Here is a 72089-nt window from a genome sequence, read left to right on the forward strand (position 1 = left end):
TGGTAGAGCTAATGGAGACAAACTTAAGTTTTAAAATGTGATATAGAACTACCATACAGTGTATCATTGTCCTATCTTGCAGTATGGTAGAGATTTAGGGTGTTTTGCTGCTATTACCACTGTAACTTTTATGAGCTGGGCACAGTTTTTATTTGTTGGTCTGTTTGTTTCATTGTGCTTATGACAGCAGATAACTTTTATTTATTTTTTTTAATGTACTTCTTCAATCTGTCTTCATAACATTAATAGAAATAAGTTGACCTGTGAATAATACACAATAGAAGAAAGGAAAACCATTTCCCTTAAAATTCAAAACACAGCAGTTTCTTTCTTAACCTGCAACAGACTTTTGAAGTGTGAAATGATCAGCGCAGTCTATTGTATGTTACAGTCTAATATGACTGAAAACTCTGTGAGGTGAAATGAACTTGTGGGAGAAGAATGAGTGCACAGTTGTGGAACAAGCCTGTGCAGTCTGGATATAAAAGGGCCAAAGATAAACACAGGCATGGACTCTGCTTCAAACAAGGATCAGAACATCCCCTTCCTAGCTCTGTCCCTATCCTGACATGCTGGTTTTCTCAGGAAATTGTCACTGGGAATCCCTGGGATGAGCCAGGGGCTCTTCCACCACAAGTGCCAGTTGTGTTTGTTGGGGGACACAGAAGGAGCTGTGGGAGCTCACACACACACGTAGGAGGGCTCGCCATGGGTCTTAGCAAGCTTTGTCCTGTGAGAGCAGCATCAGTCTGTGCAGCTGAGGTTCTGATGTGAGGACTGATCTCTAGGAGCCTTTCTCCAATGTAGTAAAACTAAAGGAGAATCGAAAAGTTAAGAAGAATGAAAGTAGAAAAAAAAGTCTGTCCTCACCCCATGTTATAGGTAGAGATGAATCCTGATCACTGCAATGATTTTGGAGTCAGAGACAGAAAGAGATGGGTGAGGCCATTAGTGTTTTCAAAAGAACTTACAGTTGCTATAGCTAAATGGCTGAGTAGGATGAGTGTAGTAAAAGATTTTGGTAATATTTACATAGGTATTTAGTCTTCTGTGCCAGTAATTTAAGTACTTCTGTTCAGCAATTTCTACAAAAAAAGAGGGAAGTGGAATAAAATTGAACTGTCAGAACTTTTTATTTGGTTAATCATTTTGAACTCCCAAGATTCAGCCTCAAAATCTGTTCTCATTCTACTAGTGTTTTGTGATTTCAAACCTTTGCTCAAGAGGAGAAATTTTTCTTGTTTCATCTTACTTAAACATTCACACTACAGTGAATGAATTTTGACATTAAAGACATATTAACCACCTCAGGCTTCTTTTTCCTCCATGTTGTAAGTAGTCCTGACATGGAGACAAATTTATTTAAAATGGAGAATAATTTATTTAAATTTATTATTGTGAAGCATTGTTCTAACTTTTAATGCTGTATATTTGGTTTTGCTGCAGCAGTACATTTATGACAAGACATCCTTCTGACTGTTTTCCTTCATGACCAGCAAAGCACTTACAGGCAGCACCACTGTGTGTCCACACCACACATTGTCTGAATAGCCTGTGGAGGACAGCCTAGTTCCTTATTTATGATTTCACTGTGATTTCTGTACTTTAGATCTCTTTTTCATTTTATGTGCTAGCACTTTGTTTTTAAAAATGATGGCTGTTAAAAATGCCTTAAAACATTCAAGCACTTAATTAATTTCAAAGTCCTAAAGTAATTTTTAAAATACTAAAAAATCAGAGGCTTTTTATTATGTGACTTCCTGGAAATCCACTGAAATAATGGTAGATGACAAATGACTCCAAAAACCTCCTGATAATGTCACATCTCTAGAACAAAATCGATAGAAATGGTATAGGCAAGCACCAGTATTCTGAGAGGACCTTGTAAAACTTACACTGATTACCGTGTAAGTGTCTATCAGCCTGTCAAAACTCAGGAACCAAGAAAGTTTGTAAAACCACATCTGATTAAAAACAGAGGGAAAAAAAGGTGAAAACTTTGACAGAACTAGTTAGAGATAGGACTGAGTATGAATAATTTATTTTTGCAGGTGTGGGGATTTTAAAGAACATGTTTTAGAGATTCACCATCATTTTGCTGCCATGGAAACATCAAGTGATAAGTGTTCAAATAAAGCCATCATCAAAACAATATTGTTTCACAGATTTCACCTCAGAAAAATGTTGATTATATATGCACTGTAAATATAAACAGCTTGGGAGAGAGGTATATATTGCACTTTTATTAGCTACAGAATAGGCTTCTGTCTCAAAAGTCGTGACTCCTGAAACTCAGAAGAACAAAATTCGGATCAGTATGGGAAGAGGTCTTCTACTTAGCTGGTTTATTTTATTCAGTAGGTTTATTCACCAGAAAGCATACTTTTGGGTAATCAGAAGTATAAATGAACATTTAAGAAATTCCCAAACAATGTTAAAAAATATGCTACAAAGAGGGAGCAAAGTAATGTCAGAGAAGTTAGTACATCTCTTTTCTGACATAAACATTTTGAGATTTCATTTTAAAAGTTTCACTGCATATGTCAGTGTTTAAAAATAGTGTGTTAGATCTATGAGAGCTAAAAAGCTACAAATAAATGTTTGATTTTGTATTTTGAAATTGAGATTATCTCAAATTTTTGCAGAGTAATCTCTGATTTTTATTTTTGATTAGTTAACCACTCTGTTATCACCTACATATGCCTAGAAATGTAAACACTGGAAAGATTTTAAGTTTCCTATTTTTCCCTTACTGCATTGTACAGAAGTGATTTGTTCATAATCTCAACAAAATTAATAAATTGTTCTTCAATAATAGAAAGACAGTTTTATTCTTTCTGAGGATTATACTCATAGGCATTTTAATGAGGCTTAGAAGATGCAGATGGTATTTGAAAAAGTTCTGAACTGTTTTAAAAAATTTTCTTTCTGACTGTTCAGCACAGAGTTACATCAGAATTGCTTTCTTGATTTCAGCTGTCATTAATGAATCAGCCAAATGAGTATGGGATGGTACAACTATGACATAGTATGAGATAATAACCCCATTTGGGCTATCACACATACGATAGTCAGCAAAATATCAAAAAATTGCCCAGAATATATTTCTGAATGACGTGCCCTTTCACTACCCTGTATATAATTTGTAATTTCTGCAGAGTAAATACAGACTGCCTCAAATTGACTTTATTGCAATTTTTCATGACAGGTAATACTATTTGTGACATTACTATAAATTAAATTTAACTTGGAGTATGTGATGATGTTCAACTTAAAATATCACAAAACTAATTTACAATTATATTAATTTAAAATATTAGAAATAGCTCTTCGAACAGGGTAATAATGTTTCTAGAGAGGTTTTCATAGAAGAGATTATACATATTAAAACCTAACATTACCCAAAATTACATTAAAAATAATAATCATAATCATAATTATAATAATGCAACTAGATAAAAGATAGATACCCATTTTTTATAAGATAAAACCAATTTTTGATGATTTGAAATGTTTCCATTAAACATTTTTTATTTCCTTTACCTGTAAAATAGCTGACTTAGTAAAATTACTCCACAATATTTCTAGATGCATTTCTAGCCCAGAGTTATTCAGCTACCCACATTCCTGGATATTGAATAGAGACAAAGCCTAGTAAGACTTCTCCCACTTTCTTGCTACTAATAACTAGGAGTTCTGACTTTCCCATCTGGAGAGCAGATACAAAGGCTACTGCACTGTAAATCATCACTACGGGATTATGGACAAAAGTGGACAAAATTTGTTCAGAATAAAGTATCTTCACAGAGGTCTTCATTACTTTCTTCTGATCACAGAGAAAATAAACAATCTTCACCTTCATAGAGCTGCCAGCACGAGTTACTGGACTAGTCCTGAGTCCACAGTGAATATAACACATTGTGAACATTTTCATAGTTTGTAACTATGCCAAGAACCTTTTTTTCCTTCTTTTTATTGTTCAGTTGAAACCACATCGAGTCTCGACATACTGTGGTGGGTTGACCCTGGCTGGATGCCAGGTGCCCATCAAAGCCACTTTATCACTCTCTTCCACAGCTGAACAAGGGAGAGAAAAAATAAAAGATGCATGGTTGAAATAAGGACAGGTAGAGATCACTCAGCAATTACCTTCATGGGTAAAACAGACTTGACTTGAGGAAATTAATTTAATTTATTACCAATCAATTCAGAGTAAGAAAAATGAGAATTAAAAAGTAAATAATAGATTACCTTCTCTCTACTCTGCCCTTCTTCCCAGGCTCAATTTCATACCTCTTTTTCTCTGCCTCCTCTCCCCAGTGGCACAGGGGGATGGGGAATGGGAGCTGCAGTCAGTTCATCACACATTGTCTCTGCCTCTCCTTCCTACTCAGGGGGAGGATTCCTCACAATCTTGCCCTGCTCCAGTGTGGGATCCCTCCATGGACTTCTCCAACGTGAGTCCTGCCCATGGGCTGCAGTTCTTCAGTGACCTCTCCAGCTTGGTTCCCTTCCTTGCACTGCAGTCCTTCCGGAACAGACAAGGTGCAGTCCTTCAGGAGCAGGCTGCTTCAAGACCTTTTCCCTGCAGGATAGTAAGTCCTGCCAGCAAACCTGCTCCAGCATGGGATCCTCTCTCCATGGAGCCGCAGGTCCTGCCAGAAGCCTGCTCCAGCATGCACTCTTTACAGGGTCACAGCCTCCCTCAGGCACACCTGATATGCTGTCTCCCACAAGCTGCAGGTGGTTCTCTGCATCTCCATGGACCTTCATGGGCTGCAGGGTGACAGATGCCTCACCATGGTCTGCACCAAGGGCTGGATTCTAGATTTTGTGAAGTGGTCACTGCAAGCTTTGCAAGGTAAAGAAAGAAATTTAGAAGTAAAATGGATGTGATTAGTTTACTGTGAGACACCATTCTTTCCTTCATTGTTGTCAGTTAATGTCATAAAAGACTAAATTGGAGGGAATTGTTTCCTTATTTATACCATTTTATTTAATCATGAAGCAAGCAAGTAAATGTTATTCCATTAATATTTGGTTTCCACAGAAGCAGACAAGAAAACTAAATGACTTACTAATGATTTAAATTTAAAGCATGCAGGACAATTTGCATTGGACCTCAGTGTGGTAATGCTCAGAAACAGCTTTCATTTTTGAAAATTAAATTTGTTTCTGAATAATCCAGACCAGTTAATCCCAAGTAGAATTTTCTGAGTAGAAGTCTAACATGCTAGACTTATATTCATACCCTTAGATAAAAAGACTGCTTATTCTTAAAGATGTCCTGAGAAATTAGATCTTCTCAGAAAAGTTTAGATCTTTTTGAGTCATAACAGAACTTCATGCCATATTGTTGTTTATAATATATGTTTTGAGTGGTATATTTCAAAATATAGTTCAACACGAGAAACATAACTAAAAATTATACACTTGCCCAATATCATTGATTTAATAATTCACAGAAAAGAATTTCATAATACTACATGAGCAACATTTCTTACGGAGCACTTAGAGAATGAAACATAAAGCCTTATAGTTGAGGATTTTCTTTACAATTCTTGTTTCAGGTAAAGCAGCAGTAGAGCTTCATTGGGAGATTTCTCTTGAATTTTTAGCATTTCATGAGCCATGTACAAAGTAGACTGCATAACTTTATAAGGGTTGGTAATAATGATGACAGATTTTTATGCATGTCTTACAGCAGAATGTTGATCAGATTTCTGCAGCCACATGAAAAATCTAACTACTTGAGAGACTAAGTGTGGAAATTGAAATGAAGTAGGATGAATAAACAGAAAAAAAACCCAAAAAAACCCCAAAAACCCCAGGATTATTTTTGTGCTAGAAAGTATCAGGAACTTGAGAGAATTCAGAAGGCCTTGCATAATTTCTTTCCTCCCAGTAAATATTATTTCTCTTGGGAACTACAGAGAGATACTAAAGCAAAAGCATGATATTTTCTTTTTGAAGGACTTTTTTTTTTTTTCTGAATAACTATTTGTTGAACATACTAGGGGAAATGTCATGTTGAACTCCTTATGTTAAAATATTTGAAAATAATGAAGACTGTCTTAATGAAAATAGAGTTTCTGCTTAACCTACCACATAGCACCACAACAATTTCTGAGGAATATAGTGTGAAAACTGCATGCAAAATAACTATTCCCCAAAGATGTGGGGCATTTTGAAGACAGCGGGACATAATTCTCAAAAAATCTCCTGGGTTTTTTTTTTTGTTTTTTTTTTGGTGTTTTTTTTTTTTTTTTTTTTTTTTTTTCTCTGAAAGGGGGAATAGATTAAAATGAACTCCCTTCTTTGAGCAGCAATTAAAGGTTGGGGCAGGGTGCCTAGATTCTGTTTGAACAAAGGGCTGGTGAGATCTGTGAGCATAATGCCTGGCATATGAAACTATTTATCCTTCAAACAATAAAAGGTATTAAAAGAAATAACTGTGGGGGCTGAAGGTAAAGAAAGGTTTCTGACTGATGTGCAACTTACTGATGAGAGGGCTCTCTCTGCATCCCTCCTTGCCAGTCACTGGCCACATCCTGACGCATTGTCCTTGCCTATACTGTAGAGGAGCAACTTCAGGGTGTGGACATGAAGATGTCTGGTGGTATCATGTGTATGTTTATATTATGAAGTGTACAAATACCACCTACTTTACATTGACACAAGGTGATCCCAGATGAATGTCAGGGCCACAAAACCACCAGTGTGGTGGAATGGAAAATAGAGAAAATGGGTGAGGTTTCAGCTATGATTTATGTAGATATATGTCATTACATCCATTACTCAATATCTGTTTTAACAGGGAACACTTTACATATTCCAGGATGTTGCAATGTTTTACCTCTAGTTTTCCAAGGTTCTTGTTACTACTACAAACGACAAGTTTAAAACAGAATTCTTAATTGAATGGAACCCCCTGTCCTATTGAAGAGAAAAAAAAAAAAAAAAAATAAACTAATTGGAGATAAAATTATCCTGTAGTGAGACATTATGTTTTCTCATGCACAAGCTTGACGTTCATGTTGTGTGCTTATCTCTTAATAACCTCAGTGGACCTGGGCTCACATGTGGAAGCTGGAAGACAGAAGCAGTTCACATCAGTGATTTCTACTTCTCTGCTGGGATGGCTGCTCCTGTTGGAGGTTGTGTAAAGTAAACTGGCAATGGTTTTGGTTTGTTTTGCATCACTGACTATGACCTGGACATCTCTGGAGCTGACAGACCGTCTGTAGAGCCATGACTGTGTTAGGGTGGCAGCTCTTCCCAGAGAGGAGCTGGATGGGCAGGTTGAAAAGGCTGTCGTGTCACCTGGCCCAGTTTAATCCCCACTACATTCAAGAAGATACAATAGTGTCACTCAGTACTGCCTCCTTAGCTGCACAAAGTCACGCTGACTTTAGCAAAACTTCTGCAGGCAAGACCTCTATTATATTCATCTGAAACAGGTTGAATGTGAATACTGAAGCTTAAGGATGTTTGAAAAAAATGAATATTATCACTGACAGAGAGGAAAGAACAACTGAGAGCTGAAATAATGTGCTGTCTGACAGGCAGCAACTAGCTGAAAATGGAACTTCTTTGCTTCGCTTCTCTTCATTTACTCTCACAATACAGATCATACATTTTTCATGAGAAGCAAGTGCCTATGCAGATAAATATCTGCCAAGAGTGCAACTGGGATGCAAGAACCCATTTTGAACTCATATATGAGGAACCTTTGGAAAATACTAACTGTAATACCATATTGCAATGATTTACAAGTTATATATAGATTTTCTATTGCATCCTGCTTCTTTAAAGATACACCAACTTCTTCCCTCAAATGGAAAAACAGATCAAGAACAGAGCAAGATGTCCCTCATTTAATATGATCTCTTGACTGATATGTTCAAAATTACATCAAACTTCACTTAGCATATTTTACTTGTACTGTATTTACATTTCATATTTCTACAACAGAAAATGAAGAGTAAAGCAAGTGGCTTTGAAAATCAAGGTTGAGCTGTAAAGTTTTATTAATTTTTGTTCGTCACATCAACCTTCTGCCCATTTATTTGAAACTGTATTCCCATGTTCACATAGAAATCATTGCAGTTTGCAGCATCCAAATCACTTGGATGAGACGCAAACATAGGTGACAGACACTGTCAAACACCATACACAGAAAACAACAAAACCTGTTCTCAACTAAGATAATTTAATAAACCTATCTTAAGTTTAAAACAATGTTCATGGACATTCCATCATAGCCTGACAGCTGCTTCTCAAAAGGAAGGGATAAAGCTTGCTTTCTAAATACTGCCACAATTTTGAGACATATTGCCAGCTCCTGCTGTGCCCCTCACTGTGGACACAGACCCTTGACTGCAACTGTGAACTTAAAGTGCATAATTTTCCAGGTTTGAACTCATAAAGTCCATTCCCAAGATGAGTCCATTTATTGTTGGCAAATTCTACAAGGAAAGGAATGAATGAGGAAAGGAATGAGAATTAAAAACCTATTTTCTTGATCCCGGTATTGATCAAAGATATAGTCATCATAATTTAGGGAAGCCTACTTGAATCTTCCCTTATGCTCAATCATCATTAGTCATGCAAATTTCCCTTCCAAATATGATTATATTGGTTATCAAGATGGGCCTAAAAATCAGCCCATGCAGAAGGTCATTGAATACAGCAGATGGATTTCAATGCAGTAATAGGCTGGACACCAAAAAAAAAAAAAAATCCCTCATCCTTTCCCAGCCTCTCAGATTTGTCCTCTTATTATGCTTTTTCTCATTATAAAGATGATATAAATGCAGGACAGCGTGAGTACCACTTTCCCAGCCTGTCTTAGTCAGAGGGCTCATAACTACTGAAATTAAGCTTTTCCACAAAGATTTAATAAAATCAGTGACAAAGAATAGAAAAAAGTAATGTCATTAATAGAGATTAAGAAGATTGTGATTCTTAACGAATCACATTTTAAGTTTGTTTGTGCAAGGATACATAGAGGGAGAAATAAGACAAGCCAGGATTGTTAGTTATTACAGCAGACTGCTATAAAGTCTTCTCTTCTCCAAGCTGAACAACCCCAGCTCTCAGCCTTTCCTCAAAGGAAAGGCTACTTCCAGCAAAGTTTGCTTTGCTTTTCAAAGGGTATCATCATGATCATTGCTCTTGGACAAAGTTTTGTCTTCATTTTATTCTTTGATCATAAAAGGAGTCAAAGTGCATTGCATTGATATTTATTTGCTACTGCTCATGACTTTCTCTGTTGGAAACTTTTGTGGGAAATATAACAAATCAGCACTCCAAGAGAACTTGTGGATTCTGTGTCCAAATGATTATGTACTTACTCAATGCAAAACAAGATCAAGAAAAGGAAAGCAATTTCTAAACTTTAGTTTTGCTTCTTTCTGATTTGAGAGATTCAAAATCTGCTTCTTGAAAAAATAGGAGAGAGCACTATTTCGTTTTCCAGCTCCCAAATGATGAGAATTATGCCACTTCCATGAAATGTTGTGTCCATAGGTATAGTCCCAGACTTCAGGACCCCTGTGGAATATCATGGTCCATTTACTTTGGCAAGATTCAGAGAAGGTTTTAGCTTAGTGCTGCAACAGCTCAGATATACATAAGGTGGCGGGATGCAAAATAACTCCAGCCATGCTCAGAATGTGGATGCTGTGAAGCCACAGGAGGGAATCCTGATATGCCAGAGATATGCCAGGTGACCAGGGGATCAGTAGAGACCATTCTGTGCCATAAAGTATCATCATGATAGCTAAAAAGTGCCCTGGTAGTAGAGACACCAGCTGGCTGAGCTTGCCTTGGATACAGTCACTTTTTTGTTCTTCATTTTTCAAATTTAAGCTCCTAATTTATATATCTTCAAGTTTAGGATTATATATGTGCATATGTGTGTGCATACACACACCCACCCACACACACACATATATGTATATATGTGCACATATGTGTACATAGGTACAGGCCTTGTTGATGGTAGTTCCTAATGTCTGACAGAACCTGGGATGTTTTCCCCAAAAGCCTTGTTCCCCAGTAGGTGTCCATGCCCCTGAGCACATTGATCCTCTAACAAGCTGAATAATGTCACCAGGGAAGGAGGGCAGACTGATGAAGCAGGTTTGCCATACAGCTAAAGATAAGGCAGGAGAAACACTATTAACCTAAACTCAACCTTCATGTCCAAGCAATTCTTTGTACCATCTATGAGTCAAGATTTCACTCAGATCTGATTTTTTCTAAAGTCTTTTTCTAGTTTTTTTCAGCTAGACCCGACTGAGCTGAGTTGTAAATTGTTCTGCATTTCTCCAGCTAAAATTGACCTGCTTTGGTCTACTTTATTTGTGTCATCTTTTGTAATTAAACCACTCTACCTGAGTTCTCTGTGTTCTGTGAAGCCTTTTGTGTCTGGGCCTTTGTAATTATTTTTCTAGCATCTCTTAATACATATTTCCTGCCAGGGCACTTTACTGCAAGATGTCTGGGAATAATTGGGTACAAAATAATAGGAGTTCCATAGAAAAGTCTGTGCAAAGGCAAAAGACATGTGTTGTAGTATTTAAATGACCAAAATTATTGACCTAATAAACAACTAATGACGTAGGAAGAACAAAAAAAGACTGTGATCCACTTGAAAGCTCTCTTTTTTCCACCCACAGTTTTGAGATATACATCTTCCACACTTCTGAGCTGTTCTTTCATTCGGGACTGACTAAGCATAGTATGATTATCTCCTTTCAGCTCAGAGGATACTTATTTAGTATCCTTTCATAAGAAAGAAAATAGTAAACAACTTGGACTTTCCAATATTAGCCAGAGAGCACAAAGCGTGGTTTGCAAGTGCTACTGAGGTTGAAAAAGAGTGTAATTTCCAAATGCTCATTTTGGCTTTGCAATTGGAAGATTCTTTTGTAATGTTATTTATTAATATGGGTTTTTTTACAGAGTTTTTTTACAAGAACCTCTTTTGTTTTAATATACTGGTTTAAAAAGATGCAAGAATTTCTTCATCCAACTGAAGCTTTTTATTTATCAGAGTAATTTAAAATAAACTACATGTGTATTATAGTCAAGGTATTTCCAAATTAATGATGAAATTCTATGTTTACACATTTTACCTTTTTTCTTTCAAGATTTCTATAGAAAATATCAATGACTGAGGTTTAATAACACATTTGATCTCCTCATTGTTATTAAAACAAAAAATACTATGTCTCTTTTATAAGACATGGAGCTGATACTGAAGCAGTTATCTTCAAAGTGAGGTTTTTTCTGCTTTCTGGTTGCTCACTTGATTGCTAAATAGCAAAATTAGAGCATGAGCCTTTATTATCATTCCTCTATCCTTTGATATCATTCCTATAATAAGTGTTCAAAGTACTGTGGACTTAAACGAAACTTTATTTTAAGGACAAGATCTAAATAAAACAGAAGTAATGGAGAGATACAGATGTTCTTTCTCAATGTTAACTGAGAGTAATTAATCAGCAGTTAATCAAGATGAAGACTAATTGCAGTGGCTCAGATTGGAAACACAAGCCAGTTTTATTCTTTTTTGGTCTTTTTTTTTTCTTACAATATATATTTCAAATTACTTCCTAATCTGGGTCCTAATGTGTGTCTTTGACCATTTTTGGTAGAGCAGGGTGGTGCTTTTCAGGAAATCATACTTCAAGGTAGTCCTTCCATTACTAATATATGTGAATCACCATTTTCCCCCACTGAATATGTTCCCCTTTGGACTAGAAACCACAAGTATAATTGCCAGAGCTGAAGACTCTGGTTCAATCTCCCACCCCTGGAATTAGAGAGGTTAAAGGGATGACAAAATCACCTACTGTTCCCATGGAAGCTTTTTTCTGCATAGATGCTTCCAGGCAAATAATAATACTGGTGATTGTTTAAAGAGCAGGATTTCAAATTTCCATTTGAAATACTTTCCAAATCCTGTTGTTGCCTCAGGGAGAAAAATAACAATTAAAAAGTGCCAATATTAATAATAATAAAGTTCTGAGTAATGCATATTATCTTTAGTTCAGTTTTAAGTGATTTGACATGGGTTTAACTGAATGTCTGGACTAATTTTGGACCAGGTGCTATAATTGCACCTGATCTGGAAAGGCTAGATGGGTGTTTTTTGGGGAGTAGTTTTGGTTGGTTTTCTTTCACTTTTGGCATTTATTTGAAAGTCACTGAAGTGATGCTTTATATCTGGGAACTGAAGCTTGCCATAGGTTATTCTGCTAGCCTTCATCAGCCTGAGACAAAGGAAAAGGGGTGGTATTTCCTCCTAAGCTGCATGTTCCAACGTGTGGCATTAGATATCCCTGCCTTGTGTCTGTCCTTACCAGAGTTCAGTCCTGCCAATTATAATTTATACAGCACTGATCTCCCTGGAAAAGCTGGAATATACTTCTAGGCACTGAGGCAGGAGATGGAGGGAGCAGAACTTTCTCTGACCCTGAAGCAGCATCTATTCACCTACAGGTCACCAGGTGAAAATCCCTGAAGAGCCGACTCAAGTCTACGCAGGAGGTGTAAGGAAAAGCATTTCCACCGTGTATTCTTAGAAATTCTACACAATTGGAAAAAGGTCCCACACCCTTAGAAGTGCTGACCCTTAGAAGTCAGCAGAAAAAACTTGCTCCTTCCTCACGCTTTGGTGCAGTCCTGCTGCGCAGCCTGGGATGAGCATCAAGTGCAGAGCTCTTCCTGCAGCTCCTCATGCTGATGGCAGGTACAAAAAGCAGCAGCATTTTTTCTTGGCCTGTTCTTTACTGAATTAACCAGTTGGATCTTCTGCACTGCTTACTGGTTAGCCTTATTAGAGAGACTTCACTGATGTGTTACCTTGAATATCTGATGTCTTCCTTGAATACCACAAATTACTTTTCAGATCATAAGCTACTTTCCTCCAAGAGTATAAAAAAACATTTTTCTGCAATAACGCTGAATGTTGCACAAAAAGAACCAAAAACTCGTATAGTTTTTCCTCTATTGAAAATACCCCAAAATACAGAAAGATAAACAAATAAAAAATAGTACTACTTAAAAAATTTAAATATTCATAAAAGTAAGGACAGAATGGGAAAAAAAAAAAAGTGGAGCTGAATTTTAGGGAACAAGGAGTTACACAATTCTGTGGCTCCTTCAGTAAAAGCCTTGTCACCTGTGAACTTGGAGCTGATATCAAAATCCTCCTAACCAACCAAAACGTGACAGAGAAGCTCTCAAAATTTAACAATTCTAGTTTTCCCTGAAAAAGTTGTAGCAGAATGAAAATTACAGAGACAATTTTCTACTGTTTTTCCAAGAAATGAAAACATGTAATTGAAAATATCCATTTTGTTCTCCCAGTGCTCTTCTGCATTGGTCAGTCTAATGGCAGAGAAATGAATATTACCAGTTGAAATGCTATCTGTGAAACAGAATCTTGACCAAGCATACATTACAAATGTGTCTGTTTGAAATCTCTGCATTAATGCAGCCCCTGGGCAAAGGTGACAGGCGATGGTGAAGCAAACATACTAATTAGTAATATTTCTATGCAGTTAACAAATACAGATAAAATATCGTTATTTTTTCCAGCCCCAGAGCCATTCTCTTGACTTCTAACAATGGTGAAGTCATCTTTCTGGTGTGTCTAACTCGAAGAGAGGTAATTTATGGCAGGTAGATTAGATGTCAAGGATGTTTTCCGACAGAGATCCCACAGTCTGGCATGCCTCACAGTATGGCATTTCTGTTTCAAGGCACCCTTGTCACCCCTGACTATGAACAAATCCATTTGATATCTGGATGTTTTGTCAGCTTCTCTACTAAAAATGGGTGCTGAGCAAGAGTAACAAAAACTCAGTAACTGACACACAGGAATGAAAGTTTTCTCTACTTTGAGTTAGAATTGTAATGAAGCTAAGAAGATTCAGAACAAATACTGTCATCTGTATTTTAACTCTTCCATAAAATACTTAATGAACACAGATATATGCTATCTTTTGGAATCACAGTTATTTAAAACTCTTGCATTTTTAGTAATTTTACTCTAGGAAGTGCACAAGATTTCCAACACTGTAAAAAGAGTTGATTTTATATTCTATTTTTACACCAATGTTCTTCTAACAGCTTGCCTGCATTAAGAAAAATTAAAGAAAATTGACTAAACTGGTGAAGTTAAAGAATTTAGTACCATTGAATAAAAGCTCTCCTTTTTAAACAAAGACTACCACCACTCAAAAAACCCTCCACAAAATAAAAACTTCTCCATGTTATGACAGATTTTTAATTTAGATAATTAATTTAGATAATTATTTATATATTTATACATATTTATGTTATATTTAGACAATTAATTGATATAATGCATTTATTTACAATTAATTTAATTATAAATAAATAATTTAATTTATAATTAACATATAATTAATTTATCCCAATAAAATAATCTTCATTGTTTTCTGAAAAAAAATGAAACCCAAGATTCAATTTCTGAAGATTTTTGGGATTTTGTAATCCTTTTTTGAATTCTTGCTAAGCTCTGAATTAGAGTTTGGGCAGGAAGCAATCAATGAAAGTAGTGGAAACAGAGGGAGCTAAAGGGAACTATAAAGGTTAACTTAATATCCCTGAGGCCCACAGGTCAGTAACTAAGATGGTTTTCACTGAATCCTATAGTGGCAATTCACTCTTCAGATCCTCTGGGCATTGCAGGAACAGACCCTAATTCTTGCATCTGAAACGAAGAACCTCAGTCCTGAGTGGGTGCTCAAATCTGCCACCAGACCCTGTCCTGTATCCTGCCTGGGAAAAGAATGCAGCTCAAATCAAGCATCTGGGTGGTACCGTCCTGGGAGATTCAAGGGTTGGAGTACAGTCCATCTGCTGTCTCACTATTGCAGATGATACATTTTAACTCTTGTCTTTCTGTTAGGATGAGTATCTTTCTCCTTGGACTCTCAAAGCACTCCACAATTTCTTCTTCACACAGGAAGAAGAAACAAAGGAATTAGTACCTTACCCAGATCAACATTTGGGTTTTTCTCATTAGCCTTCAGCAGACAGCATATTATAAAACAGAAGTTTCAGAGCACACTTTTGATGCCTATAAGGACCCCCCTCAGCAGCTTGTCTGAATCAGAGGATATGTCCTGCCACGTTAACATCTGTGCAAAACCAATCCTTTCCAGCCACGTCAGTGGAGACAGTTTGACACACGAGATTTTCTTTGGGCTGCAGCACTGATTTTTTTGTATTTATCTGAGAGCACACAATGGCTCCTAAAGGGCTATTATTAGTTTTCTTTGTCAATACACATGCAATTCTAAAATAAAAATAACATTAATCTGATGACGTCAGTAAATCTGGTGGCATTAGTAGGACTTAATTTCCAAATTCAGCTTCCTCCTAGCAGACATCTCTTGAAATAACTTACACAGATTTTATGTTTTCTATTCATCCCTCTTACCACGTATGTATTTTTAGTCTCCTCTCCTTTGGAAAAGGCAAATTAGCTCCATGCACTCACTTTGTAACTTTCCAGGCTGTTGACATCCCTGATGGTTTTCACTGTCTCTGAAGCATGCACACACAAATATTAGGAAAAGCAACAAGCTCTGACATACCTAGGACCCGATAGTGTTAAAACCCTTTTGCTCATTACCCAAAGTAAAGGACTTTGCAGATTCATCTACTACCTCAAAGATTTATTTAAAAGAAGCTCTGCATGGAGATAAGTTTGATCTAGGTCATGTTCACATCTGTAGATGACTATTCTAGCAAGCACTCACCCAAAGATCTGACTACAAAAAATAACATGCAATAATGCAGTTACAATTTTCAGCCTGTGTGACATTGATCATGCTTCTATTCCACTGACATTAAACTTCTGTGTTCCTCGTAAGCCATTTCAGAAAGGAAACCTGTTTAACAGTTAATCAGTACCTTCTAAAATGACTTTTCATTTTAAGCTACAATCCTGCACAACACTAAGGAAGTTTTTCTGCAGCCAAACAATACATTACAGTCCAAAAGGGGAACCAACCTGTGAGCATCCTGTTTCCAGGTAGTTTGTCATCATTCATAACAATACTAAGGAGAGGGAAACACTCCAAAAAACTTGGTGCAGGAAAAGGTTCAAAGTTTTGTCTTGTACTAACACAGCTCCCACTCCATCAGAAAGCTGGAGCTGCTGCTTACACCAGCATGGATTTAAAATGATAGTCTGCTTCCACTCTGTGGCAGAATTTGGTAGCTCACCAGTCATGCCGCAACATTAAGGGAATGGAGGAGGTTTGTACTTCTTATTAAAGAACTTGAATTAGAAAGAATAAAAAAAGGAAATTAGGAATGATTATCAGAAACAGTTTCAATGGCGTTCATACTTTCATTACAGTAATTCATTTTTATTTCCATCTTCCACCTATTTCAAGACTACTTTTGTCACCATAGATTGCAATGCAAGGTATTCCTCTTAAGAGCTCCTTGCTACTGTACTTACCTGAGGCTGGCAGCTGTGTGCAAGAGGAAAGATGAGGTGGAGGGCTTGCGTTCCGGGTGGGGGCTTTCAGCACGCCCCATCTGGGCCCAGGCACGTGTGGGGCTGAAGGGGCATCACGGCAGCTGCTTTGTGCACTGCTGTCCCTGTGCGCCGCATCCGTGCGACATCCCGCGGCGACACGGCTGTGCCAGCAGCAGGGGACAGCGGGACCCGCGCGCTGGGACTGCCCCTGGTCTGGGACAGCTCCCTGCCCTGGTGGGGCTGGGTGCAGCAGATCTCAGCTTAGCCCCCTGCCAAAGCCATGAGCATAAAGAAAAGGAGGCAGCCCCGAGGACGCTTTCAGCGTCTGTGCTGAAGTGTTTCATAGAAGGTCCATCCAGATGTGCAGTGGCCTTTTTTGCACAAGGAAACCGGGCCCCAGGAATATGAATCAATGTTTTCCAGCGGCACAGTTAAATCTTTCGAACAACCAACTCTCCATTATAAGGAAATTTCCAGCAACCCACAGACAGAAAAAAACCTGACGACTAAAAATACTGTGATTGAGTAGGACTCCAAACAAACACACTGGCAACAGCTGTCTGCTTATTTTATGTTGTTTCTGGAAGGCAGTGTAATTACTTTAGGTAAATAAATGATGCATTTGTGTAATCTCTACTTATTTCATTTAAATGTGAAAAATGGTATTTTAATTTCCTTGCTGTCTTCCAGCTCTGACTCTTCAACTTTTTTTTTTTTTTTTTTTTTTTTTTGCGGGGGGGGAAGGGGCATGTTGTCTATAATTTATTAAATCAAATTTCTCTTATTAATCTGAAAGCATTCCATGTCTCCAGACAATACACATGACCTTATCTTAAAAGCTAATTGTTACACTGTCTCAAAAAAGATAATATATTGGTGTTTTTAATAATGCAAGTACACAATTAAAAATTAAGCTTTTAAACTATTGACCAGTGACTTTCAAAATTTTATTTTCTTTATTACAGTGATTTATAGAATGGTTTTTGTTGCTCTACAGACCATTTCTTAATTTCTTAATCTTCTGTATTGCCCCTTAATTGTCCATTTTCACCTTCCTTTTTTTTTTTTTTTGGTCTTATCAGCATTAGACTCAATATTTCCAAAATAGGGTGTGTTGTTTCATCCGTTCTTTCTCACAACTTTCATTTCTTGCTTAAGTCCCAATGTGGACACATATCTGAACAGGTGGAATGGTAACCTGAGAAGCCAGAATAGACCAGTCAGACCACAGTGACCACGTTCACATTGCCATTGCAGCAGGAGAGGCAACTGTCATCCTTGGCTAAAGAAATCACAAACAGATGTGAAAGGAGAGGAGAAGAGGCTTGCTTTTTATCACTGCATGGTGGGAAATGAGACTGAGAAAGCACAGTGGACATGTTTGTATAGCCTAGGCAGAAATTAGCAAATCTGGGACATCAGAAATACTCTGGTTTAATGATTTCTTAACTAAAAAATGACATTTTGGGACATTCCTGGCTACTCTCCTGTGGCAAAGTTCCTGTTTGGACAGATCTGAGTACAAGGAGCTGGTCAGGATAATACCCTGCACACTTGGTATAGGGATGGATTTAAAACTAGCACTCAAAATTGGTTGTCACAGGGCAGAAGAATAAAGATCTGAACTCATCAGCAATGTCGAATGTAAAATGTAGAAAATATTCTGACAAAACTGGGCGCACTCAATGTTGCAGAATTGGGAGAGGTGAACAGGAAACAATTACTGGAAAAAAGTTTTTTACAGAAAGAGTGATAAAGTTCTGGAATGGTCTGCCCAGGGAGGGGGTGGAGTCACCATCCCTGGATGTGTTTAAAAAAAGACTGGATGTGGCACTCGGTGCCATGGTTTAGTTGAGGTGCTGGGGCATGGGCTGGACTCAATGATCTTCAAGGTCACTTCCAACCTAGTCATTCTGTGAATTCTGTGAATACTGGTTGTATTGGATAGCAAACTTGCACAAAATCACAAAGTAGGGGCAAGAATTTGAATCTCTATGATTGCAACTCACCACATTCATGTTTTAATTTCTCTAGGAAAATCAGAATTTTGGTCAGTACCCAGGGGCACACCAGTGTTACAGTTGAAGCTGAGAGAAGAGGGACAGTCCAAGCTTCTTTCTCTGATCCTTCTAACACTGATGCTGCCAGATCACAAAATTTGGAACAACAGAACAACACGTTCAAGGAGCAGACAGCCAGCCTGGGATTTTTCCAAAGCACCACTGTGTGCAGGTTGCAGAAGCCATCTCACACAAACATCTTCCATAAGTCTTTTTATGAGACCAGTTATGAAGCTATAAAAATGATCTATGGTCCTTTCCTAATTTAAGTGTATTGAACTCTGCTGTCAAGAAATATGAAGGTGAAATATTTTCCAAGACTGACACAACATAGGTGCCAGAATATACATTGCTTCTTCACTTCACTAGAAATAGAAAAATAATCCAATTGTACAATTGCATTTCAGGAGCTATGAGCACAAGATGATGCTGGGTCAGTGTTGTGCAGGCAGTTTTGTGTCAAGCAAGTGCAATTCAGCTGCTGCCTCCTGCATCCTCCTTCTGAGTGACCACGTAGATCTGAAATGTTTCAGATCTGAAATGTTTCCCTATTTTTTTTGCCAGGTGAGTTGTTGTGTTGCCTTAGAGAGACTAAACAGCTCTTCACAGGGTCAGGAAAGTGCTTGAGGCAGCAGGAAGCCAGAGGGGGAAGTAGCAGCAGATAGGTTTGTTCTGCTGTGACAGTAACAGTGGAATCCATGGCCCAGCAGTGCCTGAGAGCAAGGTTAGAGTGAGCAATGGAGAGGAGGAGAGGTAACAAGTGAAAATAAAAGAGGATGTCTGAAACCAACTTCTCCTCTATGTGGCTAGGAGGTAACCTGAAGCATTTGGAGATATGTCTGAGGACACTTTCCTGAAGCTTTTCTCTGTTAAAAGCTTCTGTTATATCTGTCTGATAGAGAAAGAGTAAATGGAGCAAATATTCCCATGAACGTCAGCCTTGCAGCCTCTCTGCTGCAGGCACATTTTCCCTCTTAAGTCTGAACAACTAGAGCTGTTCTGACCAGGACGTGTTTTCTATACAACACAAAAAGGTCTACTAGCTGTCATTCTTTTCCATGAAGAAACAGCTGAATTTGGAAATAGTCCCAATTTTGCCTGTTCTTCTTTCTCACTGATTTGTTTGCCCTGTTTGACTTGGCTTAGCTATCATTTCTGGAAGTAACTCAGTGCTGCAGAGATTCTCACTAGAGGATTTATCTCTGAAAGAGGCTGAAGTCCATATACACTGATCCTAGTTTTTATGAACAGTTTAAATAACTGATGGGAAATTTGCAATAAAAAATGTCAGCAAATATGTTACATAATAATCCAGTAAAAAAAAATCACTAAAAAAATCCTGGAATACAGTTTGTTTCAGAACTCTTTTTGCCTTGCATTAAATGAGAGCTACCTACTTCCACAGCTGTCCTCTGATCATCTGACCAGGATTTGCAGAAATGCTGAATGCTCACAGCTTGAGGAGCTTAAAAGGGGCAGTAAAACTCATGTCCTAACAATGTGAAACCTTCTGTAATACTAGGGGACCCAAAAGTCCTGACAGAGGACTTTCCCCACAACTATTCAGAAAAAAATTATCTTAATCTCACATGCTCAAGAAATGTTGAGAGGAAGGGATTTCTAAAGTTCAGTAGTCCAACCATCCCAGAGATTGCTCAAACACAATTGTCACCAGACCTAGATCTGGTTGTTTATAGTTTTATCCAGCCTGATGCTGAAAACCTCCAAGCCTGGAAACTCTACTCCATCCTACTCTCAGAGAGAAGAAGGTTTTGCAAAAGTCTTTTGTTACGCCATCTGCAATTGCCAAGAAGGGTGTAACCCTGATATCTCTGTAGCTATGCCTCAAGCTGCTATTAGCTAATTGCCTCTTAGCTTACCCTTCTCCCTGCTATAAGCCCAAGTAACTGTAAAAATAACAAGGACATCATTTTTTAATAGCCATATTTTCTCTTTATCTACTGGCCATGATACATTTGCATGTGTTTTGCCCTTTTTTTGCAATGAGACACTGATCCTGGCTCATCTTATAGTGTCCTCCACAAGCTGATTTTTCTATAAAAAGGTTCATTCTTTCACCTCACAAGAAAAAAAGAAAAGCATTGGAACACCAATTTTTGACACTTCTCCTTAGCACTTATATATGTGTGATACCATAGCACTCTCAAAAACAGTAAATTGCAGCAGGGAAAAAAAGTAAGCCAAGTCTGTCTCAGACTGCAGACATATAGCCCAAAGAGGAAAAGTTGCTAATTCCCTACAATTTAGCCATTTCAGTGCAAAGTGGAGGACACTATGTACCTCTAGATAAATGCACTCCTGCTTCTGCTTCTACTGTCTATAGCACAGAGGAGCTGAAAGTTCCTTGAACTGCTCAAATTCACCTAATATTAGTTCAAACCTTTCCCATTTAATCTCCCACCAAAAATTTCTGCTTACTAGGATGCAGTCATGTACCAGGAACTGAGAAGGAAAGAAAGGAAGTGGCAATTTGGAAAGGTTTTGATTTTTAGATCAGATATAAAACATTTAATGCCTTAAAACAAAAGAGAAATTGAAAACAGATTTTGTCTTCAAATTTTCTTCCACCATCATAGAAATCGTTCTACAGACTTGTTCCTTTTCTGTTTTATGCACAAAATATTTGGAACCAACCAAGGGCTCTGAAAGAAATAGAAAAGCAGAATTGTCTCTGAAGTTTCAGATGTTTCAGCTTTATAAACTGCTCAGAAATATATCTATTTTAACATCCACACAAAGAAGAGAAATTCAAAAGTTAGTCATGCCAAAAACAGTCATATATCTGAAACAAAAACTAGAACTTTGTGATTCAGTTTTACTTTAAATTCCCATACTGAGTTTTCTTATGAGGGAGTTCTGTGGGAATTCACCCTGGATTTTCAAATCACTCAAGTATTTGCAGTTCTGATTAAGAACTCATGAACCCTTCCACTGCAGCAATCAGCTGAATAATGCAGTTTAGATTTAAGTCAAATCCCGTCATAAAATGCTTTGGAGAGTCTTCCAGACATGAAACACTCCTGAGATAAAACTACTGTCTCTTGCATAAAAACCAAGGGTTTCCACTTAGGGTTTACAAGGAGGAAACAGAGCCTGAGTCCACCTCATGTCCTTACATAGAGGATGACCTGAATTTCTACCTAAAGTAATACAGTTTTTCCCTTTGGCTAATGCTCAGAATTTTTAGGGAGAAATGGCTGTACTGAAGCAGCAGGAAATTGATGTAATTCATCACCTGAAGAGCCTCAGATGTTCTGTCCACTCTGTAACTAAGGGCACCATACTGGTGACATTGGAGAAGGATTACTACAATGAACCACTTAAAACAAGAAGCTATGATCATACTGATCTGTGGAAGCCCCTTGCTATTTTTATTGCACACTTGTGAAGGTACAAGTGTTAACAAAAGGCTCAGAAAATGCTATTTGTAATATTGCTCAGATCTGCACCTTTGAATATGTAAAGAAACCCCCAAATCCCTTGATGGCTTAAAAAGGGAGGACACAGGAACAGTCTGTTGCTGTCATGAATTTTAATATACTGAAATACAAGGTTCTTCCATTAAGAGAAAAATATTTCTAGAGATGTTGAAAAGCCTGCAGTGTTGATGCTGAAAATACTTTTTTTTACATTATTTGTCCCATTTTTTAATAGTATCATCCGCAAACTAGGGCATGGCAGACAAATACATATGAGTGGGTTCTCCAACACAGAAAACATATTTGAAGCATTAATTGTTCATTACCATTTCAAGCAAACTCTCTGTGCTTTGTCTGTTAGGCATTTACAATATAATACTAAATATTGAAGCATACAGAGTGAATTGTGTATTTTTAATAAATTTTGGTTTTAATGGATGTTAATTCAAGCAAAAGAACAAAGAACCACAAATCAAAACCTAACTAATTAATCTATGCAATTTTTCTGCTTCAGCTTGAAAGTAAGTTTTATGAAATACCATGGATGGATATTTTCTTCTTGGCTATCAATACATCATCATCATGAATTTTCACCTCATTTTGATATGAAATTTTCAAACAAAATATTTGGTTTGAATGATCTTTGACACGGTCCCCACATCATCCTTCTCTCCAAGTTGGAGAAGTATGGAGTTGATGGTTGGAGTGTTCAGTGGATGAGGAAGTGGCTGGATGGTCCCATCTGAAGGGCAGAGGTCAGATGGAGCTCAGTGATGAGCAATGCCCCTCGGGGGCTGACACTGAGACCAGTGCTGTTTAATGCCTTCATCAGTGGCACAGTGAGGTTGAGTGGGGGGCACACCCAGCAGATTTGCAGATGGCCTTGCCTCTGATGACCCCAGTCAATGAGTAGGACAATGAACCCCCACCCTCAGCCCACCTGATGCAGAGAGACTGCACTGCTGTGCAGATGCACAGACTGCACTGTGATGAACACAGACCAAGAAAGACTCAGTGATTCAAAGCATTTCAATTTGTAGTGTGGACAGCTGCTCAAACAAACAGACAGTGCTTTCTTTTTGGTTTTCTGTTTTTTGGTTAACATTAGCTTTCATTCTCTTTCACTCTCTTCATTCTCTTTTATCTCCCGAAGTAGCTAAGGAGCTTCATTTTCACATTTTAAGTATTGCACTTAAATATGCAGCTACATATAATTAACAGAAGGAATTGCACACAAGAATAACAACTCCCAAATAAGCTCTCTGTTTAAAATTAGGATGCCTAGATTTCCTCAGCTCTCCTTTTTGCTGTTGTTAGACTTTCTGGTATCTGTACCATCCCTCTAGCAGACAAGGACACATTTACATTGGCTTTCACTAGGGGACCAACCATCCCCACAGGAGAATTGTGGCAAGCACATTTCTCTCTCTCTCAGGATTTTTCATAGAGGTGCACAGAGAGAAAGAAAGAGAAAACAATTTCTATTTCTGCTCCTTGTTTTTCCTATGTGGAATGTGTTTGGAGAATTGTTTACCTGAGGTGATTGCTTGATTGGATTCTGGTGAGAGTTGTTTGAGTCTGGTGGCCAATCAGATCCACCTGTGTCTGGACTCTCAAGAGCAGGGTCACGAGTTGCTAGTTTTAGATATGGTAGTTAGAAAAAGTAGGTATGTAGTTTTAGTATCTTCCTTTATATAGTATATTAATGTATTATAGCCTAGTTATAATAAAGAAATCATTCAGCCTTCTGAATTGGAGTTGGACATCATAATTTCTTCCCACTGGGGTTCGCCTGCATTTTACAATAGGAGAATGAAGTTTGGGACATAGCAAATGGATGTTCTTTAGAACTACTCCTCTCTCTCAAACCTTGCCTCAGGTTTGACTAAATGGTAGTCAAACCTTGCCTCAGGTTTGACTAAATGAGAAATGCCAGTGACAAGAGATAAGAAAAATAAACTCCAAACACCTTCAGTAGCAAGAAGCTTATATAATATTAGTGTGGTCACTGTTCTTGCAAACAGTGGCCTGAAAGAGCCTGGAAATGTGTGATGGAGTTGCTTCAAGATGTAACATTTCTAGATAAGGATGGGTACAACTGCTCTCATGTTTCAGAAAGGTCAAAAAGAAACCTGTTCTTTGCTATCCTGAAGGAAGATCTAATTATATCAATTGTGCCTACTTAACTGAAGACATGTCACAAGTGAGGAAAAAAATGGTGACTTTTCTTTGTAAAAAATAAAACAGGCATGTAAATTCATAGTCACCAAGAACTTTTTGGCTCTTCAGGGGATTAATGAAAAGACAGAGCCCTCTACTGGCCTCTGCTCCCCTCTGTTCTAAGCCCTTCGGAGATCCCAGTGTCAACACTAAAGGCTTTTCTGCCATATGTAGTTATCTTAGTCTAAATCTATCAGAATGGAGTGCAATTCAGGTTCCAAAAGCCATTGTTACACCTCCATAAAACTATTTTTGTAAGAGAAGATTGGTATCTTATCAGAATAGCAAAGAGAGATCTGGGTTAATTCAGTTCAGTTCCAGTAGAAAATGTTGCATACAAGAAATACTTTACTTTTGCTAAAATAAACTAAAATCTTTACTGCTGATACAGATATTTCCAACAGGTTCAGGAAGCAGGTTAATATTATGGGAAGCAGGTTAAAGCACTTGCCTTTCCCCTAGTACAGATCTCATATCTATTTTATCCCCTTTATTTATTTTATTTGAACACTATCCCCTTGCAGAAATAGAATGTGCACCATGTTACTGGCCCTCTGCAAACACAAATAGAACATACTCACCCAGCCCGGGTGGATTTCAAATGAGAGTACTGCAAAATTGACACATCCTTATTTCTATAATGAACACATTCCTTTGGAAGAAAAATGAGCAGTTTTCAAATGTAAAAGCCAAATCTGTGTAGTTTTACCTCTGTGCATACCCTAACAGAATTATTACCTATTAGCACAATGTTTGTTGTGCTTTTCATTTAGATCACAGCACTTAATTTGGAAGAATTCTTGTAATTTGGAGTATTTGTACCTAAAATGTATGACAAATAAAGGGTCACGCAGAGATGATGGGCAGCCACTCCATTTTGTCTGCCCTAATTGCAAAGCATTTCCACAGCCCCTTCCCAGCCACCTGACTGTACAATCTCTGCTTTTGTACCCACTGCTGGTGTCAGGTCAAACTTCCATCCTCTCTAGCGGAACTTCAGCCCCTTGCCTGGGGCAAAGAAATTGTCTTTGACTGACAGACTCCTAGAATACCTTTAAGCAACTGAGTTAGGGCCCAGACCAAGTTAAAACAGTGCTGGCAAACAGTTAAATTATTGTAGCAGTGTGAATGAACTGGCATTTGTAGGAGGGCTTGTAGTGACCGAAAAGCCTTCAGCTCAGTTGGTTACAGCACAGTTTTGCAAATGGTGCCAAACTTGTGGGTTTGATGCCTGTACGGGCCGCTCACTTAAGAGTTGGACTCTTTGTGGGTTACTTCCAGCTCAAAATAGTCTGTGTGCAGGATGTAGTGTGCAGGATGCCTGTGTGCCAAGAGATGAGAAGTCTACTCGGGATAGTCTTGCTACTGTATAAAGAAAGAAACATACAAGTGGCTCTCAGGCAGGCACAGCATAAACTAAACATATTGCATTTTTAACAAGCTTAGCTTACATTTATGAATCAAATATGGGCAGCATGATGGTCAATAATAACAAAATAAACAAAAACAAAATAAACAAAAACAAAAATTCAAAACAAAAGAATAAACAAAAACAAGAAGTTGTGGGACACAAGATATGCATGTACCACTTGCACACAGACGTACATTTAGTGGCTTTGCAAGATGGGAAGAATAAGATGCGTTTTGGAGCATCACAACAGACTCCAAATTCCTTATCTTGTTAGATCACACATGATCTAGGGTTTTCAAAACACCTGTGTACAACTCTATGGCATATGTTGCCTAAGTCCAGATGACAGACAATTTCATTGGACATCCAGTCTTGCACACATTGGTAAGGCTGAGAAGAAACATATTTGAAGCTGAATCCAAGAACTACCCGAAATGCCATATTGATGTGGGACATTAAAGGATCCTTGAACTTGCTCCATGGTTTCATTTATGAAGAGTGGGACATGAATAGAATAAGGGCTAATAATGGTACAGTTACTACCCTGCTACTACTATTCTCATGGAAACAGATTCGAGCAGAATGGCATAATGTAATTAGGAAGAGATCTGGAAATGGTGTTGGAAAGATAACTTCTTTAGATCCAAAGAACAATACTACCTGGGCCATTTCTAAACACTCACTTTCACAAAAGGACCAGCTTTCACAGCAACACAGGTATGAAAACAAAACCAGTGGAGATCTTGAATTATATTTATCATAAACTTGGCTGGACTTATCAGTAACTCTTCAGACAGGACGTCTCACACACAGGATCGACACAGCACAACTGAAGCAACATGACATGCATTACTGGAAAAAAAATCTGGAGCACAAAGAAACACTAAATACACCCTAGAAAGACAAAATTTAGAAAACCACCCTCACAGACCAGTATTTTTAGAGAATTTATTTATAGAATTGTTATTTCAATTTGGCACACAATTGGAAAATGCTAATACAATTTGGTGGGAAAACAGTAAAAATGCTGGAGTGTTGCTGATCCTTTGGAGAGAAAAAATGAAATATTAATTGCAAATAAGGAACAATTGGAGTAGAAAACAATGTTACCTGAAAGTGGGCTCTATCAGCTGTAGACCATAAAAAACCTGAAAGAACCTCAGACACTGGGATGACATTTCCAAATATAGACTGAAGCTGTTAAGAGGCAACTTTAACACAACCCAGGTTGTTTGCTCTATTGACACAGGTCGAGCTTTTCAGAATTTAGCTTAATTTACTGTTCCTGTTTTATCTGGCTTGGTGCTGCTCACGGTGGGAATACTGCTATTGAGTTCAACAAAATCAGGCCTTTCACAGAGGGCCACTGCAGCCTCTTTCATAAGCAATGAAGCTCTGCACCCAGGGGGGGCACAAATGCCAAATGCTTAGAACATTATAATGAAAAACCATTTTCTCCTTATTTTTGGGTGTTTAACTCCTCCTTAGTCCATTTGCATCTTTTCTGTATGTTCAGTACCCCTAATTGCATGAACCTCTCCACATTCCCATTATTTTGTTGGCAACTACTGCACTTCTGGTTGAATCAGTCGCTACCTTAGACCTTAGTCCCAAACATTACCAGCTTCAGGATAAGTTGGATAGTTGACTGCTGGGGTCCTCTCACTCTGGGACTGTCTTCATCTCTGATCTCTCATTTTTCTTGCCCACATCAACTAAGAAAGGATCAAGGATCAGAAGAAAACAGAGAGGAAGAGCAAAGAGGGAAAAGTGGCCACTAATTACTGGCTCCAGAGACAGGAAACTGGATGAGCACTTCTCACAGAAGAGCTGAAAGAGCTGCTGTGGCACCTGAAAACCAAAATATATAAGGCTTCAACAGCTTCTCAATATGGATCGTGGGTTCATGACCTGCTTGTGGGGGGGGGAAGACATTTGCAGCGAGTACTAGGTCATCACTGCAAGAGCTGCCATAAAAAAGTTGTGGTTCACAAGTCAAGCAATTGGGTCCTCAGGATTACCACATTCTTGTCTCAGCAAATTAGATTACAGTGAAGCAGATATAATCCAGTTTTATCACTGAGGACAGCGGATTAAAAGACAAGACTATCGGTGGTATTTTGGCAGAGTCAAATCTGTAATTGTTTGTGTGAAAGGGCCTAAACCACTAAAGCATGGAAAAAGGGCTCAGCATGAGTGGTCTGACTGAAAGCCATCATTCAGGTTTGCCTTGGTTAGAAGCAGTCCTTCCTGCCCTCCTCCTGCTTGGGCTTAAAATCCCACAGGCATTTATTTGTGGTCCATTGAATCTTATCTGTACCATTATCTATCTCCTGAAAAGACAAGAGACATTAAACAATTACCGCAATTTAAAAATAAAGAAACAAAAATAATTGTCCTTTGTTGCACAGTCATCTCCTTCTTTCCACTGCTTGTTTACTTCAGAAAACAGATCTACAAAGAGGGTGGGCATAACTGCAGAGACAGAAGCCCAGAAAAGCAGTTTTCTGTGAGAGAAACTGCTACTGGGATGACATCCAGGAGACAGTGAAGCAGCCATTCTCTGCTAGCATATGCCCAGAATGCCACCTGGTCACTTTTCACTGCACAATTCTTGGGAGATGTGGACTCCTTGTTTTAGACATTAAATCAGGAGTACACAATACTGCACTACTCTTGTACAACCCAAACAGATAACAGGATGCTACAAAGACAGTGGAATACCCTTACTTATAAACAAAAAAGCAGAGATGAAACCCAGTACTGATTCCCCTCCCCACCTCTGGTCTCCAGCCATTGGCCATTAAAAAAAAAAATCAAAACTTTTCTCACACCTCAAGCCAATTAGAAAATCTGTTCCCTGTAACAACCATGAAATAAATGTATGGAACAATGCCATTAGATAACTTTGTAGCTTCACCTGTATGGTTAACTCACTCTCCAAGTATGCCATATCTGCTAAGTATTTTGATTATCATTATGTGCTCTGTAGATCAGAACAAACAGCTCTTAAATCCATCTGTAAAAGTCTGGAAAACAGGTTAATCTCAAAAACAGTTAGATACAATATCCAACCCATTTATTTCTGTGTCCATTTATTTAGAAAACATTCATTCAAGGAATGAAAGCTAGGACTTGGTACAATACCAGGTATTATCTGTGCTATCATACACCCTTTTTAGAAGAATGAAAAAGAGAAAATACATACAGCTTTAGAATAATTTCACTTGCAATCACCTTAATCACAATAGCCACTCAGAATATCCACCATTGGAAAACCAATGCTAAAATAATACATTCTCTTACTTCCTTTATTTGGAGCTAGAATGCTACTATGTTTTTTTTAATTAAGCTTTTTAAAAATATATACTTTTGTAGGACCCACCTACAACATGCAATTGTTTCAAGTAGCATCCCTAAAAATGGTGTGCGACAGCTTCATGTGGAAAAGGCTAAGATGTAAAGAACACTGCTGTAGCCCAGCAGTGAGATGTGGGTATGGCGTGATTTCCTACCCTCTGGGCATAAGGTTAAGTCACATCCACACTGATGAGACCAAACAAATATTCAAGCCAGAATTTAAGCAGAACGTTTCAGAATGGAGTGTGAACACAGTCAAAGAAATGACAGAGTGTTAACACTATACAAAGTGCACTGGGATGCGTGCACTAAGCAAGCACTTGTGAATACTTGCTGGTCTGCATAAGAGTTACATTTATTGCAAAATGACATCTGAAACTGATATTCACCAGCTGCTCACCTAGTCTCACACCAAAGCAGCTACTCTTTAAATTACACTGGGAGACCACAAGCACTACCTTAGCTCTCAACTGTGGGAAACCAGCTCAGGCTCTACTACAAATAACTAACTGGGCACCACACTCCCACCTCTTCCTCAATTTCACCAGGAGTGAGATTAGGCCAATAATGGTCCCCTGTGAAAGGTACTGAACACTGTGATCCATTGCAACAAAGCAATTTAGGATATTAATGTGTCTAAACAAGCACAAGTCTTCCTAATGGAAGGCTAGGCATTTTAACCAGCATGTGGGAGGAAGGAAAGGAGGGCCTCTCCTAAGGTACTTTGTTTTCCTAAGAAAAAATAAATCAGGCAAATACTTTTGTTCACTGCTCTATGCCTTCAACTAAGATACAAGTAAGCCCTTGTATATTACACAATACTTTTCATTTCCCATACAGGAAGTCTGATCACAGCTTATACAAGGAAGCATAGAAGCATTCCTCAGAATAAAAGCAGTCCCATTTTTAGGAAGTATGTTTACATAGGATTTCAAGCTGATTCTAAAACCCCAACTTGCCACAGATTTTATCTTAATTGCCTACTTAATATTGTGCATTCGATCTCTGTGACACAATCAGGTTTTTATACTAGGCTAACTATGGCTATTTCTCATATATAAATTTTAATCCATCCATTGTTGTTCTTAAACAAATAAACATTTAACAAATAAACAAACAGATTTTTTTTATTAAATTAGGATTTAAGACATTTAAATCAGCTTTAAAAAGCTGCAATCTTCTTGTAAAATGTTAAAACCTTGATAAATATGTTTCTTTTATTTTTCACTGAAGTTCGGAAGTTCAACTTTTTGAAATAGATCAGATCCTTTTTAAAAAGGGCATGATCGCTTATTTTTCATAGCATATAGCAGTTTCTTAAATTTAAGAACTGAAAGTAAAATTGCTTTGTGCATTATCTGCATGTGTAAAAGTTATTTTCAAAGAGCAGCAATAGTGTCTGTACTGGAAAAGTAGTTCTCCAAAAACTACCTGTACCAAAAGGCTCGTATGACTAAGCTTCAGTGTCCTTTGCCAGTAAGTTTAAGAAATAACAGTCTGTGTCTGTCATTATGCAACATCTGGGAGGTCTTTTGGAAATGTGAACTTCAGCTAGAAGTTGAAAGCAGAATCTAAACATTCTCCACTACTGACCCTAAGGAGAAAAGCCTCTTTTTAATCAGAAGAGCAGTTCTCATTAACAATATGAAAGAAGTGAAAATTAAAGAATTAAGAGTTTGGATCAAGCAGCCTAAGCCTTTACTGAACAAACTTTGAACAGAAACCATCTATATTAACTAAAAATTTGTAGCATTCTTGAGGAGAGATGGACAGCTTATTTTCTGATAATTCAAACAACACACATATTTTAACCTTCTGAAACCTTTCAGGGGGATGAAGAGAACAACAGTGCAGATGGTTAATGTGTTTGGAGATAGAAGTCCGTAACTTTTAGAGGTACAACAAATTGTCATTTTGATATCAAAGGACCTGTGTTCTGTTCTGTATGTACTGGATTGCAAAGAACATTTTTCAATAAAGTTTTGCAGACCCTGCTGTACTTCACGTGCCACATGTTCTTCAAACTTGCTTAAGCAGATTCAAGTTCAAATGGTCTCTCCCCTCTCTGTAAATTACCACAAACCAAATAAGCACAAGCTGTGTGGAATGGCTAAAGAGCTTTCTGCAGGAAAGTGTGCTGCAAGGTAAAAAGACAAAGCTTTTCCTGGAGTTGTAGAAAAAGTGCTGGTTTATATCTTGTGTTGGAAATGGAAATAACCAGTCAACCTACAATTTCTGTAAAACTCATTCCCTATGACTCTGTCCAATGGAAAGAAAACCCAAACAAACAAAATAACAGCTACTGAAGGAAGAGGCTGCTTCTGTAGGCACAAACATCACATGATGAACAAGCCCTACATTAGAGAAAAATCTAGCATGCATCTTCAACACTGCTTGCAGAAATCAAGGACAAGAAGTAACTGCTAAAAACTATACAAGGAAATGCTGCCTTCTTTTAAAAAGGTATAAGGAAATAATTACACAGATTAATAAAACACCGATATTCACAACCCACCTGAACTAAAACTGCTTTACGTCCTCAGGAAAGAAGTCAAAAAACATTTCCTTTTTTCTCTTAAAAAGCAGAGAGTGCCACACTGTCAAAGATAAACTGTTGCTGCATATAGATCTGAGTCAACCTTCTTGTGCTTTCCATTCAGGGGATACAAAATATGAGGTCATGATTCCTGATAAACTGTTTACAGTTATCAGATGCCTATAAAAATCAAGCTTTTTTTCCTACCTACTTTATTATGGAATCGCTAAAACTACAATAAGATGTAAAAGGTTTCAAGAAATTCCTGTGAGAAATACTTAGGTTATTTTACAAAAAATTTGGATTTTTCTTTAGTTCACCTATGTTCACCAATATATATGGCAAATGCACCTTGAGTATAAGAACTGCATGAAAACAGTCTGAAAAAAAAACCCATGGAAACTGATGTGTGAGACCATTGTCCCCTTCCTACTTCCAATTATTATTATTTTATTCATTTTAAATACCACCACTGACAAAACCCAATGCAAGATATAGTCCCCAAACCCACACCAAACAGCTTTGCTTTGCTGTGCATCTTTCCCAGCAGGTTTTTACACCTGCTTCTTCAGACAGAGGCATCTGGAGGCTACAAAAGCACAACTTGTACTTCTTCACCAGTCATGCTTATGATGTTTTTTCCAGATCTGGAAGTTTTTCAATTAGTGCTTTATGGTTCATGTTGATACTGGCTATAAGTCCTCCTTCGTTGCCATCTGAGCCAGTGTAACTAATTTCTTCACCAGTCAGGGTAGTCATGTGGCCACCCAATGCTCTCAACACTGCATTTCCAGCACATATGTCCCACTTCTTAATGTAGGTGACATGGATATACACATCAGCTTCTTCTTGATTCTTTTCAGGCACGTCAAGGAGGGCCAACACTTTATAACCTAGAAGAAATGGGCAGAGGTAAAAAAAAAAAAAAATTAACCAAGCTTTCCTGTCAAAACACATTAAAAGAACAAGGCCAGTCACTCAAATATAGTTCTGCTCGAATGTTTATTCATTCATTTCTCAATCTCTGTATCATGCTCAAGTCTATCTTTTTCTCCCTGGCTTTTTATTGCAATAGAAGGAAGATGTATATACCGCTCTTTAATAAAGTAAATCAGCCCAGGGCATTCCCCTTTGCTATTCATTGTGCAGTACAAAGTAATTGCTCAAAACAGTATTTGTTCTTTTATGGAATTTTTTCTATTTTTCAACTCTTTGACCAATATTCTTGTTTCATTCCTCCGTTCATTTCTTCATCTTCTTAAATAGAGTCAAGCCCTGGACAAGACCTGCTATAATCAGTTACACTCTCACTTTCTCTGTCATTTAGAGTCATTATAAAGAAGAAATGCAAGACCTTCTTGACTAAGCAATCTGTAAGGGAACTCTGGCTTTTCGCATTAAAGACATAGAAAGATACATGTCTGCAAAAATAAGGAAAAAAACTTAGTGCCTCCCATTTACGTTCCGTCAGTAACATGCACAAGGACATGGCATAAGTAAAAAGTATTCTAAAATTTCTTTAAATTGCATTTTAGGCAGATAAAAATGGACTTTAGTGATACTAATTTTCTCTTTTGACATAAATGCAATAAACAGTACCAAACTTTAATGGCATTTTTCTTAATTTTTTTTTTTTTTAATCAACCATACTAACAGCTAACTAACAACCAACAGATTCTCTTCCATGATTCTGCCTGTGGTCACACAACCCTTTTTCTCCCACTGAGGCATCAGTGCCTTCCATGAACACACATCAGTGTGTTTCAATGAAAGGACCACAACATCATTGCTGGCCCAGGCTTAGACTCAGTAACACGCTGGCTTGTGAACAGCCTGAAGTCTGAACCAAGTTTGCATGTAAGTTCCTAAACGCAGAAAAAACTTTGGCCTTATTGTTAAGTGTTTGCTTTCAGTGATGTGAAGATCAAAAGGCAAGAGTAAAAAGAGAAGACACCAGAGTACATCCTTTTGTCTAGTAACAGCTACACCATTAAAACATTCAGAAGCAATAAAATGGATAGGATGCTTAAAGAACCAAACCTGCTCCACCAGCGGGGATTATCACAGTTTTATTTCCAAATGTCTGCCGTGCAACCTGCTCAACTTTTCCTGCATGGGAGCGGGACACAATAATCCTTGGAGTCTTCTCGTTGTAGGAGGAACGAGCTTTTATGTTTGACCCACCATCCACCATTGCCCAAGCTACAAGAGAAACAAACATTCTACTAAGATTTACAAAAGACAATATCTGTTAAGTGTGAGGATAAAAGGGTACTTATATAACAATATGTAATTTATACCTCTGACTTAATATCTCTCACTACTCTAAAAGAGAAAGTTAGGGCTGACAGAGGATGGGGTGCATACAAGGGAAGAGAAAGAGGCCACACACACATTGGTGCCTATGGCATTATCCCAAGCCTGACTGCTCTTGTGTAATACTTCCAGAAAACAGAATAAGAAGGAAAAATCCCAGGTAGTTAATATTTAGAATTTGCAATTGGAAAGCCGCCAAAGTTAAAAGGAAATATATCCAGTATTTCCTCAAACTATATTTTTATGTAAGAACAAAAAGCCCCACTACCAGTTAAAGCAGATAGTAAAATGCTATGGAGTCATTTTGTTCAGAAGGATAGTAATGCTAAAGAAGGAAATAGCTCAGGAGGATAGTGCTACAAAGAAAAATATTTGATGTTGTGTTTCAGAGAACAGAATTTAGAATCCACAACTTCCCACTTATTTAATCATGAAGTTCAAAGCCAAGCTTGGTAGGTGGTATCCCCTAACCATTAATCTGACATTTACTTAGTAAACTACCCAGCAATTTCATCTCAGTAGAGAACCAGATTGTTTGGCAACAGACTGAGCTCTGTGTAATAACAGTGCTGACTGCCCTTTATTGCTTTGTATTTGTGTGGTAGTATTAGGAACAATCTGACTCAAAACACATCAGTATTTCCAGCTTGGAAAATTAATACTTGTCACCAAGAATGACAGAATTCATTGCATCTCCCCTGATTCCATGTCTGAACATTGCACACTTCACTATTATCAAAGGAGATAAATTCTCAACATTACAATGCTAAAAACCCATTTCTTCAGATAGGTACTGATATCTAAAAAAATATGTTCCAAAATCTCCAAGATTCTTGAAGCATATCAGAATACAGTTCTTAAGTGACTGGTAATTAAATTAATATTTATAGACAGCAAAATATTTAGCACAAAATGTTCAGTGTTTAGTGTTTTAGGTCCAAAAAAGGACAACAAATACAAAATGCATTTATTCAGACTTGGTTTTTGTTCCAGAGCTACTGCAAAACTTCAGAACTCTAGAGGTCAGTATTGCCTAAGGGAAAATGTAAACAGCAATTCCTGTTTTAAATACACAGTAAGACATGAACACTTAAACTACTCTGAAGCTTTCAGAGCTGCATGCAAATTGCCAAACATGCAGCAATGCTCACTGATACATCATTAATACTAAAGAATTAATTACTTCACAGCTGTGGCATTAAAAACAAGTCAGATAATCAATAAGGCTATGCTAGACAGTCTTGCCTGTTACATACAAACAGTTGCCATTAAGATCTTTATTCAATCTTTTTTTATTCACACTGAATAAACAGCAGTTCCTGGGTATATTATCACAGACTCAAGCTATTCTGCTAAATGAGCAAAGTACTCCTTTTGCTAAAAACTAAAAGCACACATCAAACTGGTCAGTATTCATAGGATTAACTTTTTTTTTTTTTGTTTGCTATAGGCACTCTGACTGAAGGGATCTTAGCTCTTTAAAATTTTTTCAGTTAGCTTGTTCTAAATGCATAATTTTTATTTTAAACAAAAGTGGCATTTTCCTCTGTGGTTTTATAGCACAGAACACATCTATAGCTCTAATTGTGTGGTCTGCTGCAGTGCCCTTTTGCTGCTGGTACTATTTTTCTCATTTATACCTAGAGATGTTCTCTCAAACATCTGATTTCAATTAATACTATGACTGATTATCATGGAAATATGTGAAGGCATGAAGATACCTGTGTATGATGAGAAGGGCTTGTGGATCACACCTATTACTGGTTTACCATTTACAGCCACACAAACCATTGTCGTGACATACTGTCGAAGATCCTCTGTGGGCAAAACAAGAAAGTGAGCAAGTTTACAATCAGATGCCAAGAACACAAAAGGAGATTATTCTCTGAAGACTAGTTTATATTCTGCCTCTTGCAGTTATGTAACTTTGATGTAATTTCAAATAACCTTTCAGTTTTCAAAAGACTTTGAAGACTTTTCAGGTTTCCAGCAATTTTTCCTGTTCAGTAGATGTAACCTATACTCCTACCAGATCTAATGCTAACAGCTGTGTCTTATGCAACTTGTATTTTCATGGCAATCTGTGCCCTTCCATTCTCCCTTCTCTGCCTCACCTCCTATCCTCTATTGGATCAAAAATGATCATTCAAAAAACAAAGAACATCCATTGGAAAGGATAATTGTACCAATTACACAGACACAAAAAAAAAATCCCATTTTTCTAGTTGTTCCTTAGTACTTATCAGCAAGAATTTTAGCTGGATTGCCTTGAACTGCTTATGTGACATCCTAAAATGTTTGAAAAGGGGGAAGACTGAATTATGCATGCTTTTTTGAAAAATGGCAACAAAAAATTTCTTGTATCAAGTTAAATAGGATACTTACTTAGTCTTCCCTTTAAATAAATAAAGCAAAAAATCTAAGATACTTAGAGCTGCCACAGTAATGACTAAAATAAAGAAATATGTAATTCTAGCACAATCCATAACTGACAGTTCCTATTTATTATAGCAATTAGTTAGTTGTAAGAATACCAAAGTAATTTCATGTCGGAGTCCAGAACATCCCTTTGGCTGCTCTGGATGTCTTGAGACCCTGGCAGGGGGCTCAGGGATCTTGGCAACAAGTCAAAAACACCTGTGGCTTCGATTTTAGCCCATGGGAGAGGCTGCCAACCTTATATGAGGAATTACAAGCCAAAAGGGATCGAGTAGTGTAATAAAGGAATTGGTATAGGGTGAAAAAAGTAGAATTTTGGGGTTTTTAGAATGTAATTCAGGGATACAATACGGAGGAATCTGGGCGTGCCCTAGCCTTTTCCTCCTTCTTCTTGTCCTCCAAGTCTTGGTGTGATGGTGACACTTTTCTATTGGTCTAGGATAGGGACACACTGTCCAACATAGATTTTAGGTATTGGTATGGGAACTATAAACATGGTACACGTAATTTTGGGTATATAATGTGGGAGACACCCGGGGCTCGGGGCAGACTGCCATGGCTTCTGTACTAGCCAGACCTTGGCAGGTCAGAAAGAAAATATTTTAGATAAGAAGAAATAAACAACCTTGAAAACTCAGCTTCACGCCTTCCAGACCTTTTCTTTGGCTGCTGGGCTAGGGAAAAAGGACTTTCACACTGTTGGGGTCCTGCCAACCCAACCCCGACAATTTCAGAGTTGGAATATATAAAAGCAAGTGTTGTAAGTTGAGAACTACAGAGATTTCATGATGCAATGTGTTTAATTAAATCATGCTAACTTTGACATAAGACACTTTAACAAGAGATGTCCTTTTAAATACTTACTATCTTGTCTCCAGTGTAAAAGGCAAACATCAGAAATACACACATGATTGGTCAACAAGAATCAGCTACCTGTGTACTCTTGTGTAGCATCTAACGGATCGATCCAGACAGTGACACTTTCTGCTGGCACCTCTTTAGGCTGTATTTTTTGCTTTATGTCTTCAGGAATACTGTGATCCCAGGAGACTGTCTCCTGATCAGCTGTATCAACATGCTCCTCAGAATTTATCTGTGGTGAGACAACAAAAGTAGTTGCATTAACATACCAGATACAGTAACTGTGGCTCTTGGGAAAATTGCGGGTTTATTACATTTACATTTTATCTTCCTTAGTTCACCTCAAATGCAGGAATTGTTTTCATTTTTTCATTATTATGGTCACATGTCAAGCAATGCAAAACCACAATCCAGAATTTTACTGTGAACCACAGCACAGCTGGACACTGTTGCTTTGGCTGCAGGTCTCTCTACTGAACATTCCCATAGTATGAATCACATTTTTTAAAATTAATATTTAAATGCACTTTCTTCAAGTACAACAGGCAGAACATTTGACTCTGGAGAATCATACAGTACACAGACATTAGGGGGTCTAAAATTCAATTTATACAGACCAGTAGAAGCACATGGAAATGTAGAGATATACTATCACCAGATATTGTGCAGACTCTGCATGACTTGGACAAGAAGAAATCTTAGTATATATATTCCTGGTGCAGGCACTGAGTTACAAGTAGAAATTTTAAGCAGCTCAGTTGAATTTAACTACTACACAACTGTCAGATGAACTTATTTCACAAACAAGTAAGTAACATCCCATACCCATTTTTAGGGTAGGTTGGAGTAAGGTCCTAAGATGGCCCATGAAGAACATTTATTAACAGCAGTCAAAAGTCACATTTAAGCCTATTGTCACCTGCTACTCAGCTTAATGAACTTTACTCCACACCATTTCAGGGCATTTCAGTACATCAAGCAGAGTTTGGCCCATTAGTGGAGCACACAGCACTCATCTGTTGAATAGAGTAACATACTGCAAAACCCACCAAAACGTCCCTGTGACTACAGTAGCACAATATTTTTGGATGACCAGAGATGCAGTTGTCCCAAAAGCTGTAGGCAAGTGACATGGAAAGACAATGAAAATGAAGGAGCTGTCAGACCACGTTTTGAATATGTCAGATCTTATATGAGCAGGATTTTTACATAACTCACATCATGACAAGAAAAGGCATCACACACACCTCAACTGTAACAGGGTATTAGCCAAGGGTTAAGGGCCATTTTCTCCAAGAGAACTCAAAACGAAAAAGGAAGCAGAACTGCAGCAACTCCAGCCATACATCATAGCTGTCTTCTCACATAAAAGCAGTATTTGAAGCATAATATGCCAAACATGGAGCTCTTGAAGTTGCTGTGACATTTACAAATTAAACATCTGTCACTATACAATAAACCTGATGATTGCATTTTCCCCCAGGGAAAACAGTCCTGCAAAGTCAAGATGAGTAGTTCCACAGACTTGGCAGTCTCAACATAGCCCTGGGCAGTCTAAGTTCCACTACAGCACATGACATACCATCATAAAAAAAACATTTCCTCAACAGAAGAAAGGGGCCTCCACAAGGTTAAAGGGTTGGAACCAATGCTCAAAAGGAAGAATATCTTGTTAAACCTGTTGTTACAGTACACTAGAATGTAAAGTCTGAAACTATCTGAAAGGTACTGTTTTCAGAGAAACACCACTTACACTAGCTCAGATTTTGTAGCAGTGGCCATGACACTGCAGCATTTATAATGATTGTGAGGAGTCTCTCTCAACAGACATGATTATTCCACTAGAAAAAAATTGGGGAAAGAGTGAAAAGGTTGCATAAAGATCTGGAGAAATTAAAAAAAAAAAAAAAAAACCAGAAAAACCCAGATCCCAAAGCGCGTCATTCGTTCTTCCATTCATATGACCATTTACTCTGTAGCTTTGGCTGAATACTTGACTGAGAGGGGCTCAATAACCCTTAATACTTCTTTTATTCTTCCTGTTTTTTTTTTTTTTTTTGTTTTGGTTTTTTTTTGTTTTTTTTTTTTTTTTTTTTTTTTTTTTTTTTTTTTTTTTTTGTTTTTTTGTTTTTTTTTGTTTTTTTTTTTGTGTTAATGAAGGAGAATATACCTGGAAAACATGCCTCTGTCTTAATTACATGTTCCTATTTGTCATTCTCATTTGCTGGCAGCCTCCAGAGGCTACGATCTTACACTTTAAACTTTTCTCAAGCAATATGGATACATAGTTCATTGCAATCCCAAATCCTGACTCATAAATTAGGAGTAGCTATGGTAGAAAGACAATCACAAGGCCAACTATTTCAGGCACTAGACCTTATTTAAGATGCTCTGGGATTAATTGCCATTGCCTAACAGCTGTAAAGTGTAAAAGCCCATCAGGGGAAGTTCTGGAAGCTGAGCACTGACATGAAGGTTAACTACATTTTGGCAATCTTCCCCAGTTATGCTTGAAGCAAAAGCCCTTCTCACAAAGAACTGCATCAAACACAGAGGTTTAACAAAATATATGTAAATCAGTGCATGAAATACTGCTGAAAAGTTAAAAAAAAAACCACAAACAAAAAACAAAACAAAACAAAAAAAACCACCCCACATTATTTCCTAAACAAAGCAGTCTGTCTGCAGCTCCTCAGAGCTTCCCCAAAACCAGCCTGTAAGGTGCAGGAATTCCATAACAAATGAGGGATGCTGCTCATGGGAACCAGCAGCAGAGGTCCAGCAGAGGTCCAACACCAATACCAGGATCAGTCCACGGTGTGCCTTCCAAAACAGCCAGGTGTTTCCAGCCATCAGAAACCTCTGCACAGAGAACACTCCTGTCCAGCACACTGGTGATGGAACACAGATTTGCTCAGGAACACAGAAAGCAACTCCAGTGTACCATGAACTTGTCTGGATAAATGCAGTGCTCTGAACAGCCAACAGTCCTTGCCACCCAAAGACTTCAGGGTACCTCACAGTGGCTCTTTGTCCTGTGCTGGTTTAGTCCCTAACAGCACTTCACGTGGTCTTTGTGGCAGCTTATCACCCAAAAAGCCTGCCTGAATACTAGCTAGCTGTCTCTGGCATGGTGCACAACTTCAGGCTTTTTCATGGTCTGAAAGACTGGAACGCAACTGTTGTTTTGTCTTTGAATTCACTCATCGAAGGTAAGTTAAAGTGAAAAAATATATGCAAACACATGTCTTCTGAAATCCAAACCTTAGTGCTGTTTCATTAGAAAATAAAACATGAACAACACAAACACTATCACACCTGTATTATAAAAATACCAATTAAGCTACTCAAACAGAAAAAAAAACCCACCAAAAAAAAAAAACCCAAACAAAACATAGAAAACAAAGTACACCCACACCCCCTCCAGAGTTCAGGTAACAAGAAAAGTTAACATTTACCAGTCAGAATATGAACATAAGAGTATTCCAGGTATTACCTTTCAAAAACAGAGATTGGAACAGGTTGCCTAGAGATGTAGGAGATGCCCTATCCCTCAAGTGTTCCAGGTCAGGTTGGATGGAGCTCTGAGCAAACTAATTGAGTTGAAGATGTCTCAGCTCATTGTAAGGAGGTTGGGCTAGATGGTTAAAAGATCTCTTTGAACCCACATTATTCTGATTCTATGACTAAATGGATAAGTCTATTTATTTGAATGGGACCAAGGAAATTAAAAGCCTGGAGGCCTGCAAGCCTGGAGTGCACACAGGGGAATACCAGTAAAACATTAATAGGTGACTGTTTTTGATTTGTTGGTGCACGACCAATTTGTTGCTGCATGACCTACACAACCACTTCACCAGTGATTATGAGCATTCCCAAGACTCAACTTTACCACCTGTATCCACCTGACATGAGATGGAGGAAAGAAGTGGAGAGACAAAAGTAAGTGCAAACATTTGCAAACAATAAACCAACAGCCATTTCAACACCATCTATCTGAGTGACTGAGAGATGTTCTCTGTGGATGGTGGAAGATACATTATAATTACATATACCGTCTGTACTAACGTCTAGAGCAACCACTAAGAGTTCATGATCATGTCTGTCCAAACTGGTGGCCTTTTTGATGGAGTGACTGCAACAGTTGACAAGGGTGCCAAGACCAGCTGGTGTCACCTACATAGACTTCTGTAAGGCTTTTGATAGGGTCCCACATGACATCATTATCTCCAAATTGGAGAGACATGGATTTAAAGATTATTCCGTGGATAAGGAATTGGATGGATGGACACAGCCAGGAAGTTTGGGTCAACAACCTGTACATCCATGTGGAGGCCAGTGATGGTCTCCCTCAAGGTTCCATTTTGGGACTGGTGCTCTTTCATATCTTCATCAATGACAACAGTAAGACCAAATGGACCTTCAGCAAGTTTGCAGATGACATGAAGCCAAGCAGTGCACTTAAAACAGCAGAAGGAAGGGATACCATACTGAATAACCAGACAAACTTGAGAAGCTGGCTCATGAGAACCTCTTTAAATACAGTAAGTCCAAGTGCAAGATATTGCAGCTGGTTTGGGGTAATTCCAGGTATGAGTACAGACTTGGGGAACCCACTGAGAACTGCATAACAGAGAAGGACTTGGGGTTTATCATGGCTGTGATCATGACTCACAGCCCAGACAGCTAACTACCTCCTGGGATGCATCAAAAAAGCAGCATGGCCAGCAGATGGGGAAGCAATTCTCCCCCTCTCCCTACCCTGGTGAGACCCCACCTGGAGTGATGCAAGCAGGTATGGAGTCCTCAGCACAATAATGATGTGGACCTGTTAGAGTGGGCCCAGAGAAGGGCCACAAAGATGATGACAGGGATGAACATCTCTCCTATGAAGACATGCTGAGAGCTGGGTTTATTCAGCTTGGAAGAGAGAGAAGGCTCCTGGGAGACCTTAAGGCAGCCTTCTACTGCTTAAATGGTGCTTACAAAAAAAAGAGGGAGAATAACTTTTTACATGGACAGATAGGGATAGGACAAGGAGAAATAATTTCAAACTAAAAGAGGGGAGATTTGCCTTCGATTTTAGGAAGAAATTCTTTACTGTGAGGGTGGTGAGTCACTGGAGCATGCTGCCTGGAAAAGTTGTGAATGCCTCATCCCTCAAAGTGTTCAAGACCAGACTGGATAGGGCTTTGAGCAGTTTGGTATAGTGAAAAGCATTCCTGCCCATGACAGGGTAGTTGGAACAAGATGATCTCTAAGGTCCCTTCCAACAAAAGTAATTTTATAACTCCACAATACCCACAACTACACATTTTGGAAGGTATACTGACCTATGAGGTAGCTGCATGGGGCTGTAATTGATTTGCTCTTATGTGACTGTGCTTCAGAGATGTCCCAACTCAGAGGAGAGTGGTTCAACCAGCAGTCTTCGGGATTTCCCCCGCTTAGAGATCCCTTCAACCACTGCTGCTGCACTGCACCCAAGTGCAACCCTATACTCACTGTGCTACAGGAGAGACTTGTTTTACCTCCATTGGCTCTGCTTCTCTGTTTTTCTCCTCAAATGTATCAGAGGTGAAAGCTGTCTCAGCTTCTCACAGCACCTCTATATACACAAATCCTGTGAAGAAATCAGATGCCAAAACCTCTGAATGTAAACACCACTAGACAAGTCAGGACATATCAATATGCTCAACAGGAGAGCACTTTCCAGGACAGCAAAAAGCACTCAAAGCATCATTATTTCCAGTATCTGAGGAAAATATTTAACCTACCCTGGTTACAAAACACGGCTCCAAAATCTGTTACGGAGGGAGGGGTGTGCTTTCACACCAAGATTTAGCTCACCTGCATCCAGGACCGGTCATGATCCCTTCCTTCCAACTTTCGAATTTCGGGATGGTGAATAGCAGTTTTCACTATGAATGAAAACTGCTTCTTGAAAGCTTGGGTTAATAAACTCTGGAAAGAATGCAAACTGGGAAATCAAAGTACCACTTCTTTTTGTAAATGTAAAATGCCTTTAAGCTTTAAAAATTTTGAATAGTAGCCTTACCTGCATAGTAAAAAAAAAAAAAAAACAAACCCGATTTTATTCAATACACTGATATTTTTAAAGCCTGTGCTTGCTTTTGAAGAGGTTCTTTTTCTCCTTAGATTACCACAACATATTAGAAAGGAAAAATAAGCTTTTACAAGTGATCTTCATGCCTCTCAAAAATGTTCCTCTTGCCAAGATTCAATTTACAAAGCTTTAGCAAGGCAGATTTTGTTAAGAATGGAAAGAAGACCTTGTAGAATCATATGGTTTTCTAAAAAAAAAAAAAATTAAAAGCTTATTAAAAGGTAATTAAGTTTAGAAACTATAAGTTTAAAGTACTAACTTTTAATTAAGTTTAAAACTATGAAGTATATTAGTATATAACTGTGTAAGGTATAAAATCATACAAATGTATAAAATAATGAGAGTCATAAAACCCATTGGTCTCATGTTGCCTTTGATTTGATCAGAAAACAACAAATATTTCCATAATTTTACCACAACACTGAAAAAGGACACATGCCTTTTTCAAGGCACCTAAGTCAAGGCAGACAGAGGTTTTCCTCTATCATCAACTACATCTTTGTTTATTTTAGCAACAAGAAGTTACTAAATGCAGGAATAAGATGACAGAATATGCAAAGAAGACTCTGAACAAGTCTAAATGTCAAGAAGCTCAGTTAGTGCTTATCAAAACTCATGAGGTGACTTTGGCCATGAAGCCAGCAGGAAGCAGACTGAAACAAACAGGATTTAATAAGTGATAAAGACATATCCAATGACAACTCTGCTTCTACAGACTCACAATGAATAGTGGTTGGTGAAAACAACAAAAGTGGAATTGAGAGAATCAGCATGGATCACAGGATTCACTGTTTTCACCGGTAATCTGCAGAGACAACTAGAATTTTAGACCAGGAAAATAAAGCCACTTGCTCATTAGCTCACACAAGTGGTTTCAGTAGATGGCAAAATTCTCTGTTACAGTTCTACACAGATCCAAGTCTAGCAAAGAGAAAGAAATTACTTGCTTGTCCCAAGAGTTATAAAACTTCATTTTAAGAAAACATCCAAATAAAGACAGATTAAAAATCTACCAATAAAATAGATAATACCCAAAAAACATCCACTGTTAATGAGTGGCTGCACTAAGAAATTCATCTCTCCAGATGCTCAGATGATAGATTAAACACCCGCAGTGTACAAACAAGCCAAATGAACCATTTGTAATTACATTTGAAAGGATAATCACAGAACTCATTAGCATAAAGTTACAGCCTAACTTCATTTTTATTCAGAGAGAGTGGGCCTAAGTCATCTGGCATCATTTGGAACCCATGTTAGGAGATGCATCATCTCCAGACAACATCCATTACTGAGATTTCAGATCAACATTCACACTTCTTGTTTTACTTAGAAATCCACTGGCAGTGGGTTCTGCAAAGATCATGTGGGTCAGAAGAACATTAATTTTATTAAAAGCCCTAAGAGCTGAGGAGGCTATCTCACAACATGAAAAGACAGATTACTGAACCGACTCACTAAAGAGCAATACCTCTAAAGTTTAAGTAGTATTTCCTTTTATAACCTACTTCTTTAAATATCTGTCTTTCACAAAGAATCAGTATCAGTTGCAGAGCTTGCCATCTCAGATGAAATTCCAGGTTTTAGGTATAGCAGTTGGCACTGTGATCAGAAGCCTGTAAACAGTGAGTTGAAACCTAGACAGTACTTCAGATAGCCTGATAAAAAAGGAATGCTTGGAGTCATTAATCCTCAGAAGTCAGATTAATTTAGAAGAAAATCAAAGTAAAAGTGACATGTTTTTAAAGTTTCATTTCAAGTGCTGATTCCAGCATTATCATGCATAAGCTTGAATTGTGGTATTTATCATCAGTCTTCACTGGGAAAGACACATAAGAACATTTGGATTTGGAATAGTGACAAGACTCATAAAAAGATGCTCAAAGAGAAAGACTGGGACAGAAGAAGACTTGATTCCCACCATAGTCACAATATGCTGGAGATGGGCCGTAGTGGGAAGTGAACCAGCATATTCCTAAATAACCTTTATTTTAAATAACTTTTATTTTAAATTTTTACTTGAGATGCAATCAGTTATCAAGATCCTGACATTGATCCCTGGACAGGCCACATTCAAAGAGTAACACCCTAAGGCATGATGCTGAGAGGGATCTTTTAGCAGGTAATGCTGCTGAAAATTATGAGATCATTTCTTCACAGAAGTTCTTCTGAGCAGAACATACCAGTGTTTCTGGCTAGTCTATCACTGAATTTGGACAGAATGCCTCCCCAGTCCACTCCCACCCCAGCAGCAGGGCTCGGTCAGGCATCTCCTTAATCTCCTCATCTAATTCCCACCCTAGTCCTTATCACACCACCACTGTGCCAGCACAGCACAATTAAGTGCTACATGGAGAACCAACCAGGAAAGAAGTAACCCAGAAAAGATAAACAAAATTAATAAAAAATGAAAGCAGAAGAGGGGACGATTATAGCTGGATCAGAGCTTTAACTCTTTCTTTGAATGACAAATGAATGAGAACAACATATTGGTAATGCAGGAGTGGTAACACCTCAAGCCTGTAACTGCAGTTGAGAACTTCACCAAGAGAAAGCAATGCATATGTTTTAGCATTAAGTATATTTTAAAATCAATTGTACAAAGATGCTTCATGGAATACACACGTAAATATTTACTGCTGGATGTTGAGTGCGATCACACAACACTGGGTAATACCCAAGGTAGCAGTAAGTGACTTGCCTCTTTGTCCCTTATCTTTCTCATCTTTATCTGTTTCTGAGGGATATAAAAACACCACCACTTAAACTAAACTAAATCTACACAGTGATAAAACACAATTGAGCCACTCCTACCTAGGTCTTACCTAACAGCCTTGAGAAGTCTGAACTGATGCAAATGCATCTATTTATATCAAACAGAGCAGTTGATGTCAGCAGTGGAGTTCCTCTTTCTCTGTAGAGACAATACCTTTACTCAAGAGAACAAAGGCAAACACTGTCTGTGGGATTTTTTTCCCCTCAGATTTTGAAAGGGCTTTTTATATAAATCCCAACTCTTAGTATTATAAGACTTCTTCCAGATTTATTTCAGCTTCTGCATGTGAGAAGCCTAACTCTTCTATCTTCTCTTAATAACCACACTTTAAGAGATTCAGATCTGCTTCAGAAAGACTGTTTGCATGCTTTCCCTTTTTATGTCCAGCAGCACAAAACAAGGAACACAACGGTGTTTACTGACTTAAGTTTATTTCAGTCGAATGACTATTTCCCAAGATTATTTTGAAATATTGGAAAGCCACAGTTATTCTTAGAGAATCACAGAGTAATGGAATGATTTGGGCTGAAAGGTACTTTCCAGATCTCACTCCAACCTCCCTGCCATGTGTTGGGACACCCTCCACTAAACCAGGCTGCTCAAGGCTTTATCCAGCCTGACCTTGAACACTTCTAGGGAACAGTCATCCACAACTTCTCTGGGCAAACTGGTCCAGTACCTCACCACTCCCACAGAAAAGAATTTTGTCCCAATGTCTGATCTAAACCTACCCTCTTCCAGTTGAAAGATATTTCAACTGGAACAAGATTCCCCCTTGTCCTGTCAACACATGTCCTTGTACAAAGAGTCTCTCCAGGTCTCCTACAGCCCCCTTCAGGTACTGAAAGGCTCTGTAATGTCTCACAGGAGCCTTCTCTTGTCCAGACTGAACAACTCCATTTTCTTTGCTTTACAGGCATATTTTAGCACCTGTTTTTGTTCTTGTTCATCTTCTTCCTGGATGCAGCATTTGGCAACATTTTAAACACTGAGGTACTCCTGTTAAGCTCGAGAACTTCAGAATGTGAGAAAATCAGCATTTTGCATAAGCTTACTCTTGGAATTATTGCCGTTTTTGTTTGACAGCTTTTATTAGCATCATCTTCTCTAGCAAGGAGAGAAGAGGAGGTTTACTTGACTTCAGCAGCATCTTTTACCCTGGAGTGTCACTCTGTACAGGGGGATAAGATTACAGATATAAAGAAGCTATTTCTTACATGATGCAATTTGTGCTGCCTCAGAAAATCCTCTATAATCCTTATATTCCCACCAAGACTCAGCAGGTCTGTTCTATGAAAGAGCTGCAGTTTTAGATGGGTTGCTCTGAAGTTATATTTGAAGGATTAGTAGATTGAGATAATACCTTGCCTTCACACCTGAGAAGCAGAGATAGTATGTATATAGCAGTAAAATAAAGCTTTTATTTTAGTTTGGGAAAATGTTTATGAATACATCTTCATCGTGGACTTTGAGAGACAAAATGTCTTATCAGTGTATATACAGCTTAGTGAGTATTTTCTAAACACCACATGAGGTAAGCTGTTATTATCCCCATCGTGTTCTTAGAATACTTAATGTCCCACAGCTGATCTGTCAGACTGAATAACTCCAGATCACCTGAAAAATTTGTCAAGTACACTCATCTCAGATATCCTCAGTGCTCAAGCTCAGTCAATCTAAGGAGGAGTTGGGAAAAAGAAAAGACATATGCCTGGTATTTTCCAGTTCCACAGACCTGTGCACACATTTTCAGTTTTGTACTGCCTTTGAGAACACATCTGCACATTCGAAAGTACCTTCTAGTCAAAGATTAGCAGCACACATCACCTGTGAGAAAAATAAAAGGGAGTACCAAAGTTTTTTAAAAGTAGATGTTCAAAGTTAACACCCTCTGCCAGAAAGACACAAGTCAGACTGTCACTGCTAAGAATCCCAGGCTCCAGAGCAGAGTTTACATGTGACCACAGAGCAGGCAATACACAGTTCACTGTGTTCTTCAAGCCCAGACAGAACCCCCAGCCTTCCCTAGAAGCACAGGCAACTCTTACATCTAGATTAATGAAGTCTCTGCATCTGTGAAAGGGGAGAAAGCATAGAGGTTTCAAGCCAGCTAAGCTGTAAAGCCAAGATCTCTAAGGAGTCTGAATAATGCAAGAGAACAGGAGTCAATACTTCTTCTTCCTTTAATGCTGGGCCTGTGAAGGTGCCTTGTCACTGACAGATAATCCAGGAAATCTTCAAAACAGAACCTGCATAACCTTTCTGTAGAGGAAGATTAGTCACATCTCAAGTTCATTTCAAACACTGAAGAATTTATTGTTTCCTCTAGATTTCATATTCAATAAGTTCTTTACAATACTTTAAAACCCCACCAAAACAAACAAACAAACAAACAAAACACAAAGAAGCCAACAAACCAAAAATTACACACTTTTCTGTGGAACGTTCAAAACAGCTACTGAAAATTGAATAGTAACTTGATAACCAAAAACTGAACTTAGCTACTTTTTCTCTCAACTCATCCAGCAGAAGCACACAATCACCACCTCTGAGATCCAAATTTAGGACTTTCTATCCATTTCAAATGGCCGTGAAAAGCTAAGGAACTTAACATAAAAAGACAGAAGTTCCCACTGATTGAAGTGAAAGCAGAAACAATGCCAACAAACCCCAAAAGAATCCTCAAAATATAGTTCAAAGGTTAGGGTGCGACCTTAAAAGATAGCCCCAGATTTCAGAAGTGAAGCAGAGCAGGAAGGGGTGTACACAGCTGAAAGCAAAATAAACTCATTTTGCTCAGGTAGGCAGTGATCCACAGTATCGACACAGCTATGCTTATCTGCTGTCCCACAGCTACAAGCGCTAAACACTCGATTATAGCAGCGCTACGTCCTTAAGCCTCGAATTCTCAGTCGCCGCTCCCGCTCCTGGCTCTCTCCATAACTGACGGCAGGAAGGACAACTGGCAGGAAGGATAAGTACCAAAACAACGGCATTCCTAATCTCTGCATCTTTACCGTAGGCGGAATTTGCGCTATGCAATTATCCTGTATCCTTAACCACAGAGCTCATGATCCACAACAGCGAAACCCGCTGTCTCCCCCACTCCTCCATGGCCGTAGTGTTTGATACTATTTCACCTCGCGTGGCTACGCTTGCAACACGCTCCAACTCTTTCCCCTGCAACCCAACACCCACGGCGAGGAGCGTGAGGTGGCACGGCCACAAATTCAGCGGGAGGGGAAGGAAGGGCGCAAACGGGGGCAGCGCTTCCCGCCGGCGGTTACAGAGCGGAGAGCCGCCGGTGCGGAGCAGCCCAGCGCCGGGGCTCCACACCGGGGTCGCAGCGCCGGGCCCGCGGCAGCCCCCGCCCCACGGAGGGCGCCTGGCACCCACCTGCACGGCGGGGAAGGCGCCCTTCAGCAGGTAGAACATCCTGCGGTTGGAGAGGAGGTCGCCGGTGGTCAGCTGCTCCTCGGCCCCCTCCCGCGTCTTCCCCTTCGCCTTGGCGTTGAGGACGTTCCCCTCGCGGACCCGCTTCACCTCCTCCCCGCCCCTGACGGCGGCCAGCACGGACACGGCCAGCAGCTCCCGCAGGTCCACGGCGCCGCCGGGCGCAGAGCCGTGGGGCGTCTCGGGCCCGCCGGCCGCCGGCTCGCTCAGCATGAAGAAGGCGAAGCGGCCGGCCAGGAAGCCGGAGTAAAGGTGGTAGAGGACGCCCAGCCCCAGCAGGCAGAACACGGCCATGCCGAGCGGCGAGAGGCGGATGCCCATGGGGGCCATGGCCGCGGGGCGGGCGGGTGGCGGGGCCGGGCAGTCACCACAATCCCATGGCACGGCCGGGGCGCTCCGCTGCTGCTGCGGCGGCGGCGCCGGGCCGGCTCCACGCTCGCGGCCGGGAGGCAGCGCCGTCTGTATCCGGGTCAGGCGGAGGCGGAGCCGCCGCGCGCACTGGGCACGTCCCGCTGCCCCGCGGCCGCCGCGTTCCCGAGCTCTGCGCCTCCCGGCGGGAGCGTCGGCGGTCCCGCCGCTACCTGCTGTGCTCGTCCATGCCGGCGCACGCTGCCCATCGCCCGCTGGTTCTCCTGAGCTCTGTGGCTGGGGGTGATTTTTTCCTCATCTCCTTCTAGGCAGCAGATGCGCCAGGAGCCCGCAGTGGTGGGGCCGAGGGAGCTGCTCCACCCGCAGGGCAGTAGCCAGAGCCCGAGCCGAAGCCCGTCCGGCACTCTGGGAAGGAGTTTTCTGATGGAAATTGCTGTTGGCATAACTTGCCGCTAAATTTCTCAAGGTGGACTGTTAGCGGTGCTGAGCATTATTGCTGAGCAACTCTTGTTTTTGTCATAGAGGTTCGGGAAGTTCTCTGCCCCCTGTTCCTCGAAGAATTCCTCTCATTCAGTAAAATGAAGCAAATCCAACTGTTTCCTCAGCCAAGTGACGTGATAAAAGCCTACCTGTCTTAATTTATACTTTTTCTTTGCACCTCAGTTGTTTTGGGGGAGTGTGAAACTTCATAGCCAGGATGGACATCTGGGGTGGGAACTAGGAAGAGTCTCTGATTCCTTTCTCTTCTCATTTCTGATTCCTTTTAGTAGTTTTCAATAAATTACAAGCAAAAGAACTATGTTAATTCAGCATTGTTTGAGTTAATTACATATTTTTATTCTAGCAATGTTGTCTGTTGATACACAGGTTGTAGAAACAGGTCTTGGTAGTGACTGTGGGAAGAAGTAATTATTAGGGGTCATGCATTATAACTGTTTTCTTGAACATTTTTTTTCAAGTATTAAACTTACATAATCAAGAATGTGAAAACTATAAAGACCAAAATTGAGACCAGCCTCGCAAACTGAAGTTGCCCTATAGTCTCTTCTGCATTTCCATTGTAATGGCACCTACATTTACATGGTTACATATCCAGTGTCCTTCAGGATTGTACCCTCCCTGAAGTGCAAGTGTACGTACAGGGAGTGAAAATTAAAGGATCATAGAATGAGAAAGCATTTCATTTGAATTCAGGAGTTGGGTTTTACTCCAACTATGCTGAGGTTAAACTTTATGTGCTGTTAGGCAAAAACTAGAACATCACGTTTTCCAGCTTCCCATTCCTTTTAAGGTGCAAATTGTTGATTTTTCTGTTTGCTTTTTTTTCCCTGCAGTTGCTTCTCTGGCAGAATGGGAGCTTGAAAGGATACACTGATCATTTTCCTTAAAATTGATTTTCCAGTTCAACATTTCATATAATAATGAATGGTAAGAAGCTGTGCAGCAATACAGGGTTCATCTTAGACAGGGTAGACTTGTGTCAGTAATGAGCAAAATAGCCAGGCAGCAAATGCTGCCTGATACTATCAGTAACAGTTTTTGTGTGTGTTCAATAAACAGGAACTTTAAACTCCACTATGGGGGAGGAAACCCAGAAGAAGGCAGAAAACCTGCAACTTTATGAACTGGTTTCTTAATGGAAAGAAAGTGAAATACTAGGCTTTTTGTCCCACTGAAGTTTGCAAAGACCTTACAGAGGTGTAGAAAATTAATGGATTTATTACTTGCTACTTACATTTTTATGCCTGCAGTAAGCATAGAAAATATTAACAGTAATGTAAACTGTGAAGAAAATGGTGGACAGAGGGCTCCTTATTTCTATGACACTGTATGTACCATCTGTGCCAGGTTTTAGAAGAGACTGCTCATTACTGAATGCAATCACACAACCAATAGACAATATGCTGTCAGCCTGTTTTCTCTGTAGCAATCTTACTCTGTAGCAATCTTAACTTTATCATTATAAAGGTTGCAGTCTGGCATTTTCCGTGTTTTTTCCCAAGATCCCTAAATCAGATTCCTCATGTTTATCCAGGGTGCTATTGGCTTCACCTGGCCTCTAGAACACCCCAGAGATCTTTGCAAAGTGCTCTTGGCAGATGGTATAAAGATTAGGCAAGGTTTCTTTATTGCTTCAACCTGTAAGTTGAGTTTTCAGAGATCATGGTGTAGGCATAAAATGAAATCAGCTTGTGAAAAAATATATATCTGTGTTACTAGCAAAAGCTGATTTATCCCTTTACAGGAGGGCTAAGGACAAATTCTAATGGAAATGTTCCTTTTGAAAATGAGGAGTATGCCACAGCGCAGGGAGTTTGGTGTCTCTGACTTTTAGAGCCTATGGCAAGAATGTATGAACTAACTAGTGAGCTCCTGTCCTTGTCCAGGCTAGCAGTATTTTGTCAACAGTACTTTACAATGCAGTATATTGTCATGCCTGCTTTGCCAGCATCGTTGCTGACTCGTGGAAAAGCAGGCAATGCCCACATCTTCCACAGCTCCAGCCACGCAAGCAGGTTAACAGGGTGTGTCAGCAGGCACAGAAGTGCTGTGCTGCAGCAGTTGTTGTTTCTCTGTGACTCTGGCAGTTTATGAAACCATTCATGGGCAACCTTCCTGAGTGCTCGGTTTTTGTGTCTGCAGTTGCACTGTGTCTGTGCAACTGACAAGGAGTCCCTCAGGTTCAGAGCTGAGTTTGGTCTGCTGCACATGAGAAAGATCCGCTGCGTCTGTGCTTCTGAAAGGCCGAGAGAGAGCAGATGGCTGTCGGATGGTACCAAAGTACCTGAGGGGAATGTGCTGTGGAAGTGCCAGCACCAGCTGCAGCCACTACATTTCCCTGTCAGTGCTGGGAAGGTAGTCCATGACAGAATCCCATACAAGGTCTTTCATAGCGAGGGATAGATTTCCTTTGCATAGGGCAGTGTGTGTGTAAGGGCAGCTATGCATAGTTGAAGTTTGGTTTATGCAGTCAGATTCTTCCTTATTTCTCTCTCTCTTCTCATATTTCCTGTTCTTTTCTGGTTATTTTGTTTGTGATACCCCCTCATCCAGTCCTATTTGCAGCAGCAATGGCAGTTATGGATAGCTGGCTCTTATATCCTGTCTGACCATGCTGGGCTGAGAGACTTGGGGTGGTTGTGCAAAGACATACCGAACCTAAGGGTATTATTAAAGCCGTTATTTAATGTAAAATAAAATGTTATTTTACATAAAATAAAAGCAGAATGTTACAAAATGTGTGCAGCATGGAGGTGGACCAAACACGGCAAACAATGTGGATGAATGTCTCTATTTTGGAGTGCATCCCAATGAAGAGTTCCTAGGTACCTATAGTTCAGTTTTTCTCAAAGGTTTCCTCCCCATAGTTTGCTCCTTTGTCATGGATGCTTCCTTTTCCTTTGAGGATGGCTCCAAATACACTTGAAGGCTAGGCTGCCATTCAGTGGAATTTTGATTGGCTGGGAAGTTGGATAGAGTGAAACTAGTGAAATTCAACAAGGACAGGTGTAGGATCCTGCACCTGAAAAAGGATAACCCCAGGACAGGCTGGAGCTGACCTACTGGAGAGCAGCTCTGCAGAGAACTGGGAGTCTTAGCAGATGGCAAGCTGACCATCAGCCAGCAGTGACCTTGCAGCCAGGAGGACAAATAATATTCTGGGTGCATTGGGATAAGTGTGGCCAGCAGGTCAACAGAGGTGATCCTCCCCCTCTGCTGGGCCCTAGTGAGGCCACATCTGGAGTATTGTATTCAGTTCTGGTCTCCAAAGTTCAGGAAAAACAAGGAACTACTGGAAACAGTACATTGAAGGTCCACAGAGATGATTATGGGTTTGGAGCATCTCTCAGATGAGGAGAGACTTCAGAAGCTGGGCCTGTTTAGTCTAGAAAGGAGAAGACTGAGAAAGGATCTCATGAACATATATAAATATCCCAAAAGTGGGTGACAAGAGGACAAGGAGCAATTCACCATAAATTTAAACACACGAAGTTACACCTTGACTTTTTTACACTGGGGATGGCAGAGCACTGGAACAGGCTGCCTAGGGAGGTTGTGGAATCTCCCTTTCTGGAAACGCTCACTCACTTGAGCTTGTTCCTGTGTTACTTGCTCTAGGTGACTCTGCCTAGGCAGAAGGGGTTGGAATAGATGTTCTCCAGAGGTCCTTTCCAACCCTAACAAATGTGTGATTCTGTAAAATATAAATATAGGAAGGGGCTATAATCTGCAATCCAGGTGGGAATTACATCTGTATTCCTCACTAGGACAGGATCCAGGTCCTGGAGCTTGCAGCAGGTCACACTGCCAGAACTAGAGCTGTCATGGGTATACATGATCCCCAAGTATGAGCTGTACAGAGCCTGTTTCCTGCATTCTTCCAGGTCAGTTTAGTGTGGGTACTGAGGTATTCTGCCAGCAGTGATGCAGCAAAGCTCCTCACTGTCTGATTGTCAGGAGAGACTGCTTTGCCCTCCTGCCTACTTGTTCTCACGAGTTTCTCAGTGCACTAAGCTGTTTCCAGGGAATGCTGCTTACAGCAAATCTGGCTCTGTGCCAGGCTTGGTTCTGGCTTCGTGGCAATGCCAAGATTATAGAATGCAGTACCTATGATTCAGGAGAAGGCCTAAGGGAAAACAGAAGAGCCTGATCTGGAGAGGGCATCCAAGGTGAAAACAGATGCAAAGTGTGATGGGAAGAGTGCTGACTGTGGTGAGACTCACAGGAGTGTGGTCCAAGCCTGGATTTGCAGAAGAGCAGCTGCAGCCATGTGCTGTGAGCTCAGGAGTCAAGGAGTGGGAAGTGACCTGAAAGGACTTGTGGGGTGGTCTGGGGAACTCTAATACAGGCATCTTCTGCTTGATCTGATAGAAAAGCAGTTTGCCAAAATGTTTGGAACAAATTTTAATGAACGCAGGGTTTATAAATCAGATTGGCACTTAGCTAACTGAAGATTTTTTTAGTGTGCTCCTTCAAGACCTCATGCCATCTTACAAGTACAGTCAAGCCTGGCTTAGGAAAATGAAAAAGAGTGGAATTTAGCCTTTTTTTGAGTCATAGATTTGTTAATAGGCCAGTTAGGTACAAAGCTTGACAGCTATTCTGAAAAAAAAATTATATTTCCAAGTCTTTAAGGAGTCAAGTGTAGAAATATCTTCCGAATAAGTAAGAAATTAAGAAGTTTAGAAGGGAAAAGACTGAATTTGTATGGAACCCTTAGAGGATTAGAAGAGCGAGCTTATCAATAAAAGCTTATGTGATACATAAAAAGAGGCTCTGTAGATACAAGCTAAGCTATATGGTATGCAGAAGACTGCAACCAAAGGAAATATGAGGAGGGAGATTTTTTATATTTGATCTTTGTGCAAAAAGCTTAAGTGCTTGTAACTTTGTCGGGTTTGGATGCTGTACAGAGAAATTCTTTTGTTTGAATTGTAAACAGCTTGGGAGTTAAATGTAATTTCACTGGTAACTGAACACCAAGGCTGTGGAGACTCTAAACCACAGCTTAGGAAATGCCCAGCACTTGTGAACTGCACTGAAGCTGTACAGAGCAGTCTGGGAGAGTGTCATAAAAATCAAGGAAAGTAGAAAAAGCTGCTGGTGACAGCAAGGAAACTGCTGTGCTGACAATAAAGCAGTGGAGAAGACTGCAGGAACTGCAGGAATATTAAGGGATTTTGTGACAGCTGTCAAGTACAGCCTACACTTTGTTCAAGTAAATTACTTAGCTTAGCATGGAGTAAAGTTTAGGTGTCCAAGATAAAGAGTAATAGTAAATGATGTGATAGTAATTTCTGGTCTTGTACGCAAAATTTAAAGTATGTAAAGTAAGTAAAAATGGTCAAAATCAAATTAGAACAGAGTTCTAAATATTAGAAATTAGAAATATTTATTAGCGTGAGATACCTGTTCGATTTATAAAGGAATTGATGACATGTTAGTTCAAGGCAGTGAAAAACTGTATTTCAAAACTTTGTGGAGACTCTTCTTTAAAAGTCTCATATATTGCCTGAGGGGCTTAATTGCTGATGAACTTTAACAGAGCCTTTCAGAAAGGATTGTGATGGTAAGACCATCTCAGCTAGGCAGAAGTTAATTTTAACACCATGCTGGTTAACAGAGGCACCTCTTAGAGTGATCACAGATTTTCTGTCCACCCAAAACAAGCCAGTATGTTCTCTTGCTTCCAGCACTGCAGAAGGCTACAGACTTGACACTGATGCTGCCAGTTCCTCAGCAGTTGTGTGGCAATCACAGCTGAAGGGAGGTTTTGCTTCTCTGTTGCCACACGTGACTGCTTATTTCTGGCCCTGCACACCTCTACCCCTAGCTGTTCCAGGACAGCTAATCATGGAGCTCTTCTGCAAACCAAGCCAGTTAAAGCAGGCTTATATCCCTGTGTGGTGCTGCCCACCTTTTAGCTTGGTACAAGCCTGAACCTGCCTGATCTCCCTGCAACATGTCCCCAGATGTGTTTCTACCTCCTCCATGCTGACTGGGGAGCTCATCTGTCTGAAAAGCTCATCCATCTAACCCAGCAAAGCAAACTGAACGTATTGTGCATTACATGCATGTTCAGTGTTAAACTGCTCTTTTGGATGGCAAATTTGATTTTTTTTTGGTGTTTGAAGTTGTGTCCTAAGGAAGTTGTGTCCTATTGTGTCATGGGCTCGGAGTGAGGGTCAAGAACACTTGAAGGCTCCTAAGTATTGTCCATAAAGCCCTGTGTTGTGAAGCTGCCTCCTGTACTTCCTGTTGCAGCTCCAGTATAGCTTCACAAAAGGGTGTGAATACCCTCAAGAAAAGAGCTTGTGCTCTTTGAATATTTGAGGACAGTTGCCTTGAAAGGAAGTAATAAACCCCAGATCTTCCCATAGACAATGCATTTGAAGAGGGCAATCTAAAAGTCTAGTATGGTTCAGTGCTCCTGGCAAAAGCCCTCAAAATTTGCATTGATGCAATGCCCCCCCCTCCCCGCCCTTGGCATGCCTTTTGCAGCCCCAATGTCCATGGAACTGTAGGCTTTATGGTTTTCCAAACTGTAGCCTTTCTTGAAACCAAAGGTAATTAGTTGCTTTCGGCTTTTCCCTTTCTGCCACACTCATATCTTGGTTTTTTTATCTTCTATACTCAATTAAATTGCCACTGGTTCATCTTGTTGTTAATATTAATAGTGCTAGTTTTTGTCTTATGTGAAATATTTATAGAATTACAGAATCATAAAATCACAGAATGGTTCAGTTTGGAAAAGACCTCTAGGATCATTGAGTCTGACCATTAACCCAGCACTGCCATGTCCAGCAAACCATGTCCCCAAGTGCCACATCCACATTTACTTTAAAGGCTTCAGGGGTGATAATTCCATCTGTTCCCTGAGTAGATTGTTTCAATGCTTGACAACCTTTTGGGAAATAACTTTTTCCTAATGTCTAGTCTAAAACTCCCTGGTGCAACTGGAGACCATTCTCTCTTTTCTGATTGCTTGTTACCTGGTAGAAGAAGCTACAACCTCCTTTCAGGGAGTTGTAAAGAGCAAGAAAGTCTCCCCTGAGCCTCCTTTTCTCCAGGCTAAATAATCCTAGTTCTGTCAGCTGCCTCAGAGGATTTCTGCTCGAGATTCTTCCCCCGTTCTCTTGCCCTTCTCTGGACACACGCCAGCACCTCAATGTCTTTCTTTTAGAGAGGGGCACAAAACTGAACACAGGATTCAAGGTGTGGCCTACAGTGCCAAGTACAGGGGGACAATCACTGCCCTGGTCCTTCTGGCCACCCTATTTCTGATACATGCTGGGATGTTGTTGGCCACCTGGGCACACATTGGCTCATCTTCAGCCAGCTGTTCACCAATACCCCCAGGTCCTTTTCTGCTGGGTTGCTTTCCAGCCACTCTGTCCCAGCCTATAGTGCTGCATAGTGCCCCTCATACAAATCTTCAATAAAGATATTAAACAGGACTGGCCTGGTTGCTGAGCCCTGAGGAACACTGGTAGTGACCAGCCACTAGCTGGATTTAACTCCATTCACCACAGCTCTCTGGGCCTCCCAGAAAGTTTTTCATCAGTTTTATCCAGCCAGGTTTTATTCAGTGCACTCATCCAAGCGATGAGCAACCATTTTCTTCAGGGGAATGCTATGGGAGACAGTGCTAAAGGCTCAAGGAAGCCCAGGTATATATCATCCATAGCCTTTCTCTATTCCACTAAGCAGTACTCCTTGTCATAGAAGATCAGATTGGTCAAGCAGGACCTGCCTTTCACAAACCCATGATGGCTGGGTCTGATTCCCTGCTTGTCCTGCACCTGCTGCATGGTGGCCCTCAAGATGGTCTGCTCTGTGACCTTCCCCAGTGCCCAGCTCAGGCTGACAGGCCTGTAGTTACCTGGATACTCCTTCTGCACTTCTTATAGATGGGTGTCATGTTTGCTAACCTCCAGTCACATGGGACACCCTCCATTAGCCAAGACTGCTGAAAAATTATTGAAAGAGGTTTGGTGAGGACTTCCACTGTATCCCTCAGTACACTTGGGTGGTTCCCACCCAGCCCCATAGACTTTTGTGTATCTAAGTGGTGTAGAAGGTCACTAGCCATTTCCCCTTGGATTATGGGAGCTTCATTCTGCCCCCCCATCTCTGTCTTCCAGTTTAGAGGGCTGGATACCCTGAGGATAACTAGTTTTTACTACTAAAGACTGAGGCAAAGAAGGCATTAAGTATCTCAGTCTGTTCCTCATCCTTTGCCACTATGTTTCCCCTTTCATAGAATAAAGATGGAGATACTCCCTAGCACTCCTTTTGTTGACAATGTATTTTTAAAAACTTTTTTTGCTTTTTGTCATTTTACTGACTTAATAGATTTCATTCTAGTTGGGCTTTGGCCTTTCTAATTTTCTACCTGCATAACTTCATGAAATCCTTGTAGTTTTCGTGAGTGGCCTGCCCTTTCTTCCAATAGGGATAAAAAATGTTTATGTCTCACGGTTTTCTGGTATAGTCCTGATTAGACTACTGAATTTTCAAAGATGGAATTTTAATAATAATTTTGTATTACTTTACTTAGAAAACTTAGGTGCGGCGTGGGTTGCAACACTTAGGGTATTACAAGTGAGATTTAAGGACTACCCAGGAAGACATAACTGAAGCAATAATTGGTGTTTTGTCCTTTTAGTACTTTTTCTAACTGTTAGACTAGGCAGATGAAAAGGAGCAGTGGGAAGAAAAGAGAATCTTAGCTGAAGAATTATGAGTTTAAAGTAGCAGTGTGTTCTGTTCTCAAGTATTTATGGGAAACTTTTTGTGTGTAATTATGATGAGCATTGTCAAGAAATATTGTATTGAGACATTCCAAAGTAACATCCACTGTTAAAAACAGCATCCTTCTGCTTGCATAGAATTGTTATGCATGCATACTAGAATGCTGTTCTTTTGGTTTTTACTAGTATTGTGAAGACAATACCTTGATCCCCATTTCTGAAAGAAAACTGTGCACCACCTGCATGTATCTTCATGTCAATTAAATATATCTAAACAATGGGGTTCTTGTTTGTCTTTTCTTTGCTTCAGAAAATGTCAAACTGTGGGTTGCCTTGTTTTGTCATTTTTTTGAGTGTGAACACGTTGTTCCATGAGAATTTTGAAAATAGTTGGCTAAGGATAGGAGCAGCACAAAATCAGGATCTCATTCCCCTCAGAAGCAAAAAATATGCTCTCGGAAATGAGCAATGTTCTCATACTCATAAAAAAATCATATCTTTGTATTCAAATAAAAGGTTCTGTTAAGCAGAGTAGAACTGCATGCAGCAATTGCATTAGTCAAGTGGATGTTTTTCCCAAGTACCTTTAGATGTTAATCATAAAATTGTTCCAAAAGTAACTATATTTTGTTTGAACATTGCAGACTGGCATTTTATCTTTACGTGTAATTATGACCCTCACAAAATATTCTAGACCAGTAATACGGATTTCTTTTATTACTATTCTCCGAAGCAGTAAGAGTAACAGTAATTTTTTAAATAGGCTAAAATTTGATGCCTTAAACAATTTTTCCTGTCAAAGAAAATACTGTTGATCGATACATGTATTTTAATACGAAAGAGCTTGAAAAGTCTATTTAGAATTATTTTTGTCCGCATAAAAATGTATTCTTTATTTTGCTATATTGTCCTAGTTATTTTCTGCAATTGGCCCATATTAATCTGACTTTTACTCCTAAAAATAATTGTGAAAAAAAAATTTCCAGTTTTGTCCTAATGACAGCATTTCTCTGGAATAAAATTAATGTCTTCCAAGACACTTAGTCTGAAGCACATTGAATACAATACAGTAAGGATTTTCCTTCCAAATCTACCTCTTTCTTCCTGATTTTCTGCAAGTGAATGAGCAAGACATTTCTTAGAGAGTAAAAATCTTTATGTGAACATCTCTGTTAAAATTCTTTTCATCTTATGCTAAACCATTCTTCAGTGTGTAGTCTCAGGATGACCATGAACATGTTTAATTCAGAATTCCAGTTTTAAAATGTTGGCAGTTCACTTTGAAGGCCTCTTATTATTGCTCTTCAATGACAGTGTGCAAATGTCAAGTTTTGAAGCAAGTTAACAGCCAGGGAAGCATGAAATGTGTGCTGTAGTTTAAGAAGGAGAGAGACTCATTTTCATGAAGCTGGTGTGGCTCACATTCCCATACAAGCTCCCTGTGGTCAGTTAGCACATACTGGGCAGGTCTCCAACCAGCCAGATTCCTGTGTTAACATCAGAGACAAGGAGTGTTGTTGAAAGTCACACAGAAGTGTTAGGGTGTGCTAGAACTGAGTTCAACCAAACACATGGGTCCAGGCTCTAGATGTAGCTGGAAAATCTGAACAAGAAGAGAGAGAAACATATAAACACTGCTGTTCAGATATTAAAAGTGCATTGTGCACCATATTCATATTTGAAAAAAAAAACTTATCAGACTGGAATCAATACATGTTTTGTATTGATGTATTTTTTTGCCTATCGTGTATATTAGACCAGTGGCACTCACAGACCCTGTTCAGCTTTCTTGCTTACGACTTGCAAATAGGGGCAGCAGAACTGGACTCTCAATACATACCTTGCAACATAACCTTGAACATTTGGATACTAATGACAAAGAGTTAGGGGAAAAGCTATTTTTAAAGCAGGACCCTAAAGGAATAATTAGTTAAAATAGGTCATGTTGTTTTTTCATTTAACTTTATCAGTGCCTTTCCACACCATAAGAGGTAACCTTAAAGGATAAGCCAGAATTATCAGAAGGAAATGCTTGGTTTCTAATCTTTCATTAAGCACAAAATATTTGGAGATACACAGATATGAATGCTCTCTTCCAAACAGTTCAAGTAGTACCTTGCTGGACATGACTGCAGTTCTACTGCTGTACAGACACAATCTCCCACAGAGTTTATGTCTCTTCCTCTGTAGTCTAAGTAATATATTATTTCCAGAAACTTTTAATTTCTTGCTGATGCATTTTAAGACATTTCATGAAGTTGCAGGTTACATTCTTATTGTTGGTCCCTAATTTCAGGACATTAAAACTCTTAGGTCGCAAACGTAACAGTCTGCCAAAGTACTTGTGTATCTGGTGCTATATTTCTGATATGATTGCTGTCCCCATAACAGCAACAGTATTCAGACCCTTTATCAGCTGATTGCTCTGGAGCTGGTGCTTTGTAGTGCACAGCACTAAATAACTGACATTCCATTACCCAAAAGGCAAATAGAAGGTTAAACTGGGATGTCATCATCGTATTCATTTCCCAGGGAGGTAACAGTGAACTTGGTAGAATCAGATTGTCTGCTGTTGCTAAGATACTGGCATATGAACAAAACTTCCTGGTCAAAAAAATAAAACTAACACATGTGAAAGAATCAGCCCTAGGCGCTCAATCTCTTCCTGCAGTAGAAAGCTGTCATCCATCAACACAATCACCAGAGGGCTACATGCAGTCTTAACAAGCACTTTAACGTACTGGTGATGGATCTCAACAGAGGTGAATTTGTCCAGAAAGTGTTTGAAGCAAATGGCCATGTGTAAATTTGTCACACTACATTGCCTGAGCCAAAACTGGTTTAGCTTATGCTCTATGGATCTCTCTCTATGTATGTATATATGTATGTATTACACAAACAGTCATTGATGCTTCCATGTGTTGTGTATTTTAGATTTGTTCCACAGGGCAGGCAAGAAATGCTGGGGTGAGTCAGAGTCCAAAATTGCTGACTGAAAAGCTTGTGTCTTATACCATTCAGAATTCTCTGAGATTCTTAATAATTAAAACAAACAGCACAGTTCCTCAAAGAAAGATTCAATAATTTGTGAAATGAGAAACCCTACTAAGCTGTGTCTGCAATACAAGCAAAGCAAAGACAATAATGGATCTTGTTCAAGCAAACACATGATTAAACCTGACAGAGCACATTAAACATCTGATGTGGGCAACAGTCAATACTAATGGAAGCAGTTAGTGGAAATATCCTCTGAAGCATCTCGTAGGTGAGGTCTATTGGACACAGTGAAAAGATGGGTACGTTAACAATCAGGTGCTATGGTGAATTCTAAAACCTTCCAAAAGCAGCAGAAGGTTTAACAAAAATAAAAGAATCACAGTGTGTGAATTAGTAGGACTTCAGCTAAAGACAGTTGCTAAAATGACTGAAGAGGTAAACTGGTTTTTTTGGGTTTTATTTGTTACCATAGTTCAATAAATTTGCTTCTTTTCTCATGCAACATATCTGTTGCATGTTTTTGCTAATTATGTGTGTAAGAGATCTATTTAATGGGCAATTGAATTGCCAGAGAAATCCAGCTATAGAAATAAGTCTGTGTTGAATAACACAGGTCACACCAGAAAATAAATTTAAGGAAAAGAAAGATAAAAAAAGGAAAAGAAGATAAAGCTTTTAAGGAAAAAATATTAAAAATTCTAATATTCTTTGAAATATAGCCTGAGCATTCTAACATTCTGTGAAAAAAGGTCTGAACGTTCTAATATTCCATAAATGAACATTGTATGGTACATTTGACACGCCTGAAAGACTACTGATAGGACAAGAGGTAATGGACGCAAACTAGAACACACAATATTCCAACTGCACACAAGAAAACAGTTTTTTTTACTGTAAGGGTGGTCAAATTCTGGCAGAGGTTACCAAAAGGAGTAATTGAGTCTTCATACTTGCATATGGGGTATACGTTCAATGAAGTCTGGATGACACTTTATTATCAGTGAGAGATATTGTAAGTTATATCCATGAGGGGATATTTTTTTCCTATTTTACTATTGCTGATAATTCTAACAATTGGTGAAGTATCATTGAAACACAGATGTCTCTCTGCATATCCCTTGCCATGAGCACCTTGTAAATTTAGCATCACTCTAGAGTGTTACTTAGGTAATGTTGCCATCTGGACATTTTGGAGAGACTTACTTCTGAGAAAACAATTCTTATTTGTGGAGGCTCAGCTCAGCAGCTTTGCTGAGATGAAGGAGGCTCCTAGCTCAGTAGCTGATGTCTCAAAGCTGTGAATGCAGGCTACAGAATCAGGCATATCTCAAAGCACTCACTATGCTCAGTCCTTGAACCCTTTTCTACAAAATTTTATTATTTAAACTTTTTTTTTTTTTTTTTTAAGATGGTAATGAAATTATGTGATCCCAGGGTTGGTGGTTGTTAAAATAATAAATTAAAATAATTTAGACCTGCATTTTAGTAGTGTTTAAATCATGCTTTACATGCTATTAGCTCCTTGGAGTCACTAGGTTTTCCTGTTTTCAAAATAAATAAAAGGAGGTGGGAATAACATTTGTATTATGTACTTTTTAATGATTATTTAAAATTAAATAATGCTTATGTTCCAAATTATCCTGGCAAATATCTGGAATAATTTATTTGGGGCTAATGAAATTAAATTAATGGAAAACAAAATGTAAGCAATATTAAAATCTAACACAGGAAGTATTTAGAAAATATTTAGAAATATTGTAATAATTAATCAAAATAAAAAGGAATCATGCGTTAGTTTTCTTTCACTGTTACTAAAATGGTATTTAAATCAACATTAACTAAAGTTAGAAAAATAACCCCATTCTGGATGAGTGGTTGCGTTGCTTGCAAGCTGCTTCAAAGGAAGCAGCAGAATTTATTATAAATAAATTCATTTGAAAGTGACTTGTTTCCATGTTCTAGTTCCATCTTCCTCTTTCAATTGCATTAGTTAAAATCTCCATGAAATTAAAATGTGATGTTAAAGTGAGGACTAGCAGTACTTGCTAGAATATATTTTATTCCCTATTACACTGCATTAAACCTAGAATAATTATAGCAATGAAATTACTTGAGATTTATGCCAGCTTCAGTCAGAGCACACTCTGAGTTTAGAAAGGTGTGATTTTGATGTCAAGTAAAACTTTCTTGTTCGTATTAGGAGATGCTGATGTGTCTCATGCAGACAAAACCCAACTCTGGTAGGACTAGGCTGTTACAGAAAGTAATTTCTGTTTAATGGGTTTTTGACACTTAGCAGTCTTGTTGAAATATTTTCTGCTTAGAGACTCTCAAACTGCTGTAATTCTTGGTGTGGTTCAGGCAAGTCTCCAATTTTTTCTTTCCAAAGCAACCAGGAAGCAGATCATTAGGAGGGGGGCTCCATGTGCAAAGAGGAAGTTGTTTGGGACAGGGCTCTGCCAGCACTGCCCCTAACAGCAGATGAAAATTGTGGTGGGAGAGCTGAAGGACGAGAAAAGCACACACAAGAGCACAGTGGCATCTGGATAGATATTATAAAGGGAATGGGAAGAACTGGAATGAAAGCTGCTATTTGGTTATATTGAAACCAGTCATGATGCTTGAAAGCTTCATATTACCAGGGAAATTAAGCATATACATTTTATAAGAGGCAAGAATCTTGCGCTCAGTTTTCAAGGAAGTGTGGCTGTCAAGTTTTGAAAACTTGCAGGAACTTGCCTATATTCACCCTGGTGCCTGATTTCAAGCACCTCCTGATGCATCTTAGATTTTGAGAAGCTGTGCAAAACCTATATACATTTTTTCAAGGAGAGACAGTTTGTGTGGGATTCATCTCACCTACCTTTGTAATTAGGCTCTATCATAGTCTGTGGAAGCACAGTAAAACCACTGGATTGCATTTATCTGCTCATAAACTAAAGTGAATTGTTCTCTCAAGCAAATTGTTTTTCTCTATTGAGTAGACAGGCAACAGAGGAAGCTAGCTCTTATATAGCTAATGTCAGTTGAAAAGTACTCTGATCACCTTATACCATATCCCTTAGGAAAAATGCACCCACCCACTGCCTCAGTAGCTTTCCTTCACAACATTAAGCACAAAGTATTTAAACTGTGAGGAATCCTGCATCAGCCAGAACTTTGAAGTACAAGTGTACCACCTCTTTTATGAAGGACCTGGCCAAAGGGTTCTTAGTCTCCACAGGTCTAATTTTAGGATACAAAGTCTAAACTAGAGCAAACATCCTCCCATCTGTTTGATGAAGCATTCTATATGTGAAGATATAAAAATAAATTTTCCCTTCCTCAGTAGATTTTTGCACATGGGGTCCATTTCCTTCAGTTTTGCTTTCTCTTTTGTACATCTCTAACCCCTAAAGAAGGAGCAAAACTGCACTAAACTTAGGCTAATTTGGGCTAACATGACTGGAAAATCTGGAGGCCCTTTCTCCCATGAAGCCCACTGAAGTCACTGCTGAAGTGCCAGCCCCTGGCCATGCCCCTGACCCCAGCCTCCCTTCTTGCTGCTTTCTTTGCAGCAGATCTGCTCCCCCTGCCCACCAGCTGTGCCTGCTGGCTGCCTCACAGCCCAAGGCAGAGACAGCACAGCAGCAAACAAACATTGTTTGCATCCCCAATGAGAATAAGAGAGTAAGATTTCTTAAGATAGCCAGCACACATACCTGAGAATATTTTCCTATTCATATGTTCACTTACATGCTATCTAGAAGATGTTTCTGACTTGTGTCTAATGGGCTGGCATGTTTGGTAGCTGTGGAAAATGACAACACTATAACTGGCTTCAGTATAATATCTTAGTTCCTGAGTTTAGCAGAGAAACCAAGGCCACAAGGATTTTCCTCAAACAGTCTGTCAAGGTTAAAAACAATACTCAGTCAAAATGGTGTAGCAAACTTATTCATTTGTTTTTTTAGGTGCTTGGAGTCTCATTAAAGAGCATATGTGAATCCCTTTTATCTATGGCCATTGAAATGTGAATAATTCTTCTATTCATTCTCAGATCAATATTTTCCTTGTTTGAAGACAGGGAGAATCTGCATAGATAAAGTTCATTCAAAGGGAATTAAATAAACTGAGTTTGAGATTGCTGTAAACTCATATTGTCCTCATTATTCACTGTTTACATTTTCTGTCCTATTGTATGTGAAACCTCTATCTCCCTGCAGAGGGAGTGCGTAGTATGAAATCAGACAGCTCATGTTTAGCAACTGAAAAAAGAATTGACAGTAAATAGAACTTGGAGAATCATAAACAGATATTTGAGCATTTAACTGTTAGTAGAATTCCTTTCTGTGTAGAAGTATGTGTATAAACATCTACTTCTGCCTGTATGACCTTGTGCCTGAGTTCACAAATAACCTCTCACAGCATGCAGTTATTAAATAACTATTAAATTATTGAATAAATAATAGAATCAGTCATAGAATCATGGAATGGCTTGGCTTGGAATGGACTTTCAAGATCATCCTGTTCCACCTCCCCTTCCACAGGCAGGGACACCTTCCATTAGACCAGATTGCTCAGAGCCCCATCCAACCCGGTCTTGAACACTCCCAGGTTTGGGGCATCCACAACTTCTCTGGGCAGCCTCTCCAGTGTCTCACCACTCTCACAGTAAACAATTTTGTCCTAATATCTTGTCTAAACCTCCACTCTTTCAATTTAAAGATACTGTTTTTTTAATTTAGTGAAAAAAAAAATCTGCAATTCAAGTGCACATAGCTCTATTCCAACAATGAAACTACTACAGAGTAATGGGTGGATCAAGGCATTTAGTATGCTCAAATACCTGTACAGAACGTAACTTGACACTTAGGAACAAATGCAGTAGAAAACACTAGGACAGCCTCCTTCCAGGACTTCCACTTGCCACCACAGCAGACATTTTGATCTTTTTGTCAAACCTGACATAGTTTCCTGAATGGTTCCCAGAGTGCTTCCTAAGGAAGATCACAGAGTTTGAGCTGTTTTGTGTCACATGATGGTGTCTTTAACTTATTTCTGAACTGGTTTGTTCTTGGAGGATATGGTCATCACCAGCTTGAAGAGGTTGCACTGCCACATACTGCATACAGCTGGTTGCAGATGAAGTTTCTGATTTCACTCAGTGCCTTATCCATGCAGCTGGAACTCATGCTGACAGTCTATGATGGAGTCCTGGTGGTTTTGACAGAAGAAAAACAGGAGCCCCAGCTGCTTCTATCAGGTCAAGCATAAATTGGAGTAAACATCAGCAATCTCAATACAGTTAACAATATACCAACTTGCAAATTTGAGATGCAGGGAAAAAAAAAGTGGGAGTAAAAATTGATGGGAAAGCCCCATAACTTCAACTCATGTAGTGTCTTGCTGAATGCAAAAGTGATTATCCTGATTTTCATCCTGAAAATAAAAACCCAAACTGGCAGGTTTAGATATATGTGTGTATATCTGGCTAGAAGGTTCTGAAAAATTTCCCTCAAAGCTTGGCTGAAACCTGCCAAAACTTTTCTGACCACAAGAAAAACTAAACAAACCAAACCAAGTTTTGAGTGAAGCAGATACTACAAATGAAAGGGCTAATTGACTCCCAGATCTGATAAATAGATGGATGGAAACTTTCCAAGTAAGTCTTCTTACTTGTGAGAATAGGCTTAGGCAACTCACTAGGGTAGTACCTTCTCCTTGAACTGCATTGGCCCCAGCTGTGCAGGAGCACGTGCCAGGGAAGATGCATAGGGCCTCAGGGCTCTTTACAGGATGAGAATGGAAGCAATAAAACATGGAGCCAAACATACATTGCGTTTGCAAGATAGGAAGATAAGGGAAGATTCTAATTTTCACAACCATCCAGCAGATTGACTTCCTCCCTGGGTAATAGGGGCAACACAAGTCTCAGCTATTTACCAGAAAACGTGGGAGGTTGCAGAGCATCATCTTGTTTCTCAGTTTTAGGCACTTACTTGATCACCATTTAATCATCTGAGGTGGTTGCCAAATTCCCTTTGAGGGACCAAATTAGGGACTATTTAGGGAGTTTTCTCCCTGGGTATAGCTTTTATTAAAGCAACATGCATGGCTAATTGCAAAGTAATAAAAGCTGGAAGCTGAAATTTGTGAAAAAGCAAAAAAAAAAATCGTCTTTCAGTATTTCTTTTGACACAATAAGTCCTGGGTAAGCAAACGTAAAATGAGCTTATGTCATCCTGAATAGAAGCATTTAGTGCATTGATGTTGATTATCATGTGTTCTTTTGCTTCAAGCTTTCCTGTTTGCACTGCATTTTTGCAGAAAGCCCCTGTACGTGTTTGTTAGCTGGGCAATGCTGAGAGCTGCAGGCTGAGAATCAGCCTGAGATAGAGCTCTTCTCTGATGAATGGACTTTTGTAAGCATCTGCTGTCTGCACTGATGGCCCACAGAATATCAAGGCAAGGTGACCAAACAGCTTTGCTTTTGCCTTTGAGCTAGTGTCCGAGATCCAGTGAGTGTGAATATTACCTAGACTGAACAGATCGAGATTTCTGCTCTTGAGGCAAAGTGGAAGCCTTGCTATAAAGGGATATCAGAGCTGTTTTGGAGACACAGAGATTAATAGCAATATTACTGCCATTTCTGCCGCTGTCTAGAAATTAATGTCTCAGGACCCCTCCATGATGACATCTATCCCAGTTTGTATGCAAAGTAGTCCAAAACTGGTTTGATTATTGATAGAGAAAATAGATATAAAGAGGGAGGCTGAAAGCAGTTGGCATTGGAAATGGAGAGGCAGCCACAGTTGTACAGTTGCACTGCTGTAGCAGCCTTAAACACTGGTGACATGGGGCTCAGCCCTATGGGGCTACCAAGTGTTTGCTCAGGGCTTTAGCAGGTTTCAGTCCAGGTTTCACTCTTAATGCTTCCTGTATTAATTAGCTTAAAGCTGTCTCTGCTACTTTAACAAAAGCTCCATCTGCTTGAAGTAACTGCAATGTCACTCAGCCTGGAATGAATGTACAGGAGACAGAGACTGGATACATCTGGGCCTGACTGTGAAAATTGAGACTAAAATGGGAAGATTAAAAGGTGGGGCCAGGAATGGATAGGATAAGATATCTGATGCAGAGGAGAATAGACCAAAATGAGCAGTGAAGAGATGCTCTCTGCCTTGGTGTGATGCAGTAAATGTGCTATGCATGCTGAGCAATGCAGAAAACATGAAGTAATTCCTTTGTCAGTGATCATTGCTCATCTGAGGCACAGAGTGCACTCGTGCCCTGTGAAAAGAGCTGTATGTGAGCATGTAATGAGAGACAATGTCATAAAAAGTACACAGAAAGAGGCTTCAGGGAAGCTGCACAGGGAATCTTAATCAGCCTTTCTTGATTTTGAAGCAGAGTTGCCATCCACTGTATTCATTCTCACATGTATTTTTGTCTATTATAAGCTCTTGTAGATTATCAAGTGAAAACATAGTCTGTGGTTTTGGATGCAAGTGAAAAAGCCTGTGTCAGGAAGGATTTCTACATCTTTCAGAGCACAGCATGGGAAAATAGCTTTACAAGCTTTTTGTGTAATTTTTTTCTTGGCAAAGTTCCATATTGGTACCCACTAGAGGCAGAAAGTCAGAAAAAATGGCTTATTGAATGGTAATAATATACAAAAATTGACTAGGTGAATAAAAGCCTAATTGCCTAGAAGTTGAAACTTTTTTCTCTAATGTGTTGTTGGAGGGCTTATTGGGCTTTTTGGGTGGAGGGAGGTGGATTCTTTATCTTTTCACCTCCTAAAACATATTGTAGTAGATAGGATAACATCTGCCTTTGTCCTGGAACCTTTTTTCCTTAACACGTTGAATTAAATCTGCTGATCAATAACTCACTGAGTTCAATAGCTACATTTGATCTGTATCCTTTGGCTGAGGTGCTAAATGCAAACTCCTTTTATTGATATAAGCACAACGAATGCAGGTAATCTGCTATCTACTTTCTGATAGTCTATGCTATCTACTCTTGATCTATGTGAGAGTAAAGCCTGATCTACTATTGCACATAACATCAGCAGTATGAAGAGATGTAACATTTAAATGAAAAATGAGACTGTTTGAGACTGTTTGAATGCTTTTCAATAGCTGGTAGAAAAATGCAGCACATATAATAAAAAATAGGGAATTTCCCCCTGCATTTCCAAAACTTTCCTGACAGGCAGTGTCATATAAAACTTCAGGCCTTTATCCCTAAATATTGTCTATGTGAGAATTCAGCTGAATCTGTTGGCATATGGAATTCAATAAAACATGACATTGCAACTCATTATGTTGCTAATTTGCTTTCTAGAATTTTGTGAAAGACTCTCCCCAGAAGACCCTCACTAGAAGACAGGATGGAAGATAGGGCAAGTTAGCTTGAACAGTTGCAATGCTCAATATCTACATCAAATTATTATGAGATAACAAAAGTATATTTCATCTTCTTAAAAAGTGTCTATGGACTTATTAACTTCAAGTCATTTCAAGGTCTTGTCTTCCTCAGAAGGACAAGTGTGAGTGACAATGCACACAGGCTATTAAGGAACATAGAACAGAGATACTGCATAGAGACAGCCTTCAATAACCAATTTATATCCTGTAACTTCTCCCTTTTCTCTGTTTTCCTGACTATCCTGCTGCCTTTAAACCCCCATCCAGTTCTCTTATGGTTTCCCATGCCAAAATTTCAGTAGTCACTGGACTTCTAAGATTTCTTGAAAGCTAATTTCTTCTGTGATACCTGCTAAGCAATCAACACTACTGGTCTGCTGCTCGTGGTTTGTAGAGTGTAGAAGCATATTTATCTTGGTTTGTAGCTCTGTAAGCCACTGAGTTTTGAGTTTCATGGATTAATTTATTAAAAAGGAAAAGGAAAAGGAAAAGAGAAACCACAGCTTTCTAAGTTCTAAAGTTCTAAAGTTTTCTAAGTTCTAAACAAAGACAAAACAAAACTCAGTTTCTGTCTGAAAAAGGATTTTCAGGTTATTCCAGGAGGACAATGATAAAAGGGGCTTTTGTTCCCTTAAATTATTTTCATGTCTAAGAAAAAAAAAATAAACAAAGTATTTCAGAATGAAAAAAGTGGGAAAAATGCAAAATGACAGACTGGCACATTTTAACTTTTTTTGAAGTTGCATTTCAGTTCTAGGGAGGCCAATCAGATAAACTCAACACAAGACTGTTTGAAATCAGTCTTTCCATACACTTTCCAGTGTGAAAAGTGCTCTATGGAAAATTTGAGTCAGCTGGAGTTCATTGGTGCACTTTCTGTTATCCATCATTTATCTTGTGTTTCCATTGTTATCTCTTTGAAGCAGAGCTCTCTCTACATGGTTAGATAGCAGACGGAATGATGGGGTATTGTTCTCTTACTGGGGCTTGTGTGCCTACCTAAAAAGAAACAAAGGACTGGGAGACTGGGATTTCCAACCCAGTGTTAGAAATGCCCTATTTATGGTCCATATTTTTACACACTGTGTTCAGTTTAGTTTGCTAAAGCACTACAGTTTCCCATGCTGCAGTACTGAATTTGTCATCACTCCCAGCCAATCCCATGTGAGACGCAACAGTTCTTCCTCCCAGTCATATCACTGCATAAATTTCCAAGCATCCAAAAACAATCTCTGGTCACCAGAGTTTTGCACCTATGCCACCAGGGGAAGCAAGAAGCCAAGAAACACACAAGAGTACAAACAGCATGATCAGTGATCACTTCAGCAAGGTTCATCCAAAGGCACTCGATTTACTTCTTACTACAGAAACAATTTTTTCCTTCTCATATATTAATTATCAGTCTCACTCTTACCTCCTTTTGTTTCCTGATTATTCAAATCCTGCACATCTCCTTGCCCATCTGGAGGGGGATTGCCAGAGTCCCAGTTATCCTTCACCTTGTGTAGTCATTTAC

At 39.3% G+C, this 72089-nt stretch overlaps 1 protein-coding gene across 2 annotated transcripts; it reads right to left on the reverse strand.

The window, feature by feature from the left end:
- Positions 1-26605: 26605 nt before the first annotated feature.
- BPNT2 (3'(2'), 5'-bisphosphate nucleotidase 2) lies at positions 26606-50679 on the reverse strand. Of its 2 annotated transcripts, none has more exons than XM_053948674.1 (5): positions 50121-50679; positions 37256-37415; positions 35605-35700; positions 33608-33769; positions 26606-32460 (listed from the first exon to the last, which is right to left on the reverse strand). In XM_053948674.1, the coding sequence occupies exons 1-5, from the start codon at positions 50349-50351 to the stop codon at positions 32195-32197; spliced, it is 915 nt and encodes a 304-aa protein (XP_053804649.1). In that variant the 5' UTR covers positions 50352-50679; the 3' UTR covers positions 26606-32194. The 2 variants fall into 2 exon arrangements, with proteins under 2 accessions (XP_053804649.1, XP_053804639.1); XM_053948664.1 differs by lacking the exon at positions 50121-50679 and adding an exon at positions 49483-50090.
- Between the last annotated feature and the right edge of the window lie 21410 nt (positions 50680-72089).

This window comes from Vidua chalybeata, chromosome 1, assembly GCF_026979565.1.
Source record: "Vidua chalybeata isolate OUT-0048 chromosome 1, bVidCha1 merged haplotype, whole genome shotgun sequence".
Taxonomy (NCBI): Eukaryota; Metazoa; Chordata; class Aves; order Passeriformes; family Viduidae; genus Vidua; species Vidua chalybeata.

Bases quoted from the DNA above. Each gene is read 5' to 3' on its own strand.
- BPNT2 (XM_053948664.1), bottom strand. From the start codon at position 49,869: ATGGCCCCCATGGGCATCCGCCTCTCGCCGCTCGGCATGGCCGTGTTC. The intron at 35,701-37,255 runs GTAGCTGATTCT...TTTTGCCCACAG, and splicing joins TGCTACACAAGAGTACACAG to AGGATCTTCGACAGTATGTC. The intron at 32,461-33,607 runs GTTTGGTTCTTT...CATTTCTTCTAG, and splicing joins AATCCCCGCTGGTGGAGCAG to GTTATAAAGTGTTGGCCCTC.